The sequence below is a fragment of the Mya arenaria genome, chromosome 13 (assembly GCF_026914265.1).
Source record: "Mya arenaria isolate MELC-2E11 chromosome 13, ASM2691426v1".
Taxonomy (NCBI): Eukaryota; Metazoa; Mollusca; class Bivalvia; order Myida; family Myidae; genus Mya; species Mya arenaria.
The window spans coordinates 67,217,980-67,290,068 of record NC_069134.1 but is presented as its reverse complement, the minus strand read 5'-3'; the positions used below and the strand labels follow the sequence as shown (position 1 = coordinate 67,290,068).

At 34.8% G+C, this 72,089-nt stretch overlaps 1 protein-coding gene and 1 long non-coding RNA gene across 2 annotated transcripts; one reads left to right on the top strand and one right to left on the bottom strand.

Annotated features, from left to right (window-relative positions):
- Window positions 1-25,349: 25,349 nt before the first annotated feature.
- On the bottom strand, window positions 25,350-28,960 carry LOC128212788 (uncharacterized). The gene is made up of 2 exons (XR_008257615.1): window positions 28,851-28,960; window positions 25,350-25,766 (listed from the first exon to the last, which is right to left on the bottom strand). It is a non-coding gene; the product is annotated as an uncharacterized LOC128212788 (long non-coding RNA).
- A 29,629-nt stretch (window positions 28,961-58,589) lies between these two features.
- Window positions 58,590-64,129, top strand: LOC128214987 (peptidase inhibitor 16-like). Its single transcript, XM_052921711.1, has 5 exons — window positions 58,590-58,664; window positions 60,195-60,347; window positions 61,543-61,764; window positions 63,050-63,168; window positions 63,406-64,129. The coding sequence occupies exons 2-5, from the start codon at window positions 60,195-60,197 to the stop codon at window positions 63,653-63,655; spliced, it is 744 nt and encodes a 247-aa protein (XP_052777671.1). The 5' UTR covers window positions 58,590-58,664; the 3' UTR covers window positions 63,656-64,129.
- Window positions 64,130-72,089: the final 7,960 nt, after the last annotated feature.

The window sequence follows — 72,089 nt, the reverse complement described above, 5'->3', positions numbered from 1 at the left end:
ATGGCAGACATATAGCAGTATAGGGATCATGTAGCATGGCAGACATATAGCAGTATTGGGAAAATGTAGCATGACAGACATATAGCAGTAAAGTGATCACGTAGCATGGCAGACATATAGCAGTATAGGGATCATGTAGCATGGCAGACCTATAGCAGTCTAGTGATCATGTAGCATGGCAGACATATAGCAGTATAGGGATCATGTAGCATGGCAGACGTATAGCAGTTAAGGGATCATGTAGCATGGCAGACATATAGCAGTCTAGTGATCATGTGTCACGGCAGACGTATAGCAGTATAGGGAATATGTAGCACGGTAGACCTATAGCAGTATAGGGAAAATGTAGCACGGTAGACCTATAGCAGTATAGGGAAAATGTAGCACGGTAGACCTATAGCAGTATAGGGAAATGTAGAACGGTAGACCTATAGCAGTATAGAAATCATGCAGCATGGCAGACCTATAGCAGTATAGAAATCATGCAGCATGGCAGACCTATAGCAGTATAGGGATCATGTAGCATGGCAGACATATAGCAGTGTAGGGATAATGTAGCATGACAGACATATAGCAGTATTGGAAAAATGTAGCATGGCAGATCTATAGCAGTATAGGGATCATATAGCATGGCAGACATATAGCAGTATTGGGAAAATGTAGCATGGCAGACATATAGCAGTATTAGGAAAATGTAGCATGACAGACATATAGCAGTATTCGAAAAATGTAGCATGGCAGATCTATAGCAGTATAGGGATCATATAGTATGGCAGACATATAGCAGTATTGGGAAAATGTAGCATGGCAGACATATAGCAGTATTAAGAAAATGTAGCATGACAGACCTATAGCAGTATAGGGATCATGTAGCATGGCAGACATAAGGCAGTCTAGTGATCATGTGTGACGGCAGACGTATAGCAGTATAGGGAACATGTAGCACGGTAGACCTATAGCAGTATAGGGAAAATGTAGCACGGTAGACCTATAGCAGTATAGGGAAAATGTAGCACGGTAGACCTATAGCAGTATAGGGAAAATGTAGCACGGTAGACCTATAGCAGTATAGGGAAAATGTAGCATGGCAGACCTATAGCAGTATAGGGATCATATAGCATGGCAGACATATAGCAGTATAGGGAAAATGTAGCATGGCAGACATATAGCAGTATTGGGAAAATGTAGCATGGCAGACCTATAGCAGTAAAGGTGTCGTGTAGCATGGCAGACCTATAGCAGTAAAAGGATCATGTAGCATGGCAGACCTATAGCAGTATAGGGATCATGTTGCATGGTACACCTATAACAGTATAGTGATCATGTTGAACGGTAGACCTATAGCAGTATAGAAATCATGTAGCATGGCAGACCTATAGCAGTATAGGGACCATGTAGCATGACAGTCCTATAGCAGTATTTTTTTGTATTGATAGAAATGATCGCTTTTGTATTTATTGTTTATTGGATAAAGACATACTTGTTATTGAAGATGAATATCATGTATTTTTTAAGTGTTCAAGATTTAATGACATCCGGGAAAATTATTTGTTCTCTTGGTATCGTGGAAATACTGACATTTTTCATTTCTATAATATGATGGCATCGGAAAATGTTACCCATATTAAATCCATTGCTCTTTACATTCATAAACTCATGTTATCTATAGATAACACTTAACTTGTTAACCAAGAGACACAACTCTTATTTAGTTACATATATGCATTTTGTTATATTTGATTTGCATTGTAACATGTATTTTGGGCTGGAGGCCTTTCATTGAATAAACTTTCGTTCGTTCGTTATAGGGAAAATGTAGCATGACAGACCTATATCAGTATAGGGACCATGTAGCATGACAGACCTTTAGCAGTATAGGGATAATGTAGCATGATAGACCTATAGCAGTATAGGGATAATGTAACATTATAGACCTATAGCAGTATAGGGATAATGTAGCATGATAGACCTATAGCAGTGTAGGGACCATGTAGCATGATAGACCTATAGCAGTATAGGGACCATGTAGCATGGTAGACCTATAGCAGTGTAGGGACCATGTAGCATGATAGACATATAGCAGTATAGGGATAATGTAGCATGATAGACCTATAGCAGTATAGGGATCATGTAGCATGATAGACCTATAGCAGTATAGGGATAATGTAGCATGGTAGACCTATAGCAGTGTAGGGACCATGTAGCATGATAGACCTATAGCAGTATAGGGATAATGTAGCATGGTAGACCTATAGCAGTGTAGGGATCATGTAGCATGATAGACCTATAGCAGTATAGGGACCATGTAGCATGGTAGACCTATAGCAGTGTAGGGACCATGTAGCATGATAGACATATAGCAGTATAGGGATAATGTAGCATGGTAGACCTATAGCAGTGAAGGGACCATGTGGCATGATAGACCTATAGCAGTGTAGGGATCATGTAGCATGGTAGACATATAGCAGTATAGGGACCATGTAGCATGACAGACCTATAGCAGTATAGGGACCATGTTGCATGACAGACCTATAGCAGTATAAGGACCATGTAGCATTGCAGACCTATAGCAGTATAGGGACCATGTTGCATGACAGACCTATAGCAGTATAGGGACCATGTAGCATAGCAGACCTATAGCAGTATAGGGACCATGTTGCATGACAGACCTATAGCAGTATAGGGACCATGTAGCATTGCAGACATATAACAGTATAGGGTCCATGTTGCATGACAGACCTATAGCAGTATAGGGACCATGTAGCATTGCAGACATATAACAGTATAGGGACCATGTTGCATGACAGACCTATAGCAGTATAGGGACCATGTAGCATTGCAGACATATAACAGTATAGGGACCATGTTGCATGACAGACCTATAGCAGTATAAGGACCATGTAGCATGGTAGACCTATAGCAGTATAAGGACCATGTAGCATGGCAGACCTATAGCAGTATAAGGACCATGTTGCATGGCAGACCTATAGCAGTATAAGGACCATGTAGCATGGCAGACCTATAGCAGTATAAGGACCATGTTGCATGGCAGACCTATAGCAGTATAAGGACCATGTAGCATGGTAGACCTATAGCAGTATAAGGACCATGTAGCATGGCAGACATATAGCAGTTTAGGGACCATGTTGCATGACAGACCTATAGCAGTATAGGGACCATGTAGCATTGCAGACATATAACAGTATAGGGACCATGTAGCATTACAGACATATAGCAGTATAGGGACCATGTAGCATTGCAGACCTATAGCAGTATAGGGACCATGTTGCATGACAGACCTATAGCAGTTTAAGGACCATGTAGCATTGCAGACATATAGCAGTATAGGGATAATGTAGCATGGCAGACCTATAGCAGTATAGGGATAATGTAGCATTGCAGACCTATAGCAGTATAGGGACCATGTTGCATGACAGACCTATAGCAGTATAAGGACCATGTAGCATTGCAGACATATAGCAGTATAGGGATAATGTAGCATTGCAGACATATAGCAGTATAGGGATAATGTAGCATTGCACACCTATAGCAGTATCAGGACCATGTAGCATGACAGACCTATAGCAGTATAGGGATAATGTAGCATTACAGACCTATAGCAGTATAAGGACCATGTAGCATGACAGACCTATAGCAGTATAAGGACCATGTAGCATGACAGACCTATAGCAGTATAGGGACTATGTAGCATTGCAGACATATAACAGTATAGGTACCATGTAGCATTACAGACCTATAGCAGTATAGGGACCATGTAGCATGACAGACCTATAGCAGTATAGGGACCATGTAGCATGACAGACCTATAGCAGTATAGGGATAATGTACTATTGCCGACCTATAGCAGTATAAGGACCATGTAGCATGTCAGACCTATAGCAGTATAAGGACCATGTAGCATTACAGACCTATAGCAGTATAGGGATAATGTAGCATAGCAGACCTAAAGCAGTATAGGGACCATGTAGCATGGCAGACCTATAGCAGTATAAGGACCATGTAGCATAGCAGACCTAAAGCAGTATAGGGATAATGTAGGATGACAGACCTATAGCAGTATAGGGATAATGTAGCATTGCAGACCTATAGCAGTATAGGGACCATGTAGCATGTCAGACCTATAGCAGTATAAGGACCATGTAGCATTGCAGACATATAGCAGTATAGGGATCATGTAGCATGGCAGACATATAGCAGTATAGGGATAATGTAGCATGGTAGACCTATAGCAGTATAGGGACCATGTAGCATTACAGACCTATAGCAGTATAGGGATAATGTAGCATTGCAAACCTATAGCAGCATAAGGACCATGTAGCATGGCAGACATATAGCAGTATAGGGATAATGTAGCATGGCAGACCTATAGCAGTGTAGGGATCATGTAGCATTGCAGACATATAGCAGTATAGGGATAATGTAGCATTGCAGACATATAGCAGTATAGGGATAATGTAGCATTGCAGACCTATAGCAGTATAGGGACCATGTAGCATGGTAGACCTATAGCAGTGTAGGGACCATGTAGCATGATAGACATATAGCAGTATAGGGATAATGTAGCATGGTAGACCTATAGCAGTATAGGGATCATGTAGCATGGCAGACCTATAGCAGTATAGAAATCATGCAGCATGGCAGACATATAGCAGTTTAGGGATCATGTAGCACGGTAGACATATAGCAGAATAAGGATCATGTAACATGGCAGAACTGTAGCAGTAAAGGGATCATGTAGCATTGCACACCTATAGCAGTATCAGGACCATGTAGCATGACAGACCTATAGCAGTATAGGGATAATGTAGCATTACAGACCTATAGCAGTATAAGGACCATGTAGCATGACAGACCTATAGCAGTATAGGGACTATGTAGCATTGCAGACATATAACAGTATAGGTACCATGTAGCATTACAGACCTATAGCAGTATAGGGACCATGTAGCATGACAGACCTATAGCAGTATAGGGACCATGTAGCATGACAGACCTATAGCAGTATAGGGATAATGTACTATTGCCGACCTATAGCAGTATAAGGACCATGTAGCATGTCAGACCTATAGCAGTATAAGGACCATGTAGCATGGCAGACCTATAGCAGTATAGGGATAATGTAGCATGGCAGACCTATAGCAGTATAGGGACCATGTAGCATGGCAGACCTATAGCAGTGTAGGGACCATGTAGCATTGCAGACCTATAGCAGTATAGGGATAATGTAGCATGATAGACCTATAGCAGTATAGGGATAATGTAGCATTGCAGACCTATAGCAGTATAGGGACCATGTAGCATGTCAGACCTATAGCAGTATAAGGACCATGTAGCATGGCAGACATATAGCAGTATAAGGACCATGTAGCATTGCAGACATATAGCAGTATAGGGATAATGTAGCATTGCAGACCTATAGCAGTATAGGGACCATGTAGCATTACAGACCTATAGCAGTATAGGGATAATGTAGCATTGCAAACCTATAGCAGTATAAGGACCATGTAGCATGGCAGACATATAGCAGTATAGGGATAATGTAGCATGGCAGACCTATAGCAGTGAAGGGACCATGTAGCATTGCAGACATATAGCAGTGTAGGGATAATGTAGCATGGCAGACATATAGCAGTATAGGGATCATGTAGCATTGCAGACCTATAGCAGTATAGGGTTAATGTAGCATTGCAGACCTATAGCAGTATAGGGACCATGTAGCATTACAGACATATAGCAGTATAGGGATAATGTATCATGGTAGACATATAGCAGTATAGGGATCATGTAGCATGGCAGACCTATAGCAGTATAGAAATCATGCAGCATGGCAGACATATTGCAGTTTAGGGATCATGTAGCACGGTAGACATATAGCAGAATAAGGATCATGTAACATGGCAGAACTGTAGCAGTAAAGGGATCATGTAGCATGGCAGACCAAATGTGTTTCAGTGGTCTAATTAGTTTTGGTTCAGTTGAAGCAAAAAATCAACATTTTCCTTACCTTATGTACGGAAACTTTCGTGTTCAATGCTTCTCGCTGCAGGGATTTTGAACGGATGAAGCGGCCACCGTCAGAATTCAGTATGGAGTGACAGAAATGTCACACTCCAAGGGCAATCACATTGCCATGTTGTAGGACTTTGTTTTCGCATTTAAAACCTCTAATCGTTTGGGTGTGCTTAAACATTAATAGTTAGAAAACACTTATGGAATTTTTTTAATTTTATAAACGTGCATTAAAATTCCATGTCGATATTATATGTTAGAACTAAACATGTAATTATATGGCATAGGTGCATTATAAAAAACAATTATGTTCATACTCGTTACAAGCCACAGAAACAAGGTGTGGTGGGTACAGTTTTCCAGAGCCTTTTACATTCAATAATTGGTCTAAAGTTTTAACTCTGGTTTTTACTCTGGCCTAGCATATCTTTATGAACAGTTATGAAGCTTGATATTTCATTTGTGGACAATTTGAAAGAATAATTGATCTGATGTATTTACCATTCTGAAAAGAAATTGCTTACGCAAATATATTGTGCTGTACAATTTATGCGTGTATTTGTTGAGTTGCATTAACAGTTATTTACTGACCACTTTTATTTAAGTTTTTAAGTACAGTACTTACTTATTGCTCTTAAAAACTATATATATATGCTGTAAATAACAAGCCTGTCTGTGGCACAAATAAATACCCTACACGGTGTTTATTTATGTGCATTTACATTATGTTTGGCAAAAAATAAAATGAAAAAAAAAAAACAACATGAATACGTAAATTGTATAGATATAAAATCTACAAATAGCTAGTCTGATGTACCAGGTGCAAATGTTGTTATTTATGATAGTAAATATAAACAGCCAGAGAAAAAATGAAAAAGCTGTAAATCAATGTAAAATTAACAAAGCTGGTGGACTAGACAACTTATACACCAGATAACTGTAGCCACGGCCCCCAGGTAAGGGGTATATCTGGGATAGCGGGGAAAGTAGGCCGTGTTTTTACCTTCCAGGTGGCCGCGCAGTGCCGTGTGAATGCGTTGGTTTTGTTTTCGCGCCGAAAATAGTGAGGAATGGGCATTACCTAGAATGCCTCCGAGTTTCGGGGGCATTATTCGGGGATTTTCCCAGCAGTTTGTCTCCGCAGGATGGGTTTTTTTATCCGGGATTGCCTTGACCGAAAGTCAAAATCCCCGCTATTCCCGGACTGGGGGGGAGGGGGGGGGGGGCATGGTCACAATTGCTTGTAAGGACATATGTCTTTTTGAACACGGTATATTTCCTCGGTCTTGGACTGATGGAGTAATAAATCCTCTTTAAAAATATCAGGGTGAAAAATATCGTTAGATGTTTGGGAAAACTGTTTACTAGCGTATAGATATTTTGTCGAAACCAAATATATCGTGCATGCAAATCAGGCAGGTTTAAAAGACGGTTTTTGGACATCACACCACATAATTCAAAACATGAACTTTAACAAAAAGAAACTGTTAATTGATCTCAAACAAGATGTTGATTGTCTTGAGAGAAGGGCTGCGTTTGAAACTTACCCCAAAACGCTGTGCGACGATAGTCATTAATTCCTGTAGTTGTTGGTTTAACTTTTGTTTTCAAACTGCACTCACTTGGTTACATCCTTTAATAAAGTGTAAGTTCTGTTGGCCGTTATCGATGCTTGAACTTTACGTACATTCATGTCACCTTATTGCATCTCGATTCTCTCACCCAACAGATAACCTTCCTCAGTAAGACTTGCATTCAATACATAATATGATGCCTTTGTGAAAACACGCTTATTCATTTGGACACCCAGCATATGTCCATATTTTTGTCATTCGGAACTCCTCGGCCATTTTGTATCGAAAATGTATGCCGCTACATTAAAATTAGTTCGTAAAAAAATAAATAATAGTATTAATTAATAGTAGTGTTTTGACGTGTATTTCACTTTTTTGTATTACTAAGTTTAAATTGATTGCCAGTGAGTTTTATAATTGCATAAATAATTAAGATTCATAAGTCATAAAATTTAACTGCTAAATTGAAATTACTACGCGATCTACTTGCAGCGTAGTTAAACTGTATTGATTTCTGACATTATAAACCGTCCATATACATCCGAGGTTGCTTTCGATGAAAAATGGCCGAGGAGTTCCGAATGTATATTTGTTTATTTGCGAGTATGCCTTGACGTTGTAATATATGTCTCCATATCTTTTATGCATTTAAAATGCATAATCACTGACAATACGAAAGTTGCCTTGATTTGAATATATTCAAACATTGTCATTGTTTTAGGTATTTGACAATTATTATTTAAATGTGACTCTTCATAAGAAGGGAAACAATTGTCTTTGGCGAACGTGGCAAGGTTGACACTGCGGATATTTCATTAATTACAGCCTCCAATCTTTAAGTCGTTCCTGCAATCAGAATTATATGTTGTTTTCACCAACCTCAGATAAGTAGATCCAATAATTTAACCATAATAGAAATTCTAATCTTGCCCACGGGCGAAGATAAAATGCCCGTATGGAACTCCTTTTTAATGGACGCCACATTGTAATTACCACCCTTGTTGAAGACTGTCGTCTGTTGCATCATGGAAACATTGTCTTGTGGCAATATTGAGAACGCTAACTAATTATTTCTCGCTTCAAATGTCACCATAAAACAGTTTTCACGCACCTTTCAAGAAATAATTCTTCACTCTCCTTACAACTATTTAAAGACCGATTTGACTTTTAACATAATCTGAATCACTGCGCGCATATCCATGACAACCACGAATTACCGCATATCCATACGCAATTATTTTCACTAAGCTCAAAAGAGTTCCAGCAAAATAATACATTTTTACTTAACTTTGTTTAACTGAGGTGGGAGAAAAAGTATCTTCCATAGCCTCTCGTGTAAGATAGGTTCATCCCGACCCTCGCGCAGGGTGTTATGCGGAACCTCGTTTCCGCAAAACACCCTTCGCTCGGGTCGGAATGAACCTATCTTACACTCTCGGCCTTGGCAGATACTTATAATCTGTCGAAGAGATAACTCACAAAATATTTTATGAAAGACTCCATGACTTATTACCTCTAGCAAAACCCTGTACTACTTCAAAAATAAATAAATATAGCAGTGCCCATTTTAGACGTTCAAACGTGAATAACTACTGTTAGTGTTTTATTATTATTATTATTAGTTTATTGCTTAAACCCGTTTGCAGCCTTTATCCTTAACTGTTATCTAACATATGACAAGTACTCTGTCGTAACACGTATATGTTGATTCAGACACTATTTAATCACTTCCTGGACCATTCCCCTTGAAATTGTGTTTACACGTGATAAGACAGCACATGTATACATACATTCCATTAGTCTAGAATCTTAAATGGATTATAAACAATAATTATACACAGTAGCCATTAATTCACTCCAGAGAATGATTTAACATGCAACAGAAACCCACACAGTACTACAGTTAAAATGACAATCGAAATAAATACATACACATGTATAAAAAAAACATTTTGAGTGATTAACCTTTAACTACTTACTAAATAATGCATTAATGGAAAATATTTATTACTGATAACAAGATTGTAACCGTGTAATTAATAGCTGAAAACGCAAAAATATTAAATGATTGGTGAGTGCTAAAAGATTTACTGTGATCTAATATCGTCTCATAAGGTAGAAATACCCTGTTTTCTGCACATTTCTTTCAAATTAAAATCATCACCCGTCATAAGAACCATTATTTTCGATATGTATTCATCGTTTTTGGTATATTGAAACACTTATATTAATTGTGATATAGCGATCTTATTTGGGAGTAAGTGCATCTTTAAATGTTCAATTCAATAAAGTAGACAAAACAATACAGAAGCTTGGTGTAATGTTACATGTAGATGTTTAACCTTGTTTCTGTTCATCCTCACCTTTTTTATCATACTGCTTATTCGAATGACTTCTATTATATATTTTATATTACCTGTTCATTCGCCATGTTTAGTTTAAACTTTCTTTATTTTACAACTATTGTGAAAAAAGTAATATCAACTTATACTAAGTCACTCTCTTGGCACGAAGTTCCCTGAGACTGTGGTGGGGGAGAGCCCGGAGAAAACCCACTTGTCCGGCGTAGTGACACCAACAAAACTAACATAAGCCCATACGTGGAATCGAACCTAGGGTGCCTAGGTTAAAAGTGCGCTTACAAGTACGCTAACCAGACAAACACGTTTATGTATCTTTATGTGGTGAAGAGGACAATGTATCTTGTATAAGTCTAAATACTCTTTATCTTCTTTTCCGTTCAGTTAAATAAAACTATACCTGTTGCCGTACTAGTTCGGATAGGTATTATTGGTTTAATAACGTATCGCGACGCCTACTCCGCCCATTCTTAATCAAAGACATTTGACTTCAGGTCATCTAACTGCTATACCAACACCATGAAAAATAATTCCTTAACGTGTGAACATTGAAACGAAAGTTGAATACAGTTTTTATACAATGTCGTGCTAGTCTATGCAATTTTGATTATGCAAAACACCAACATGTAAGTTATCAATCTAGTCATTAACTGTTCCAGGGGGAGGGTGGCGTACCCGTGCCCCCATCCCTCTTAAATCCTCCATTTCTTACAATATAGGAGAAAAATAGGTATTATAATACCTCAAAAATGCACCATTTCGGATTAGAAATTAATTTTCTTTGGAACGTAAAACGCCCCCCCACCCCTTGCCAACAGGGAAATTTAAAGAAGGGGCTCAAATCAAACGGTTGCCTCCCTAAGTTAAGTCCCACTTTAACGTCAAATCCAGGACCCGCCCCTGCTAGATGCGTCTGAAAGTGATTAAAACACAACTAGTTGCTGGCATCTGTGGGCCGGTCGCTGAAGATTAACACATTTCATAAACAATTGTTCAAATCTCATGTTAGTTATGGAAACAAACTTGTTTTAGCTGGTTTAATTGAACCTATTTTAAGTTATTGTAGCCATATGCGTTAAACTGTAATGAAAATTAAGTTTCGCTTTCAGCTAATTTTGATCGACCTCCACGAATACGTGTATAGCTTTCATTACCTGAGGGATTTCAAGTAAAGCGTCAAAACACTCTAGTTATACTAATAAGAAGCCATTACGCAATGATTGATCTTGAGTAGCCAGACGTTTGCACCCATATTTATTGGTATTTGTATAGCAAATGCAAGCCTCCCCACTAAGACTGTTTTCATCATACATATTTTTTGGGGAAAACAAATTTTCATAGTCCCCTTTCGGATTCAAGGACAAGGGTATTATAAAGAGTAAACAAGACCGGGGCTAGACGCAATTTGATGGAACAAAAAAAAGCGCCAATTGAATCCACCATCATACTATTACCAGTTTCATAGTAAGATTTTGTCATTGGGCTCATCTCCTTAGTAAACAAGATGCTCTCTCGCATAGAAATCTACCCCACACACTGTAAAGAAATATTTATTTATTCCTAAGGCATCAAAACCCTCGAACCCCTTGATGGTCAGATGTTCAAGATATCCTACTGAGGTCTAGTGGTTAAAAATTGTCTTCATTATACACCCGCTATAGTCCAAATAATTGTACGTTTACGGATTTTTTTTACGTTTTTTGATATGGCAAATCATTCACGTACAAATTGTTTAGTATCCAAAGTGGGTTGTTATTCCGATCGGGATTCCGGGTTAAAGCATTTAACATCTAAAAAATATCATAACAACAAGAAATATTACCAGATTATGTTATTTTATATCAGTTCCATACATAAAAATGTCATATCCTACGAATAATTATGAGTTTGACGTGTTTTTTTTCATTTGTTGCTGTCAAAACATAGCGATATATACATGAAGGGTACCTGCAAGGCTTCATGGTACAATTTTTAAACAATCGGAACATTTCGGCCATGGCCGAGTTGTAACGATTGTATTTACGATGTCTATCTCGAAGCTTGTCGGAGGTGGCCGAGTTATTACGATCGGATCGAGTTGTTCCGCTTTGCATAATTGTTGTCTGTGTCAGTCAACTTTCGTTTTATTGGAAAGGTAAATAATGTGTTTTAATGCATTAAATGTTTGTTTTGTGCAAAGTAACTTTTCACTTACATGGTAAAATATGAATATAAACCTTTATGATCAATTTAAGCCATAAAATACTTCACTTAATACAATTTCAATATTTTTCAAGCCCCCCCCCCCCCCCCCCCCCCCGGTTTTTGCACAAACCCGTTTAGACGTTAGCGATTGGAAGAATTCCGTATAACACGTCTATAATTTTAGACTAACACCCGCAAAAGTTGAAATTACCCCCATACCCCCCTACTAACACTTTGATTTTAGGGTTCTAAGGGAGGGTCGCAGGTCAAAATGTTACGCCCTTTAGTTACGCCCCATCTAACGTCAAATACTGGAGCTACCCCTGCCGTGTACTAATGATTGCCTATCTGGAATTTCAATGTAAATGTAGGTTGTATTCTAAATGCGTTACACGCGCTACGTTTCATCGTTGAAAATGCAGAAGTATGATTGTTATGATCGTTTTTCATTTGGCTACCGGAGGGTTGAAGTGCAACAACAACAACAAAAAACAGTAATTCGTTGTCTTTTCGTGTCGAAACGAATCTTAGTGGTGTGGCGAAATTTAACCACATTATAATAACGCATTTTTGACCGGCTACGTCAAGAATTTACGAATTATAATCCCGCCACTTGGCGCATTTTCTTCCCGCCTTGAAAATGAGAAAACACGAAATGTCAGATATCATCCACTGACAGGTGTCTGCATAGTTTGCATTGAATCAACTGATTGATGAGAAAATAGAATCTAGGAATTGAAGAACTTATTTAGACGTAATTTTGTCAACGGAGTGTAATTATATAAAACGTATCTGTGACGTTTAAATTCAGCTGTAGACGACCGATGTTTTTTAGTGTCGATCTGAGGCGGTGATGAATTGGTACCTTGTTTTAAAAACAGGCACTGAAAATGTCGGCGTCCACTGAGATTGTATGTCATTTTGTTCTTTTCTCTCCAATATTAAAAAAAATCCTAACTTTTCCGCACCACATTTTGCCTCGATTCAAAACTTGTGACACACATTCCGGGTAAACTATTGATATTTTGGTCTTTTTCGCATAATGTTACGGGAAATACTGGATATGAAATTTTAAAACAGCCTGATGACGGTTTACGTAGAATATGAAATCCACATATGACATAAGCAATTGTAAGAAGATCATCGAATTTGCACAGATGATTGGACTTTTCACGGATACCCAGAATTCACTCCGTATTTTATGTTGAACTAAATCTATGGGCATATCGGATGTTATTAAAGCAATTCTTAACAATAAACGTAAAATTGATATAGGCTTGGTACGATTTTGCAAAACCTCTGAGATGAGTAAGTCGATATAAATGTTGTCAGGTACAAACTACTTAGGCCATTAAGCAAACTTGGTAAACAATAGCCATCCTGAGAAATCATAGAAAATTCTTATGAGTTGACAAGGTCAGCGAGCGTTACAGACGAACGGGGAGCGCCGCCGATGGAAGAGTATCGCCATCGAGGCGATACAACTACTGTAAAACTCAATTGAATATTCTGTTATATGACCAGAATGATAGCGCGTGGGTTCTGATGACAGGTCCAAAACTATTTCTCGCACACTGAACGTTTGTAGTTCATCACTGCAAGAGCATATTACACATGAGATGTCTTAGTTTATGCGTATAAAAACAATAATTGCACTGCATTCATAAAAGTATGGTATTACGTATATTATAAGATTTTTGAAGAAGTAAGCAAAAATTAGGGTAGATAAATGATTTGCTTTGTCAAAAACTGCTTATTGCAAATGCATTGTTTTCAACATCCTCAACGTTTATTTGGAAAATCACACTCTATACGTTTGATCTTACTGATAACTTTCACTTAGAGCTTAGAATTTAAGAGACTTAAGTTTTATATTTCAAGCTTATTAAATAGACCATGGTCTGATTTTGCTTTTTGTCGATGAAAGTGTTGCTTAATAAACCATTCTTGTAAACTGAACGACTACAGATTTTATTGTGCTTTCGGTTATTGTAACATGTCCGAGAATCTTTAATCACTGTTTTAAACGAATAAGACATTTAAGTTGTCTTTATCATTTAAAAAATACTTTACTGTGTTGGTGGGTTCAGGGTAATGTAATTTTAATATTGAATAAAGTCTCAAATATACGAAAAAATGAACCCGTAACACGTAAAAGTCGTCACCTCTGATATTAGCCATAAACGCACGTCAGTAGCATTACATTCCGAACAACGGCCGTATATGATTTACAGGAATGTCACCAACAGAGCAATGTTTTTCAGATGGTAATGTTAACAATAATGAGGAGTTAAAATGTATTTATTTCCTGTTGTTATTTTGCACTCAAGTACACAGGAAACAGGGTTTTGTATAGACCCACATCATAGTTTGCGTCATGGTTAACCAAAGCATTTTCGGATATAACGGCTTTCACAATTATAAAACATGCCCAGGTTTTGAAAGAATTGTGATTGAAAACTTAATTTACATTCTGTTAATGGAATTTCTGGTTTATCTCGTTCATTTTTTACTCAGAATATGTTTTGTTTTGGGTATAAATACATTTGTATGGATTCTATAGCCATATGGTTCAATTGACGAATATGATTTTATTACAACTTGGTCTTCTTTCTATTTTAATACAAATAAGTTCAATACAGATCTTTATAGAAAAATAAAATAAAAGAAACATTTCTTTCTTTGGTGTAATATAATCATATCTTACCGGCGCCAGTTTTCATAGAAACATCTGTTGTTGTTGTTTGGTAAATTAAACTCATTCAACATCTTTTTCTAACTTAAGTCATTTTCTTGAGAATCTCAAATTAAAGTTGTATAAAACTAAACGGATGCTATTTCAATTAAGTCAATGACAATAAAGTATTTTAGAAAAAAAGTTATTATATCATATGACTATTAAAACGCAAAATAATGACAAGATACGCAAAAATTGAAATAATAGTAACCATATAATGTTTATCGTCATCATCGTGAAGTCACAAACAGCTGTTTTTTGTACTTGCATATCATGAGCCTTTATTTACATCTTTTATTGCGGTGATGCGAGGGATCGAATCTGTAAATCACGGGCTAATAGTGTTACCACTAGAAAACGGATTCGACCATATTTTTCAACTGATTCCAGAAGTAGATAACTCTGTTGAGGATTATAACTATCTTCCATGGCTCGGATGGGGCCGAACCTATCTTACACTAGCGGTTAGTGTTTTACCTTGGCCCGTGGGCAATATAGGGTTTTCAAGCAAGGCCCAGTATTTGGATTCACTTATCTGGGGTGGGAGTAAATTGGTTTCTTGCATGAGAAACAGTTTTAACCGGTACTTGATTTACTGTGTTGTGAGTTGAATTGACTTAGAATACGACCAACAATTTTAAGCTAATGAAATTGCAAATATACAATCATGATGTACTAGACTTACACTGTTTCTCATTAACTAGGTCCACAGCGGATTTGGAAACAAGATAAACTGAAGTTTCAAATATTTATAACTAGCACTTATTTTCTTGATTTGCATTATATTTGCAATATAAATACCAATCTTTGGATGCATATCTTTTCTTGTTTTCAATTTATAGCGTTCGCTTTCGAATGCGTGTCGGCACTTCAACTTGTTCATGATTATTTCCATCCTCGGCACCCCAGCCTATCATAACCTGTATGATACCCTAAGCAAATCAGCTGTTAAAACCCCGTACTCATGAATAATTCATAAGGTGAATTCAAGCCGCTTGATTGGTCGCATGGTAAACTTGGTTCGAAATGATCCAATTAGATCACGGCTCACAAATCTTTTTAGGCAAGATATTGTTAAATATGTCGGTGGCTCTTCACAAACGAGATTCTTTCCTTTTTGGTTTCGGCTATTTCATTGGTTGGAAAATGCCTTTGAATATTCAAGATTTACGAAGTTTCCCTAGCCAATTTGCCCAGGGTATCATATAGGTTATGATACGCTAGGGTTCCGAAGACTGTTTCTCTTTCAAACACTGTAAAAGGTTTATTGTTTGCACAATGAATGTCATATTAATTAAGTGTCAAACAGCATCCAACGACTCAATGGTTTTTTCCCTGTCATTTATCCATGTTTAGTAAATTATTGTTTACATCTCTTCAAAACATGCATGTAGAATGCCAGGCATTTTTTATGCAATATAACAAGTTTTTAATGCCATACAATGCATTTGCCAACCATTTGATGATTAAAGGTATTAAACCAACAATTTTGCGTTAAATAGCATTGTTGTATTGGTTACGGAAATTTTACTATTTTAATAGTTATTGCTACAGTTAATAGGCATATTAAAACAAATATGGATTTCACGTTTCGCAGGTGTTTAATACTCCACCTATGCTCACTTCGCCCATTTGTATTAATTAAGAACTTACTTAATGTCAGCTTACTATTACATAGGATTTCATCCACATAGAGTGACATGATTAGCAACATAGTGTTTAAACCACACACACATCGGTTTACATAAGTAAAAATGTACTTTCTCGGAAGTATCACCAGATAACGACACCTAAACAAAATATTGGCTCACAACGGGACTTGCTGTTGGGGCAACAATAGTTTTCCTAGCTTTATACTGCAATGTAAAAAATATATACTGTTTCGGAATTTAAACACGTATATTTATGACACTATTCACTTTCTGATCCCTTCCTTGAAGTTGTGTACACACGTGTTAGGAGAGCACATGTATACCTGAATTCGATTTAGTATCTTAAAAGGAATATATACAAGAAGCATACTCAGACGTCATTATGTCACCGCTGAGAATAATTTAACATGCAAAGGAAACCCTCAAAGTACTACTGTTAAATGTTATATTAAAAAAAGTAGGCAGAATGTTACAGAATTATGTTAAAGAAGCTTTGTGCAATCATACATGTGAATGTTTAACCTTATTTCTGTTCATCCTCACCTTATTTGATCATGATTGCTTATTCAAAAAGACTTCTATTTCATACTTCATATTGTATAGTACTTGTTCATTCGACATGTTAAATTTAAACTTTCAATATTTTACAACTATTGTGAAAAAGTAATATCAACTTATACTAAGTCACTCTCTTGGCACGATGCTGCGCGAGAGTGTGGTCTTATCTTATTTAGGATACCGGAGAGCCCGGAGAAAACCCACTTGTCCGGCTTAGTGACCACCAACCAAGCTAACACGAGCCCAGACGGGGAATCGAGCCCAGGTCACCTAGGTTAGTAGGGAGTGCGGTAACAACTGCGCTTACCGGTCAACCATCATGTTTGTGTCTCTTTTTGTGGTTAAAAAGACGATGTATCTTGTACAAGTCTTAATACTCTTTATGTTCTCTTCCGTTAAATAAAATAAATTATATACCTGTTGCCCAATTTTGGCGTATCAACGTATCGCAATTTATCATTCCATCAACGCATCGCGTCGCATACTGTGCCTGTTCTTAATCATTAACATTTAACATCAGGTCATCTAACTGCTACATAAACACTGTTCAAAAGACGTATTAACATTGAAACGAAAGTTGAATGCATTTTTGTATACAATGTCGTGCTAGACTGTACAATATTGATTATGCAAAACATCAACATCTTTGTTATTAACCTAGTCATAAGCTATTCCACGGGGATGGGGGCCTACTCGGTGCACCCCCCCCCCTCCACTAAAATCCTCATTTTTTTGCAATGTAGGAGTAAAATAAGTGATAAAACGCGCAGAATTCACCATTTAGGACTAGAAATGAATTTTCTTGGAGGCGTAATTGCCAACATTTTAAACCAAATAAATTTCGGTTCTTAGGAGACTGCGCAAATCAAAAAATTACGCCCCTATAACGTCAAATCCTCGACCCGTCTCTACAAGTTGCGTAAAAGTGATTAAAACACAACAAGTTGGTATCTGTGGGCCGGTCGCTGAAGACTAACACAATTTTATATACATATGAGACTGTTCAAAATTCAAGTTAGTTATACAAACAAATATGTTTAAACTGATTTAATTTAACCTATTATAAGTAATTGTTACCATATGCGTTGAATTAAAATAAAAAAATAGTCTATGCTTTAAGTTAATTTTGATCGACCTCCACGAATACGCGTATAGCTTTCATTACCTGAGGGATTTCTAGTTAAACATCAAAACACTCTAGTTATACTATTAAGAAGCCATTACGCAATGATTGATTTTGACTAGCCAGACGTTTGCACCCATATTAATTGGTATTTGTATAGCAGATGCAAGCCTTCCCATTAAGACTGCTTTTATTATACATTTGTTTGGGGGGAAAACAATTTTCATAGTCCCTTTAAGAATTCAAGGACAACAAGGATATTATAAAGCGTAAACAAGGCAGGAGCCAGAAAACGGCATGATGGAACAAGCGCCAATTGAATCCATCATCAAACTATTGCCTGACATAAAAATATATCTTGAAATCCAAGTTTCATAGTAAGATATTGTCACGGGGCTTACCTCCTTAGTAAACAAGATGTTCTCTTGCATAGAAATTTATTCCACACAAGGTCAAGCGATATTTATTTATTCATACTGTACAGGTCGCCAAGATCTGTCTAAGTCAAAACGTTACGCCTTTTAGTTACGCCCCTGTCATATCCTGGAGCCGCCCCTGCAAAGAACTAAGACTGTTAATAAAGGTTGTATTCTAAATGCGTTACGTTTCAGCGTAAACAATGCAGTAGTATAGTTTTTTTATGATACCGTTTTGCACTTTGCTACTGGACGGTTCAAATAAACTTAACTCATGTGCAATAATAAAAGTAGTTATTAGTTGTATTTTCGTGGCTAGGCGAATCTTAGTGGCGTGGCGAAATTTGACCACATTATTATAACGCATTTTCGACCGGCTTCTTCAAGAATGTACGAATTATAATCCCGCAACTTTGCACATTTTCTTCCTGTCTTGAAAATGAGAAAACACGAAATGGCAGAAATCATCCACCGACAGGTGTCTGCATAGTTTGCATTGAATCGACTGATGGCTGAGAAAATAGAATCTAGGAATTGACGAACTTATTTAGACGTAATTTTGTCAACGAAGTGCAACTATATAAAACCGACCTGTGTCGTTTAGATGCAATTGTAGACGACCGATGTTTTTTAGTGTCGATCTGAGGCGGTGATGAATTGGTACCTGGTTTTGATACCAGGCACTGAAAAAGTCGGCGTCCAGTGAGATTGTATGTAATTTTGTTCTTTTCTCTCCAAAAAAAACCCAAAACATTTCCGCACCACATTTTGCCTCGTTTCAAAAATTGTGACCCACATTCCGAGTAAACTACGGAACTGTACGGCGTTTCGAAGGTTCCAAATGACAGTGAACATTGGGCGCTGAAACATGATTGATGCTAGGATATTTAATTGTTAAATAATGGAGAGAAAAAGAACAAAACTTCACTTGGCGCCGTCAATGTTAAGTGCTTGGTATCAAAACAATGTACCACGTGATCACCGACTCTGCGAGGAGTCGATCGTCATTCGATCGCATACCGATGTCGTTGTCTACTGTCGAACATAAAAAGGGCGTTTTTTGGGGGTCTTTTTTCCATAATGTTACGGGAAATACTGTGAATGAAATTCAATTTTAACTCAGCTGGCACAAATGATTGGAGTTTTCACGGATACCCAGAATTCACTCCGTATTTTATGTTGACCGGAAACTATCGACATTGCGTATGTTATTAAAGCAATTCGTAACAATAAACGTAACTGATAGGGCTTGGTATGATTTAGCAAAACTTCCATAATGAGTTAGTCGATATAAATTTTGTACAAATTACTTGGACCAATAAGCAAACCTGGTAAACAATTGCCATCCTGAGAAATCATATTATATATTATATAGTTAATTAGGTCAGCTAGCGTTGCAGAATGGTCGGGAGCGCCGCCATCGGAAGTGAATCACCCACGAGGCGAGCCCACTACTATAAAACTCAATTGGGTATTCAGGAGAATAATCGGAATTATAGCGCGTGGGTACTGATGATGTTATACGAATGACAGATCAAAAACTATTTCTCTCACACGAAACGTTTGTCGTTCGGCACTGCAAGAGCACATTCCACATGAGATTGCATTGCATTCAAAACATTGTGGTATTTCGTAGATTTTAAGCTGTTTCCAGAAATAAACGTTGACAACAATTAGGGTAGATAACTGTATTGCATTGTCATTAACTGCTTATTGCAAATGAATTGTGTCCAACGTCCTCGACGTTTCAATGATTCATTCTCGTTTACCAGAGTGTTGATGCTATGCAACCCACATTATAATTATCATTATCAAACCTCTGATAGATGAGAATGCGTTTCTTTGGAAAACCACACTTAATACGCTTAATCTTTCTTTCACTTAAAGCTTAAAATTTAAGATACTTTAGCTTGATATTTCATACGTATTTTAATTCCTTTAAAAGCTTATTAATTAGACCATTTTCAGACTTTGCTTTATGCCGATGGAAGTGGTGCTTAATTTTCCATTCTTGTGGACTCGACGACTACAGATTTTATTGTGCTTTCGGTTATTGTAACATGTCCAAGAATCTTTCAATCACTTTTTTAAATGAATAAGACATTTAAGTTGTCTTTATCTGTAAAAATGTACGTTACTGTGATGTGTTGGTGGGTTCAAATGGGGCCTCTAAAATCAGGAAAGTAATGGAATTTTAATATTGAATAAAGTCGTATATATACGGATAAAATGAGTCCGTAACATATTTAATTTAGAAGTCGTCATCTCTGATATTAGCCATAAACGCACGTCTAGCATTACATACTGAATGACGGCCGTATATGATTTACAGGAATGTCACCAACAGAGCAATGATTTTCAGATGGAAATGTTAACAATTATGAGAAGTTAAAATGTGTTTATTTCCTGTCGTTATTTTGCATTCAAGTACACAGGAAACAGGGTTTTGTATCGACCCAACAAAGATGCTATACATCATAGTTTGCGTCATGGTAAACCAGATAAATTTCTGATAAAACAGCTCTCACAATTATAAAACATGCCCAGGTTTGATGTTCGAGCTTCTGGTTTATCCCTTTCATGTTTTTACTCAGACAATTTATTGTTTTTTTTTGTGTCAAAACAATTGTATGGATTCTATAGCCATATGTTTAGAATTGACGAGTATGATTTTATTACAACTTGGTCTACTTTCTACTTTAATACAGATAAGTTCAATACAGATCTTTATAGCAAAATGAAAAAAACAAAAAACTAAAAGAAACATTTCTTTCTTTGGAGTAATATAATCATATCTTACCGGCGCCAGTTCTCATAAAACATCTGCTTTTTTGTAAATTAAACGTCATTCAACATCTTTTTCTAACTTAAGTCATTTTCTTCAGAATCTCAAATTACAGTTGTATAAAAATAAACGCCCGCTATTTCAATTAAGTCAATGACAGTAAAGTATTTTAGAAAAAAAAAGTTATTGTATCATATGACTATCGATATTCTTAGATTTAGAAAATAAAGTTATGAAATGACAAAAGCTGTTTAATGAAGACAGACCCTGTTTTTTCGTCTTGAAAACAATATTAAAACGCGAAATGAAGACAAGACACGCAAAAATTGAAGTAATAGAAACCATAAAGTGTTTATGGTCATCATAGTGAGGACACAAATAGGTGATTTTTGTACTTGCATATCATGAGCATTTACTTATTTATTCAATTGTGCTGAGGCGAGGGATCGAACTTGCAAACACTGGGTTCATAGTCTAACCACTCGATAACTGATCCGACCATAATTTTAGACTGACTTAAGCAGTAGATAACTCTGTTGAGATTATAACTATCTTCCATGGCTCGGTAAACCTCGTTTCCGTAAAGCACCCATACTCGGTTGGGGACGAACCTTTCTTTAACGAGCGGTTATTTTTTACCTTTTCCCGTGGGCATTTTAAGGTTCCCCAGCATGGCCCAGTATTTGGATTCACTTATCTGGGCTGGAAATGTTCTTGCAGTTTCAACCCGTACTTGTTATACTTTGTTGTGAGTTGGTTTGAATTTATACAATCATGAAGTACTAGCCTTACACTGTTTTCCATTAACTAGGTCCACAGCGGGTTTGGAAACATGTAAAAATAAAGTTTCAAATATATATAATTAGCACTTATTTTCTTGATTTATATTATGTTTGCAATATAGATACACAGCTTTAGATGCATATCTTTTCTTGTTTTTACTTTATAGCGTTTGCTTTCGATTGCGTGTCGGCACTTCAACTTGTTCATGATTATTTCATGCATTTATTTTTATAAAGTAAGACATGGTAGCCGTAAAACATTAATCCCTTTCTGACATAACTACGCATTTGTATGTAATTTTGAGTGTTTTTCTTACGAACAATGCAAAACGTTTCTTGTTGGCTTAATGAATTTTACAATAATTAAGTGTCAAACAGCATCCAATGACTCAATTTTTTTCCCCTGTTATTTATCCATTTACATCCCTTCAAAACATGCACGTAGAATGCCATGGTATTTTAATGCAATATAACAACATTTAATGCCAAACAATGCATTCGCCAACCAGTCGATGATAGAAGGTATTGAGCCAACATATTCTGTCAGGGCAATTATCCGTTAAATAGCATTTGGTTACGGAAATTTTATTGTTATAATGGTAATTGCTACAATGAATAGGCATATTAATAGGAATTTCACGTTTCGTGGGCGTTTAATGCTCTGCCTTTGCTCACTCTGCCCATTCTAATTAATTAAGAACTTACTTCATGTCATTTAACTATTACAAAAGATTTCATCGACATTCAAATTGAGCAATATTGTTTAAACCTCGCATCCGTTTACATAAGATTAAATGTTCTTTCTCGGAAGATTCACTAGATATCGACACCTAAACAAAATACTGGCTCACAACGTTAAATGGACTCGCTCATGTTTTGGGGCAACAATAGTTTTCCTGGTAATGCATCTAATACACTTCTTTTATCATTTTTTACCCTATGACATCGAAATTACAGAAAAAGAACAATTATATTATCTAATGTACTTTGGTGTTAGGTGGATGCGAGCCTACGCCGGTAAGGTCACACAAAAAATAACAATCCTAGGTAACCTGAACCTAAACCGCTAGACCACCGACACTCTCATAATCTCAAGTGATATTTTTGCATGTTAAAGTTAGGGTAAGCCCTAACCCTAAGTCCCATTACGTCTCAGTGATTTAAAATATATATATGTATATATATGTTTGTATTACCAAAAATGACTTCTTATAACTTTTTTACATTTTTAAGCCCTCCAAAAGCAATTATCGCAATAACAAAATGCAACAAAACCTAAATGAATTTCAGTTTAAGCAAAATTTAGCACGCACAACGTCATTAAGAAATTTGCATATCACCTGATTTTCCAAATTATTAAAATCCTTTGTTGCTTTATATACCAATGATTTGCATTTTGACGGTTTTCTTTTAGATAGTTTTCCCGGTTATGCATCTGAAAGCACTTATTGTATCATTATTTTACTCTATGATATCGTAATTGCAGAAAAAAGTACAGAACGTATGTGTAGTTAGTGGTATGCGAACCCTCGCGGGTAAAGCAAGAAAAATAACACAAGCTAAACTACATCTGGACCACTAAAGCACCAATACGCACATAATTACACTAGATAATTTTACATGTTAACCATACGTCACGTATTATGTCAATCAACCAATTACGCAACAACAAAGTTGTGTACGCTTGTATGAAAATTGTTGTCTTCAAAAACGATATCTGAGCAAATAACAACATTTGCTGAAGGACTCCAGATTTTAGTTTTTTAGTTTAAACACTTATCCTTTTGATTTGCCACACTTGAGTTCGTCATGCACAAAAAAGATCATTTTACAAAAACATGAGCGAAAACCACTCATTTCTTTCACTAAACATTCACCACTGATATTTTTTTCATTAAACAAACCTTGCATCACATTTATTTAAGAAACAGGAGCTTAATGTTTACATGTGAAATTTCGCGACAAATGTTCAGTGTTTGTTTAATTATTTATCCTGTCTAAACTGGCAACTGCTCAGGTACTGCTTGTAAAGCGCAATATGCTTCGCCCACTTATCTACCTCATTAGCATATAGTCAGTCAGTGATCCAGTTTGGAGATTCGTTGGTATTAAACAAATATTTGTTTTTTACTAAAGCATCGTGTGGACCTCGGGAATTGATCAGACATAATACGAGACTCTGTCAAAGTTATATGCTCGCTTTCATTTTTTTTCTTTTTAATTATTTAATCTTTAGTGACCATTAGGCCTAAACAAGAGTTTTTGTTACTTATTTGTTGAAATTCACAACATATAACTAGATAGCGTGTTAGTGGCGTATCCTTTGGCAGTTCTAGGCACATTCAATCCCCTTTTTAGTCTTATACCTATTCTCGTCTTACCGAAAAAGTTTTGCTAAAATGAACAAGATAACTAGATAATTATCGCGATAATTAAGTTGTTAACACGAAGCAATTCGCGAACGTAATCTTACGGCAGTTATATGCCACCATACAACATACAAATGCAATCTTCATTGTAATATTAAAATGGTATTACCAATTGTGAATTAAGGCTATAAGAAGTTATTTTTGAGGCCCATATGTTTTAAATGATTTAAAGTTGCACTCTAATAGATTGACCGCTTCGACGCTAGTTTTGTCTTTGAATGAGCCAGTTTTTGTGTTGATGTCTGGAAACTAGTATTAGACTGCTGACAAAAGATCAGATCGCAGTTATTTATATTTACTTTCGTAAATTTATGCTTAATTGCTTAGAGCAATACTAACGCTTTATGATTTTTTCGGCGGTTTTCCAAAACAATTGAGATCTCTTCTGTTGTGAGTTATCTTATAAGACATTGATACCAATATTAGCTGATTCTGAGATAAAAACTAAAAAAAAATCAATATGTGAGAGTGCAGCTTAAAAGGGTCTATCTTTGCTTTGCATTTCAATTATTGACACATCATACATAAACATGGTAAAAAGTGTTAACACTTGAGGTCGAGTAATATCATTCGTTTTGACTTTTTGCAAGTCTGATAAAATGTCATTTTAGAAGCTATCACTTTGCTGCGAGCTGTGGTTATGTTAGTAAATCGTACATTTGTAAACTCGTTTTTTTATAACACCTTATTTAGTTAATACAAATTGAACACAAATTACAATAAGTATGGTATATTTATTAAACAAGGCATTTTAAAAATAACAAATTAATATAATTTTCATTAATTGGCATCACAAAGTGGAAATGAGTTTGGCAGAATTTATTTTATTTCCATGTCTGGAATTATAAGACTGATCTATAATTTGAAAAGTTTATTGATTACACTTGCTGAAACAACTCATGTAGCCCCCAGCACATTCGCCCAAACAGTTCGAAAAGTCCTCAAAATCTTCGAGTTGACGATGTGTCCCGTACAACCATTTGCACTGGACGTCACAATACTCGACGTTTGTTGCACACATGCTCAAGCACGACTTGACTCGTGGATTCGATCTCCGTATTGCTTGCTGTGCCATTGTCTGGCAGAAAGCCACAAACAGCATTGTGGAAAGGACTGTGAAAACTGTCTTGAACATTCTGAAAACACCAACAATAAAGTTGTTATTTATGGGTACTATTTAGTTAGATCTTGTAGCAGCCTTAAACAGCCGTGTCTAGTTTAACATCGTTTGTTATATCACCAGGAAATAAATAACCCTATGGCGTCCTGCAATAAATATTAAATACGAATGCACTTAAAGTGAATTTTAATATAAAATAATCTCCGTGCCTTAGACTGGTGTAAACACATCGAATATCATCTAAAATACAAACAATATCCTATATCAAATTGCAATGTTGATGATTTGTGTCTGTAAATGTCACTTAAACTGTCATTCGGAACTCCTCGGACATTTTTATCGAAAATAACCTCGTATGTATGCCGGTACATCAGTTGAAGTAATTCGTATTTTTTTTTTAATTATATCATTAATTGAATGTAGTGTTTTAGAGTTGTATTTATTGATCTAAGTTTAAATTGATTGCCATTGAAGTGTATTATTGCAAACATAATTAAGATTCCAAAGAGTTAAGTCATACGTTTAACTGCTAAAAAAAATACTACGCGATCTACTTGCAGCGGACTTAAACGTACCACTTTTTGAGTATGTAAACCGTCCAAATATGTCACAATTGGCCGAGGAGTTCCTAATGCATAATTAGTGACGTAGTTTGAATCGAGGTGATAACTCGTTTGATACACCGAATTGAAAATCGGGAAGGGGGGCTTCAAGTAGATCTTTACTCTCTTACTTAGACAGTATTTATTTAATCACATAACGAAACAAATATTTCTTCAATTCTTATTTATAGTCTGATTTACTATGCAACGATAATGAATCGGCCAAGTTTGATAACTAAGTCTGATCGCGCAAATAACTCGTGACGTATATGGCCCTTACATTATCAATATCTGACCAAATGTACTGCGTTCGATCTCACCACTTTTCAACAATCGTTACCAAACTTTTTAAAATGTTTATTAGTAAAATTTATCAAAATGCAGGATAATCAATCGAATCGCACTACAATTCTAGCGTTAGAAAATATACCAATATGTAACACGTTGCCATGTTACGGGTATAATATCATGGCAAAGAATTGTTCAAAGTTATAGAAATTGTTTTAAACTTTATTCATCTTATTTTCATGAATTGGCTTTACTGATGGCTCCGTTGTTGCCGACATAACAAGATGTCACTGCATAGTTTGTAAATATTCCTATACGTTTACGCTCAAATAACGAATATAATTTAAAACCAAAAACAAATATACCTTAATGTATTATTGAGGAAATAAGGCCACACCAAGTAAATATTTCGTTCCGCTGATATACCGCAATATATTCGTAAATTTGTAAATCTTCCTACACAGTTTTATAGAGTTTTGTTAAGGGAAGTAACCGATGCGTGTAGTTTTATTCTGTATATCAACCGGTTTATTATTGGTGTAAATCAAACTGTCGGCTTCCGGTAAAAATGTTTCGTATTTTTTAACTGAGGTAAAATGTTGTTTTACCACTGAAATAAAAACTCAACGTCGATGATTTCTTTAAAAACAGTTAAACAGTTCTCAGTCATGTTACTGTGAAATGTTTGTCATGATGATAGATTCACAAGTTACCGCTAGTCCAGTCTTTTTTTTAGTTTTAAAGCCATTATCTGATTCAAGGTGTGATACTCATGACTAGAATTTGATCTGATGACGTCAATGATGTAAATGACAGTGTAACTACACAGGAATATGTTTCATTGTTTGGTCTTAAATCATGTTTCAATGTAATTTTTGTCAGAATACTGACAAAACAAACAATTGCAATGAATAAAAAAAATGTTAACCTACTTTGGTGTCTTTCTTTTACAACACACTCTGTGGTAAATAAAGACCGTGTTCAAATGGGTTAAATTGCTATTTTAGTATGTAAGCTTTCTTCTTTATACGGATTTTAAGGCCCTTTTCCTTCTTCGCCCGTTTTAGTTTTAATAAAAAAAATACAATTTCTTTCCTCTCTCGCTCAATTTTGTTTTGGCAAAAAATATTAATTTGGCGTTGCCTAATGAATAAAAAAAATAGTAGCATTAAGAAATCTTTTAGTAAAGTTTTTCATTTTTTCTGAAAAGAATGTGAAAATAGCATTTGTAAAGCACGTATTCATACTAACTAGCTTTAGTTGTACTTTTTGTTTAGTCAAAACCAGTACGTGCTAAAATAATATTTAAAATTGATATCTGATGTATATTATTGTATAAATTATACTTTCTTCATAGTATTCGTTAGTATATCAAGAAATAAAAACATATTAAAATGATGAAATACAAATGTTCTTTAATGTCTGTGAAGATTTCTATTAAATATATATAAATCGTATGTTACATATTGATTTAGTTATATAAATCTGTCATTACGTGCAAGTATGTCTGCGAAATTTCAACATAATTAAAGTAAAATTAATATCATTAAACTATAGTTCAGCTTTTCAATAAATAATTTTCATTTATGTAAGCGAGCGAACTTACTAACATTTTTTTCCTGTAAATGTTAACCGCCTTTTATTGATGACATTTTTACCTAATATTTTACCCAAGTATGTATGAACGTTTTAGTGAATAAGAAAAAAAGGAAATTGTTACTATTGTGAATATACTATTTACTCATCAGTATTACATTTTGAAACTTAATTATAATGTCAATATATATAACTTATTATTTATGAAATATATATGATTTCATGATCTATGTTCCCTGTTTGAGGGTGTTTCCATACATTTACTCCATATCAGAACGGTAACAAGTAGGCGAAACTGAACCGTTCAATAACTAGTATATAATTTAGATACATTATAATGTTTTTATCTTATACCCCATGATAGTTATTGAACGTTATCATTGCCAAAAAAGTGTAGAACAATTACGTCAGCCACTACACTCGTAATTGAAGCGCTCGTGTATGATCTAAATTACTCGAGTTTTGGGTGCAGTAACTATTACCTATATAATTAATATTCGGCATAAGTTGTATACTTATTAGAAACAATGAATCAAGTTTTGGATTAACTATTACCTATTTATTTATTATTCGTCACAAGTTGTAAACTCATTTGAAATGATAAAAAGTCCCACCTGTGAGTGATGTGTTACTGTCCTTCACTAGTGTCAGCTGATGGAATGTGCCTGCGGCCTTTGACTCAAAGCTCCCATAAAGTAAAAGAACGGCTGAATGTCCATGTCGGCTCTATATATCCTAGCAAGCTCTGACGTTAGCAAGGACACTCCTTGAACAGGCACACAACCGGTTACTGTTTCATGGTCACGTGACAAACAGCTATGAAATAATGCCAAGCATTTTCCAATCCTTCTATCGGTAAGTGCCGTCAATAGAGGATGTGCGTTAGCTTATGGAAGAAAACAGACAATCTGTTACTTGAATTTAGATTCCATACGGTCATTGAAAGAGCGGAAAAGCTACCATTAATATTTTTGTCAATAAAACCCCAACCACTTGTTGGAACAATTAGTTATTTGAAATACAAGCTAATGTACTGCGCTCTTGGAACTAAAAGCATTGGGGAAATTATTACTGCATTAACCTATCAAAACAAAACAAACATGTTTAAAAGTTTCCTTGTCACGATACTTCTGTACATGAAATGGGTTTCTTCTGCATTTGGTAAAATGTAATGCAATTTTCTAAAACTAGTTGGTTTTATTTCAAAGAAGTCTCTGTAGATCTTTGTAAATCGAAATGATGTTATGCTGCTTAACAGAACAACAAATCTAAACAAAAAGGATGTGGTAAGTGTTTAATGTCATGTTACATACAAGCGCGTAGTAGTTTATCTCTTAAATTCAGCGCAATAGTTCGTGAGTTTGGTTATGTTTGCTATACATGTTGTTGGTGTTGTTGTTGTTGTTGTTGTTGTTGATGATGATGATGATGATGATGATGATGATGATGATGATGATGATGATGATGATGATAACTGAAAGATAATTCATCTGGTAAAACAATTTCATTTTAGATTCTATTATAAAATGAAATTGTTTTACCAGATGAATTATCTTTCAGTTTGTATTTGTGAACATATAATAATTATTTTAGTATTTAATATGTTCGTTTTACTTTGAAATAAATTAAATACCATTTATTTACTACAAAATAAGAATATGTTTGGCTTTATGATAGAATATGTTTGCCATACAAACTGCAATATAAGTATATTATTTTGATCACATAGGTCTAACAAATAGGTGCAATCTGAAAAAACCCTTTTCCTTTAGACTTTGTTATTGTCCTGTAGGAAACGTAAACTATATTGCAAGGCCAGAGAAAAATGACGAGGTAATTCTCAGTTTTATATCTGACGTCAACTTCTTATTAGTCCATCATATTAAATCGACCAAATTACAAGCTGTAACCAAATAGTAGTGAAATGTCGCCAACACTGTACAATGAATGTATCAACTTCGACCAATATCATGATAGGCCTTTCTATTTGGTACTATGCAAGGATACGGCATGTACGCTCTGGTAAATCCCTCAAAGTTAATGTGTCATGCGCAGTGCAGAACATATTCAAGAAATTTAGATTTTGTTCTTTTAAAAACCTATTCGAATAAAGATCAATTCACAAGAACAAGGATGTTCCATATTTCCATTTTGTGTACAGTTTCTCACCATATTGCCCAACAGTTACGCCTTTGCGTCTAATACAGGGCGTCAAACTATGTCATTTGAACCATCAGGGTTTCAAATATTGTCCCCAAAGCTCAAAGAAACAATTTCAAGAGCGTTAAGGTGTGTCCCCAGAACCGTTGAAACAAAATTGCGTCAAGGTGTGTCCCCAAGACACATTGAAACAAAATAGCGTCAATGTGTGTCCCCAAGACACATTGGAACAAAATAGCGTCAATGTGTGTCCCCAAGACACATTGGAACAAAATAGCGTCAAGGTATGTCCCCAGACACATTGAAACAAAATAGCGCCAAGGTGTGTCCCCAAGACACATTGAAACAAATTAGCGCCAAGGTGTGTCCCCAGAACCGTTGAAACAAAATAGCGTCAAGGTGTGTCCCCAAGAAACATTGAAACAAAATAGCGTCAAGGTGTGTCCCCAGAACCGTTGAAACAAAATGGCGTCAAGGTGTCCCCAAGAAACATTGAAACAAAATAGCGCCAAGGTGTGTCCCCAAGACACATTGAAACAAATTAGCGCCAAGGTGTGTCCCCAGAACCGTTGAAACAAAATAGCGTCAAGGTGTGTCCCCTAAATGAGGTCAGTCGATATTCCTCCATATACAGATTTTGTATTTTACCCACCCACTGTTGTACAGAAGATTTTGTATTTCTACACCCACTTTTCGCAACCATCCCTACATCGAATCACTTTCAATCTCAAAGTGACAGTGACGACCTGATTCATTTGATGCTAGACTGGCAGGCATGCAGCAGAGTTTTAAACTTTCATTCGATTTCACACAAAGTCCTGTAAAGTAGGAAATGTAAGCAGATAAAACAAAGCAAATACTATTCACAAGTTCCCGGGTGGTTTGGTCTTCTCGTGTTCAGAACCTTTTAGGAAGTTTAAATGATTTAACGGTATTGGGGCCTTTGAACGGGGAGAAAATATCTGTCACAAGGGCAAAATTGAAGTATTGAAATTACCATAATTGTTGATATTTATATTGATAATATCATTTTTTACGTTGTTTGATGAAACATTTATTCACATTAAAGCATTTTGTGTTATAAGTGCGTCAACATTTAAAAAGTATCTGGACTTAAAAAGGCGCTGTTTGGGTCAAAGTATTAGTGACTTCAAAAAGGTAGGTTTATTATTATTATGAAATCAATGCATTGCCAATATGTGATTCACTTTTTCACTTTTAAAACGGCGTTTCAGGACATAAATTAATAAAGTGATCAGCTTTGTTTACAAGTGTGTTTCAATGTTAACATTGATGTTTGACATGCGTCAGAAAAGAAAATTCAATTTACAGTCCAATTTACAGCTGCAGGTTGCTTGATTGTTTTTTTTGAATAAGGCCTATTCATTTTATTTGTTGGTTTACTTAAACCTCACATATACTGCTAATACGACGTTCCGAAAACCTCTTGTCGCGAGGAAATTGGTCAGAGGATTCAAAAGTCTATTGGGAGGATGTAATAATATAGTGCATTTCTTAATGTTAAATGATGCCATCGCAAAACAGTCATAATGTATAGACACAAATAACCGACATCTGTTTAAATGAGACTTTTGATATTAACCATTTGTCGTCGACTATGGTTTCAAGTTACTTTGCGTCCGGTCATGAGAGCGTAACGAAGATGCTCGTGAAAATGTTGGTGAATTGTACTTCAGCGCCACATTTAACACTAAAATTGTATAATATTTAAAGCCACTTGAATGTTCTTTTATGAAATGTTTTATGTATCTATCAGTAATGATCATCGATAGAATCCAACCCTTCAGCTAGCCTCGATATTATCGTCCGTACGATTGAAAAGAGAAAATAAACAAATTACATGTAGTAAACTTTTACCGCTTCCGAGCGGCCATTACTGAAAACAACGGAATAAAATAGAAGTGGCCTAATTAAAAACACTTTCATAAGATTGCACATTATTATATAAGGCAGTTCCGATCTCGTTTAAAAATGAAATGACTCGTTACCATGAACGTGTCAGTGGTTGCCCTTTCCCTTCTGGTGTGGTCGACCTTTGTGAACCTATATACTGGTAGATTGGTTACTTTAGGCCGATTCAAAGCAGGAATAACCAGAATCCATAATTATTACAGGGCTTTAGAAAATGCGACAAATATGGAGATGATGGTAGGTCGATCTAGATATACAGTAATTTATGTATTTATTATTGTTAGGATATATATAAGTTGTACTTTTCATTTATTGATTTATCTAGACAGTTTATTTTTTTTTAAACAACAACAGTTCTTACACACAGAAAGCAGTATTTTATGGAAAATGTGTCCATGTTTAAGGTGATGAGGCTCAAATTGACATTACACAAGTATTTTGTTGTCATAAGCTGTGGGAGGGCACTACAAATAGAATTATTGTCACTAGGAGGGTTAAATACTTATTTCGGGAAGAGCCCCAACGTAGCAATACATAGTACAGCTTAGCGCGATGTAAATACTTATCGGTATCATTTAAGATTAAAATGGTTTAATGGCCCAACGACGATTGGTTTTGTATATCTATTAATGTATTGTCACACATCCAGAAAATTCAGTATCTCTTAAATAGTGCCGTGTTCTATTCCGTGCCATACCAGTGTCGTTGGCTGACGGAGTCATTTCACAAACAGCAGCTATTAGTTTACTTTAACCGACAGTCTATTCAAATTCGATATGTGCACATTTATAACAAACATCAATATTGACTAAAAAATCGTAACTACTTACTAAATAATACATTTTAAATTGTTATCAGTAATTTATATTTTCCATAAATTTTATGGAAAATATAAATTACTGATAACAAGATTGTAACTGTGTATTTAATAGTAGAAAGCGCAAAAATGTTAAATTATTGGTGAATGCTTAAAGATTTACTGTTGTCTACTATAGATTCATAAGGTAGAAAGAACGTGTATTATGCTAATTGTTTTCAAATAAAACTCGGAGTCCTTCAAAAGAACCATTGTTTTCGACATTTCTTCATCTTTTTTGGAATATTAAAACAATATTATTAATTGTGGTTAAAATGTTTTGGGAGTAAGAGTGCATCTTTAATTATATTGATGGAAATATTTGTTCAGAAACATAGTTTCAGCTAAACCCATTGCTGTATCTGTCAATATTGTCTTATACTGTTTCTCTTAAAGAGAATTTCCGAATCGATTCAACTGCTTTTGGATAGGCATTCACTTATTTATTCGATTGACTTATGAATTCATTTCCGAAAAGGAAATGCCGAACTGCCACGTCAAGGATAAATATGGTTTATATGGGTGAACTACGAGTGATTTTAAGCTTGGGATTATTCAATGCATATGCTGAAATGAGTATTACGCTTCGACGAAAGATGGCGTCCATCCGTACCGGCCGCTTCCCGGTATCAACGAATGCGTGTTTAACATACCGAAAAACACGTGGTGCAGAACGTATAAAGCCTCTATGTAGCTTGTGTAAATTTCACGGTCAAAATATCAACATGTATGTTGGTTTATGAAATATATGTTTTGGTAATCACATTTTGATACATTTGTGTCTTTTACAGTTGAATTACCAAGGTTATTCGCATGCTTTCGAATAGTGTGCTATTAATTTTGGAGCAAATGTGTTATTTGTATGTTTACTAATTTATGACATAACGTTATGGCGTTCTAGTGGGTTGTCGGGGATCACGTTATGGCGTTCTAGTGGGTTGTCGGGGATCTTTATGACATCACGTTATGGCGTTCTAGTGGGTTGTCGGGGATCTTTATGACATCACGTTATGGCGTTCTAGTGGGTTGTCGGGGATATTTATGACATCACGTTATGGCGTTCTAGTGGGTTGTCGGGGATATTTATGACATCACGTTATGGCGTTCTAGTGGGTTGTCGGGGATTTATGACATCACGTTATGGCGTTCTAGTGGGTTGTCGGGGATTTATGACATCACGTTATGGCGTTCTAGTGGGTTGTCGGGGATATTTATGACATCACGTTATGGCGTTCTAGTGGGTTGTCGGGGATCTTTATGACATCACGTTATGGCGTTCTAGTGGGTTGTCGGGGATATTTATGACATCACGTTATGGCGTTCTAGTGGGTTGTCGGGGATATTTATGACATCACGTTATGGCGTTCTAGTGGGTTGGCGGGGATTTTTTTCATTAGGGCTTTAGACCTTAATTGTTTTTTTTAATGTTTGCATTTCGATACCACAACTTAACTTACATTTCTATTGAGAATATAGAAACAACATTAGTTGTTGGGGTAAGAAGGAACCGTCCAAACACGTTAATTTCAACAACACCCATGACTAGACACACACACCACCAGAGCCGCTTGTTCTACAATTAAATGGGCGTGTCAGCGTGTGTACCCATCTGGCGCATGAGGTTTGCGTGCATTTAAACACCACTGAGGGATGGAAATTTAATTCACTGTTCTAATATTACCACGTTTTAGTTTTTAGTACAAAACCAATTCCATTTCATTATTACAAGTAAAAAACTAAAAATTAATATTCTTAATTTAATAACGGTTTGTACGAAACCCCAGACGCAATTTTATATACTGGCTGTTATGCACGTATTCATGTTATCAAGTATCAACCAAATTATGAACTTTAGGTCTGAACGTAGAGATTGTTCTGATTTCTGGATAACTGATATAGGATCTGTCAAGAGCCGCCATATAAAACACACTTATTCAACGAGTTCAGGTAATCTGTTATTAAGAAAGGCTAGCTTAGTGACATATTTTCTGGACGAGTTGAATAAAAGTGTGTTTTATATGATCAAGAGTGTCGAATTTCTTCATCATATTATTTTCCAGGTAAAACTTAAAAATGGATCTACTTATTCCACCAACGCTGCAAAGGGACCAAAAATCACAAAACAATGCCATTTTCACCCATAGTTCGCCCTTACGATACGCAAATGTTGTAACGCGAATAAATTAAAACAATACTTGTTTTAAATCCGTTCAAAAAGTAGAACAATAATACCCGAACGTCTTTCAAAATGCTTTTCATACGAACAAGAGGTATTTTCACGTTTCCCTTGTATAATGTAGAAAAAAATGAAAACTTCATACAAATAAAATAAATCTCATTCATGAACACGTTCTAAATTAAGCAATTATTATCTAAATAAAGTATTTACAAATATGTGGATTTAAATATTTCTGACCAATGTCAATTAAAGTGACACTCGTATCTAAAATCCATACCTACATATGTAAAACAAACATAAATTTTGAGTGATAAACCATCAACCACAGGTACTTACTAAATAATTAATTTATTGAAAATATTAATTACTAATAACGAGATTGACGTAATCTTTTATAAAAAAAAGCTGAAAACGCACAAATATTAAATGACTACTAAAAGATTTACAGTGAACAACTATCGTATTATAACGTAGAATACTGAGTTGTTTGCACCTTTTTTAAACACGGTATCATTTATAAGAACCATTGTTTTCGATTTGTATTCATTATTTATTTTGGCACATCTTATTTATGAGTAAGAGAGCATCTTTAAGGTAAATCTTTAATGGTTATATTAAAGGGATTGTACACCAGATTGGCACCCAAAATAAGTTTTTTTCTGTAACGAATCTCAAATCACAAGACACTTATTTATTTATTATTTTGATATCATAATTGTAAAAAAATACCAAAATGTAAAAAAAAAATCGAGGCGGAGAATGCAGTGTACACATCGATACCAAGTTTATGTCAGTTTTCGACAATTTTCTTTTTTTTCGCCGTTTTATCATACGGAGTACAGTCCCTTTAAGCCGTAAATAAGGCTTCGCATGTGATAAAGACATCTTACAGAACATTGGTTCATCTTACTTTACATCCAATATGACTTATATCTACATCTGTGTAGTGATCTAGACAAAACAGGATTGCTAAACATTTAACAGTGCGGTTTTTATGTATGACTGTTTTTTACTTTTTTTAACTGATTTCGATGACAACGGAATATTACAGTATCATCATGACATTCATTGGATGAAACATTTATAACTAAAACTCTTAATGAAAGGTGGCATCTTCTTTGAAACCGTCTGACACTAATTAGCTAGAATTTAACAATCCACGAATTGCGAAACATGTATGTTTTTAGTAAGAGTACCGATTTCACCTCACGTTATCTGCTTTCAGATTAATATCAGGTGTCTATGACGTTTAGTATGTCTTAATTCTAGGGCAGTTGGTTATCTAAAGTGATAATTGTTGTACACATTTTGAACTGAACATAACTGAAATTCCTTTCCAAACAGTCCTTTTTTATTGTTATATGTATCAATTTGAGAACATCAAAAAGATGATACCTGACCATTGGAGCAAATCATGGAAATCACAACAGTTATTCAGATATGGCTAATAATATTATCTATACCCTGGTTCACATGAAACCATGTCTATAGGATTATTATGGCATTTTGCAAAGACCATATTAGGCTGCATGCATATATTTATGATTTGGTAAATTTCGTCATCTGGTTTGTGTACAGGTATGGGACCGCCGTCTGGAGCAACGTGCAGCTGCCTGGTCGGAGAAGTGCCTATGGAGGCACGAGAAACTTGGGCTTGGAGAGAACCTGGCATACCAGTGGAGTACCGGTACCCTCCAAACCAGTGACGTCATCATCACCGGACTCCAAAGGTGGTACAAGGAAAAGTTGGCGTGGCGCTGGTCAACGCAGTGTGGGGGAGCGTGTCATTACACACAGGTCAGGAGGACAATCGTCTAGTCAGGTTTATTGAATCTGTTACTGTGAAATTATTAATATTTGTGGGACACTAATTTTCGTAGTCTTTGCGCAGGCATTGAGCCTTGTTATTTTGATCAAGTATTTAATCCATTCTTGTTTCTTATCCTTTATATAAATGCACCATTATTTATGACCCTTAATTTCCCAATGAAGCAATAATTGGCAAGGATGTCTTCTCTTATTCACATACTGTTACAAGAGTCATAAACTCTGTGACGTAGATGACAGATAGAATTTTACCATACGAAAAGCAAAATCTATAGGACGTGTACATCTGCGGACGACCGTAAAATACGCTCGTTGACATTGCATGGCGCGTGTAGTTGTTCACGCCTGATAAAAAGGTGCATTCTTGCAATAATGACATAACACTCACTACAGTTCACCACTACTTGGTGTCAATCTATATGAAACAGAGATAAATTACACAACACCTATTAATAATAAGCATGCATGTTTGTTGATTCCACATGTTTGGGGTTAATCAACTAATGTTGTCTGTGATGTATAACTTTTGTTCGGGAATGGCTGTTTAAATGATACAATAGGTAAGCTAGTATAGAAATACGGAGACATGGTAAATACATATGTAAAGTACAGTTAATACAAGTTGTATTGTCCTTTCGTACCGATTATTGCGATGATTAACAAACACGTGTGGGCGTGAACAGGAAATCCATGCACTTATATATATGTATATAATAGCTCGATTTAATATAAATTTATATATATGGCTAGAAAAAGTGATTTCCTCTTGAGAGAAGATGAGAGGTTATTTTTGGTTCAAAGTCACACTTGTGGAGGGACGAATACATCGACAATTATAACACCTCAACACAAACATTAAGTTCTTTACAATAATTCTTTGCTAATTGATTAAACATATTTACGTTCTGTTTTATGGGACCATCCTTTTTATTCCAGGTTATAAACAAATGCGATGTACTTCTAGGTAAATTAGTAATAACTAGAATACAATGTATCTGCAATATATTTACACGATGCCAACATTTACGTGTCCTTTCTATATTCATTCAGTGTATTGGTCAATACTTCGGTGACGTGCATATATATGTTGATGCAAATAGGACATGTCTGTTAAAAACAATCGCACTTTAATATTATGTTTTCCCTAGTTAACACTTAAGAAAAGTCAATAGCTTTGTTATTTCAAATCGGTATGTTTTATCCTTCATTTTTCGCACAAAACATATAAACCCTAAGCACCCTTTGTTTTTATCGCCTTACTTCAAATAAATCGAGTTCGCCTGAATAACTAAACGTGTTAAAGCACAGAATAAACGTGACAGCCGATCCTGTTGAGTCAACATCTCATGAATGAAACACTTAATGGGTGCTGAAGAACGATGTTTGTTCATACTTAGAGATGTTTATGGAATGTTGATTCATCCTTTACATCATCGATATGACAGGAGCCATTTATCGTACTCGGTTTTTCGTCATCCAATGTTTCCAAAAGTAATAATGATCTTAGATTATGTAATTGTAATATGACCTAAGGCGCTGCCTTAACCGGCTTGAAGTGTTATTGCAGGAAACGTTATATAGATGTAGATTATTATATAAAACAAGTGGAAAATACTAGGAATGAAAGGCAAACATTTGTCTTACGTAATGTTATGTGGAAGTCTTTCACCTTACTTTAATTGAGAAGCAGTTTCGCTGCAGTTGACACCATCTTTTAATATATAGACAAACATGTAAAATATTTCTGTATAACTAATATTACATGTATATTTGATGCGCAAATTATGCCCCAAAGAGAATGGCAGTATTTCAGTACCGTTGTAGAAGAAGGATCCCAGTCATCAGTCAATTCACATCTGGTGGCGTGCAAAATTGTATGAAAATGCTCAAGATATTCAAGTATGAACCGGATTTCCTATCAAATATGAATTGCGCAAAGTCACTTCAGGGAATTGAGTTAAATTATCAATATTTATATGTGTACAGAAAGCTTTGTAAGTTACTGTTTTAATGTATACTGTACATACAAAAAAGCAAGCGCCAATTTCTTATGACTTTGTTTTGTAAACCATTAATGTATATGAAAACAGACAATTTCAATGATTACAACGATGAAAAAAGTTACCTGCCAACATGTCAGAAATTTACAAGTACATAAACCAAATCTGATAGGTGTTTCCTTGAATTTAAAAGTAGGCCTTTTTGGACCAGGCCTTTTTAGCCCGGGCCTTTCTGGAACTGGGCCTTTTTGATCCGATCCTGATAACCCAACATATACATGAAGTAGTGAGAACAAACAATTTAGATTTCATCCCAACGAAAAAAAGAAATACAAACAAATAATAGTAAACGATTGTTTTGCTATATAGTGTACTTATGATTAACACTATGTATTGTTTTGTTTCAGTTTGATATCTAATAAAAATCACATTATTAGGGATAAAACTAATGTGGCATCTCCCTTTGTGAAAACTGAATAATACATTTTCTCTTAGATTTTATTTGTATCACATGCCTGTGGTCACATATTTTTTTTACTACACGCCTTTTAAACACACAAATCTGGTAGCTTTAAATAATTGCAAAACAGTGTAATTATGCTTATTGGTATGTAAAAAAGCTTTAAATTTGTTTCTTTTCTTTCATTTAACTTTTATATTTATACTTCACAACAAGCACTCGTTTTCTGTAGTAACAATTTAATTTGATCTTGGTGAACGAGCGGAGATAACTTGTCATGAGCGTATTTAAGTTACTTTTTTTAAAACTGAGTAAAACCCGCTTTAGTTCAATTTAAACCTGATAGCAATGTATACTTAAAGAGTCTATTCATTACAATTTTTAGATTTTGAATAATTCATAAAAAGCTGAAACAGCCATCACAGTCAAATTAAAAGCAGACAAATTTCCTATAATATATTGTAAGAGTAAGTTTAAGTTAAGTTTACTTAGTAGCTTTAAATGGTGTCTGTAAGAAAACCAATAGAAGTGACCTGCCTTCTCTTTAAGGTTATTTCTAGATCAGCTTAGTTTTTAACATAAATTTGACAGAATCAAATTGAATTGACTAAATAAGTCAAACGCGCGCTTCTCAAGTCTATTCACATACATATTTAACAGAACTAATTCATTTAACAATATGAAAAAAAGAGATCAGTGTCCATAGATTAAATGCCAACTTATTGACTCTCGGATAAATGGTGCAACAAGAGAAATAGAAAGAAATCACACAAAAAACCCACAAAAATCATTTGAGAGAGTTGCTTGTGTTGTAACATGTCAGATGACTACGTAATAAATAAAATGCAGAGAAAAAATGACTTTGACGAAATTTGATTTCTTTTTTAATTTTCAGTATCTGTTTTAAGGCGAAATTTGACATACTTTAAGGAACAGAGCACTGTAATTATCACTCTTTTGAATACTTTACACAAAAACAAGTCTTTCAGGCTTGACCTACATTTTCATTCTCCGGAAAAAAAGGTATTCACAGCCGCATGTCCTTGTCTCCGATTGATTGACCGCATTGTGGAAAAATGCCGCACCTTCTTGGCACATCAGCATCTGCAGAAAAGACACAAAATCAATGTTTCACACAGTATAAAACAACCATCTGCTACTGTTCAAGAAAAATAACTTTAAACAATCAGTTGACTCTCATCTCCATATGTAGCCAGATATTTGATAAATAGCGGAGAAGTATTTACGAAAACAGAGAATTAGAAGACAGAAGTAAATGAAATATATACTCTGATGGACATTTTGCAAAACGTTTTTAATATTTCAAGGTTAAACTCAACGAATAGACTACGAAGAAGCATTTAAGGTGGGTCAAAACTACGAATGCTTCGCAAGTCTTCTTAGATAGGGACCATATTTTCTTCCCCGGTAACCCTTGTGATGAAGAGGTGTAATTCCGCACAGGAACATTCTTTCCCAGTAGATTCTTGTCATAGAAAGTCTCTGCAGATCAGCAACCGGGCTATGTATAGAAATATATATATATATATATATGTTTTTAAGGCATGTTGAGTGTATTTAAGTGTATTTAGGATGTATGGTGGAAAATAGGCCATTCTTTTGATATCCTTTGCCATGAAAATTTTCAGGTAATTCAATGTTAAAACTAATAGAATGATGGAATATGTATCAATGTATGGAAATGTATGAATTATTGTATTTTAATTAATGCTCAGCTGAAAAGAGCAAGCAAAATGTATGAGTAGATTCACAACACAAAACACTGACAAATACTCAGATTTCATTTTCACCTGTTACATTAGAAAAGGATATTATCACAAAGACGTGAATAATAGGATGGTGCCGTTGACGGAGGAAGTTTATCTGGCAAGGCGGTGGAATTTAAATTTCGCAGCCGAGCCAGATAAACTTTCTCCATCCACGGCACTAACCTAGTATTCTATTTAACCCGTTACTTTGTTTATTTAAACAAAATAAATAACCTTAAAGTTGTTTAGTATCTTTACAAATAAAGGGGCAACTGTTTTCTTCCTTGTTGACGTCAGCACACTCGATATCCATGTTTAAATCGCCCCCAAAATAGTTCTCAAAACTGTTCAACTTTTTTCAATACGCTTATACGTAGTCTAAGTCATTGCATTTTAATACACCAATATCAAAAATTCAAATCATAAAAACGCTTTTAAAAGTTTATAAACATGGATCAGTCACCAAACATTATCTGATGGTGTAACAATCATTCCGCAAGTCATAGAGAACAAGGTCATGGTTCAAGATCACGAGTGTTTACAAACAATCGCCACATGTTAAACAGATTTAATTTATGTGGATAGTTTTGGGTGTTCAGAATTGCACTGGCAAAGAGATAAATACATTAATTTCTGTTGTGAGTGAGATTTTGTCATTCACCACAGAAACACCACATTTGCGGGTGGGGTAAAATGTTCACATCATATGCAGATTTTCCGGTCGATTGTTTTGCCAGTTTCATTATTATGAAGAGTGAAGAGACTGTATGGACGAGTGATGTTGAGGTCGGTTGTTGGCGGCCACTATTGATAATATACTGAAACATTATTTGTGCTTTTCCTCCGACATTTCAGAATAGAATAAGTCCGTTTTCGCGGTCACATGACCAGTTGACTGTAGATAAATATCATGTGGTCTACTATCCTAATAAACTAATATTTACACGGCACCTTGTTATTGAACCGATGTGTATGCAAGTGACAGGATAAAACTAACTTCAAGGGTAGGGGTTAGAGCAGGGTCAGGGTTAGCGATCCACTAGGAAAAGCCTGAATATTGAGATGAACCAAGTATCTCAATCTTTGAAGGTAAATACTGCCACTTGTCGCTGTCAGGACATTTGGCTTTAACAAGCACATGTCTTATAGGACCGAGAATGAGTTTACTTAAGGGCCTTTCACGATAAAAAAAGTGGTTGGGGGAAGGCCAAACAAAATCTGGCCATGGTGAAGTTCAAGTCCGTTCCTGAAATGAAAAAGTTGACTTTATAAATGATACACTTTACATACCAAACTGAAAGACTCGTGATCATTAGTGATTCCTAGAATTTAAAACATATCTTCTCAAGGCTAAAGAATTGTGCAGAAGTTTGTTTGCATTTCACCAAACTTGGGGTTTTGTGATTGCAATAAACAAAATGGGGGGGGGGGTTAAGGAACCAAAATTCGGTCAGGAAACGTGTACAGTCGAGTAATAACCATGCAGTTTGGAAAATAGGAATATATACCTGAAAGCACAGTTATAAACATGAACAGATATGCCATATTCGCCGGAAAAAATACGACAAATTGTGGACAAAATCAACACGTTTATATGTTAACATTGCCTCCTTAGCCACAATCTGTTAAAAAACTTGTTCATCTTTAAAGGTATGATACCAAACTAAGATGTCGATGAAAGATTATGTTTTTCTCCACATACTGGACGCATACATTTTACAAAATTTAAAGAAAAGGTCCACTTAACAGGTAAAAGTTGGTACCTGGATCGATTCTTTTCATTTTAAATCCGCCATTTTGTTTGCCATGAAACATTTTTCTCACTTAATAATTGCATGGAAAGAAATAACGTCCTCCCCCTTGATAAATGTTTGGCAAAGTTTTTTCCAAATAATTGAAATCTGTTTTTTTTTGTGAGTAATCTTATTTCACTGAATTGAAAGAATTGATACCAAAATAAGCTGATTCTAAGAAAAATATCTATCTTTGATGGTACAGCTTTAAACTGTCAAACACCAGCTGCCCGGTTAGCTCGGTTGGTTGGGGCGCCGAGCTAGTGTATCCGCATTCGTGGGTTCTATCCCCACTCCGGGAGCACTTCTGTGTCCCAGGTTTACTTTATTGGTTGCAGAAGTAAACGGCAGGAGGAGTGCCTCTGTCGGCCTAAAAAGTAAATGTGGGAGGAGTATAGTGTGTGTGGGTATTAGGCCAAAACAATATACCTGTGTTTCCGGTAACATGGCGAAAAAATAGGGTCGGTCGGTCGGGATTCCTTTTTTTTTTTTTTACTGTTTCGATTTCATGCAAAATTCTGTTGCATCAAATCAATTATATTATATCCAAGCTTTCCATAAGTAACAGAAAGTCAGAAAAACAGAATTGTTTAATGTCTGAAATCATTTCTTTGCCTTCGACTACGGTATTTTCCCGTCAATTATGCCCATGAAATTTGTTGTTTTTATGTATACAATACTCCTTTATAGACGCGATCGGTTTTAAAACAATCCAGCACTTTAATTTCTACAAATCTATGATGATGTTCTAGCGAAACAGTCATTTATCATCAACTAAAGTTGTTAATTTGCTTGAAGAAAATCGCCGATTTTCTTGTTAACTGTTTAAGCTCTCTTATATGGAGGTAGGTTAATAATAGAACAAGTAAACGCGGATATTTAGTTTACTTATCTTATTTAATCATTTATAATTTATCATTATTCTCGTAACAATCAAAGTTTCATTCATATTTGTAGTGAATTCAAACATTTCGGTCATTGTTTTAAAATTCCTAGACGATGATTATTGATTATTATATTTTTTCGATCGTATGTTATTTTCTTACCAGCCTAGACGAAATCCTGGTAATCAAATGGTATCATACGGTATCCAACCGACCGATTTAAATACAAACCATAGCTACACGCCTTTGATCTTATTACCGCTCGTGCTCTGACGTCACAAATTGTACCGCTTGATCTGCAGCTGACACATTACTATACATGTGTTGTTATAACTTTCGCAGATTTTTGTTTGGATTTTAGTTGATGGGACTTAAATTATGCGAAATAAATAAACATTGATAACTGCGGATAAATTAATGTAACGATTATGTGTGTACGATGTATGAAATGTGAACCTAGCAATTAGCCTGCATGAATTCGCAAAGCCTAATCGTAAGAAGCCTGCATGATATACGCAAAGCCTAATGTATATCCTAAATATTTTCATTATAAAGACAGCAAAATGCGTCTCCTGTGATCAACCACGTGTTTGGACCATAAACATACGTTTGCCAATTTGAAGATATCGGACAGGGATCGCCGAACTTCGCCATTTTGTTTCCCTGTTGACAAAGCGTCTCGGTAATACATAAACAGGAATAAAAGTTTATATTCCGAGAACAGAGACAGACAAACAACGAAAATAACGACTATATATTTAATTCATGATTTTTTTTTACTTTTATGCCTGAAAAATGATTAGGGTCGGCGAGGGAAAAATAGGGTCGGTCGGGTTTCCGGAAACACAGGTATTTTTTTTTTGCTTAAGAACAAGGCACCCGAATAGCTTAGTTTGTTAGAGCGCCGTGCTAGTGAACCTGCGAGTGTGGATTCGACCCCCCCCCGCCCCTGTCTGACGCAAATTTCCTTCCAAATTAACTTTAGATACTGTATCAAGGTATCAAGTATAATTAATTGATGAAAACACTCATTTGAAAATCAGACCAAGCATGGTTCAAAATGCCTTTCTCAATAAATGTTGGCGAAACAAACTTGAAAGGTGATCACCGTCATAACTATTTTATATGCACAACAACAACAACAACAACAACAACAACAACAACAACAACAATTACCTTAATTGCATAGACGATCAGAATATCACAACAACAAATGATTGCTACAATTAACATAATCACGTGAGGGTATCAAAACAACATACACAGATGCGACATAAATTAACTAATTAACTACAATTCATAAACAAATGTGGTATCAGAAATTGCAAAACATATATAAAATTCATTAAAGAGCAGCACCATCTTTATAACATTTAATAATGAAGTAATAACAAATCAAATAAATCGATAAACTTACTTCAAACGCTCAAACGGTTAAAGCTGATATAATCATACAAAAACGGGAATGTGATTTCTGCGTAAAGGTTGTGTTTAGGCCGCAATATGCTTTCAATAAACTTGCTTAATTTCAAAGCATTGATTCCTTAGGCATGACAAGAATGAAATGTTCCTTATTTTGAAGGCAGCGGAATAATATTTTTTGCCGTTTTCAATTAATTTGTAAGCTTATTACTCGTCTCCATCAAATCGTCGTGCAAACTGTCATAAAAGACAACCACAAGAAATTTCAGAAGGAAAAAATACTGACATTCCCGTTCCTTGACGTATAGAGTTTGGCAGATGTTAAAATAATATTACTAATTCGGTCCCTGATGGGTTGGTCCCATCAAACCTTATACTGAATTGATTAGAGGAACATCTGAAATGTAGGGACAATTTACGAGGTCGTGTCACACAATGGCGCCGTTAGAGAAAATTCCAAGATGATTGCCAAGTCGCCATGTTTTAAAACATCTTAACTTATAACTAATTTACTGGATCAATTTCTCGAGAATGCGATATTTTTCAAATGCTCCAACCGTTGTTGTTTTCTAAATGTAATATTTGAAATGAGGCAATTTCCACCGAAAGGGTTAAGTTAATTTATCAGTTTGACATGTGTGTGGGAAAAGAAAACAATACATCAGAAAGTCAACAAACATGTTCTAAAATGCGCATTATATTCCTTATGTTGAAAAAGACTGTTTCTTGATATTGATATTTAATTTTTCAGTCTAAAAATAGTATCGAGTCCACTAAAATGACCAAGTGGGTGAGAAAAACGCGCAAATAAACAGCTCATGTTAAATCGATGCAAACCATGTTATATTATACTGATGTTCATAGTTTATATGCGCCACTTAATTAAAAAGTGCCTGTAGTTTTCTTTGAATTTGGATTGTATTTGATACTCATTTTGCAGTTCAATTGCACATTCTATTTTCTTTAGATGATTTGGGCGGTCACACGGAAAGTCGGCTGCGCATACAGCATCTGTGCCAGATTGTGGACGACAGGAACGCCCATCAGCAACGCACACTATCTCGTCTGCTTCTACGACCCCCCGTCAGTACTCACACTTTCACACTCTAGCTTTATAGTATAAATGCAATCATTCTTATTCTCGAATAAATATAATATAAGAAAATGCTTAAAAACCCGCAACACTTACAAAATATGAAACCCATGTTAATGGCAAGGTGTTCAAGTTCATTTTTGTCATTCTTTTATATGATTAACATCGTTAAGCGTTTCTAATGCAAAAGAATGAAGTTACGAGAGCCTTAGAATCAAACTCAGTCGAAAATAAAAAAAACAAAAAAACAAAAGCGCATGTCAAGACATGAACAATTCTTGTTCCATGTGCCGCTAACGTCGGTCATTTGCTCTGATAGTTTTTTGTTGGTAATGTACAATTTCGTTGTGGCATGACCACAGAGTAATATTCTTATTTCTGTGTTATAGTGACGGCTTCATTATGTGCATTTACATGAGGAAATACATTGTCGTAGAGATTCGAATGTTATATGACGTTCAGATAGGTAATGCGTATACATTGTTTTGCAAAGATTTTCGACGAAATAAATCCGTAATGCGCTTGAATCCCGTGTTTGGCATTTTGCTACAAATTACACGTCTTTGACGTCGAGGTGTAAAACACAAAAAAATAGTACTGGTAACATGTTACTTGATGAATATCAAAAATTATACTTCACCGTAAATTTTAAGTGAAATTAAAAAAAAATATGAAAATATAAAGAGTGTTTTGGTATTAAACATGTTAGATAAATATTTTTAAAGTTCCACCGTAAATGTTAAGTAAGATTCAAAAAACTATGAAAAGAAATCGGATCAATGTGTAATGCGTTTTAATTGTCTTCACTATCATTGTCACTCTGACATCACGTCATAACTTCCATTATTTCATCTTCTCGTTAAGGCGCTGAAAGTTCAGGGGTGTTCACCACCTTACAAAACAAACCATTTGATTGTAAGAATGGGATTCCATGTACAAGCTTTCCGCATTCGTAGTCTGCATTTGTGTTACACATATTCATTTTAAAACGGAATCCGTAGTCCATGTGAATATTTCTAGTTAGATTTGTCATCTGGTTTTATTTCATTAGTCTAAGTTACTTCTACAGTTACAGTAATAAATGTTTGGTGTGCAATATAAAACAGGATTTATTAGAATGGTGCGTGTAGAATGATCGTTCAAATTGAACAAAAACGTCTGAAACGGTTTAATTATCGTCATCATTTTTCTGCCGAAAATGCTTTTCTATATGTCTGTGCAATAAATTTTCGTAAAATGAATTTCGTCCACTATCCGACATTTTTGTTTTTCAAGCCAAACCCATCTTTGCTTTGATCTTTCAGGCACAAGTATATATCAAATATATTAACCAGACGTGACATTATAAACAAGGAGACATTGTTATGCGTGGATATTTCTTTTTTAGCAAAAAGCGACGTTTGTGATGGGTATGTAAGCTGTCGCATTCATTGGTAAAAACATTTTTAGGAATGCAAACCGGCTTAGACTGTGAACTTCACCAGGTTGCATAACGTTAAAGGTCGAACTATTTCACAGCGCACTGTTTTAATGTTTTAAGATTTTCAATAAGCATCGGAATAGGTCTGAAAATCGGTAAATACAAACAAAATCATTTAAAGGGGTATCAAATATAGGGTTAATAGAACTGCATCCGGGACTTACGACTCGTTAAATCATGCTCTGCAAAAGAAACATGGCACGAGTCGAGCATTTCTTTTTAGAGGGACTAGAGACCGGATGATACAATTGCCAGAAAAAAGGAATATTGTCAAAAACTAACATACAATTAATCGTTGTGAACAACGCATTGAATAGTACGTACCGATGTTCCACATTGCTTACGACACATGCATCTTTTAGGGTTTTTGTGCATTTTTCCAAATCGAAATTTCCTGGGGTTGTCTACCACGTACTACGTATAGATCCAAATATGTTTAAAAATAGCCTCGTTATATTTATCTTTACTCATAAACAGGTATGCTTTAGACTGGGAAACCATTGTGCGCCATTTTTAACTGGGAAACACAAATGAGAAAGCAATATGATTGTTGCGTTTTTTCTTTTTATCATGTAAAATGATGTTTTATTGGGGAAATACCATAATTGCCGATTTTTGGACCATCTGATGGCTAGACCCTTTTAAATGCAAAACAAATAACCCTCTTCTATTCACAGACAGTCAAAAACCATGGAATTCACTAATATAATATGCTAACGTACCAAAATATCCAGTGATCACATCTAGTTGCATCTAGTAAGTCATTAAGATGATTAAGATAGGAATTGATTCTAATAGTCATGAAGTTGAATAATAAACCATTTTGTATACTGTCCGAATTTTTTGTAAAGTTGAATTGAACTACAGTAAAATTTACATACCATCAGGACTATTTTTGAAGTTAAATGAAACTACAGTTAATTCAAAATTGAAAGCTTATATTTATTTGAAGCCGTTCGCACTAAAATTCGTTCATATGTTTACACAGATCCTCTATATAATAAACTAAGCATAATTTGTGTGAAAAACGAAGATTCGATAACTTCACTGCAAACATATGACTGTCAATGGACCAACTGTTATTTCATATATTTGTTAAAAGTATTACATTGTAAAAGTACAGACTGATATATAGTCGTTATGTTACGAAACACATATTGGTTCAAATGTCAAAACGTGACACAGAAATATCTTTTACATAAGCACATAAACGTATGATAAACATGGCTAATAAATGCCTGCCCATTGTCTCCATGCGAATTGGAAACATAAGTCTAAGTTGTTTAATATTTTTGATCGTATAATATTTTTAATTTTAGTGCAGGGCAACATCAAAACTGCTTTGCTTAACCTTATACGGTGTCATTAAAAAGATAAGTACAGTTTTCATTCTACTTAGATGAATATGCTTAGACGTTAAGTATAGTTAGATTCTCGAATGCCAGATGTCTTCTTATTTTTCTTTATCGATTTATACTAAATAAATGTAGTAATTTACCAAATGTTTAAGTTTGCAGTTTCAGTTTATTGGCAATATCAGCAAATAAATGCCTTTGGCCAAAGACAAACAATATCATACATACACAAATGGCCACACAAAAGAAGAATTAAACATATTTATATCTGACGAGTACAGAACACATACACATCAAATAAATAAAGCAATACATTGCATCAAATCAAGAAGCAAAGATGGCGAGAGCATCAGTACGTTTTGTCAAAGCATTGAATACAAATTTGAAATATTTCTACTATTCCGACTGTAATTACTCGACATGATGGATACAAATTTATTAATACCGTTAACAGGTCGATTCAGGTTATATTTAGCTTTCATGTCAGTATACATAGGACAACACTTATGCACACAAAGTGGTACTCTGGCAACTTTCCTTTAACTTTCTCAGTAGAATGTATCGTGTATATGATATATTTGCAATTATTTACAGTTCAGGCAAAGTTTAATCTGGAGAAATACCTTATAAATTAGTAAACAAATGACATTTGAAACACAACAAGGTCGTTTCCGCCATATTCCTTTCATTTTAAGTTGATGGGGTAAGCGAAATTTGAGTGATAAACATGTAACTATTTACTAAATAATGCTTTAATGGAATAAAATAAATGATTATTAGATTGTAACCGTGTTTTCAATAACTGCAAACGCATAAATATTAAACGACTGGTGGGTTCTTAAAGATTTACAGTGATCAACCTCTTGTTCACGCACTGTTTTCTGTGTAATATACTAGAACGATCAAGTAACATAATAGTTCATATAGCTGTTGGTTCATTGACATTAGACGATTGTACTTTACTTCAGTTGCTTCTCCTTAATATGTATGAGCTGCCTTTTAAAACCCAATATTTAATGATGCTTATTTTAAGTTCACGTTTAATTAGTATTAGTAATATTATTTTACATTTGCATAAAGAGACATATACATTATCAAAATATATACTATAAAGGGCCCAATCTAGATATGATAACAGTAACTAACAACGGATCGAGATAAAAACGCGAGTCAATTCCAGCGAAAAAATTAAGTATCAACATTTTTAACTGATTTTTTCTTATTTGTTATTTCACTTGTCTGTATTCTATCTGCATTTATTCTTTTATAACACTTTTGTTAGCCTTTGCTCAAATTTTCAACATACGAAATTTGAATGTGCGAGCATGAACAACAATTAACTTACATGTTTAAAATAAATATATGGAGCACGATGTCAAAGAATACCAATACGCATTAAACAAATGGCTTACTTTGCACGTTGCTTCCATTCATTTTATACTTTAAAAAAACCCTTTGAATTCGTAATTTAAGAGCATTCGAAATTGCACGATAAAACACAATAAATCAGCAGTCCTTACTTAAGTGGTTTAGTGATCGACATGGTGGTAATGGAGGAATAGTTTATATAATGCACGTTCTGAACTTGTGTTAAATATATTCAAACAATGTTAAGATAAAGCATACAAAATATTTTTTCGAGTAATTGTGAATGCTTCCAATCAACACTGAGCAGAATGATCAATTTTACTGAGTAAATATAGTATTTACGAGATTTGAGTTTACATGTGGTTTTTTAAAAAACAGTCACGGAACCTTCAAGATGCATTCTTAATCCCAGATATGATTTACCACAATTAAAGCAATTGTTTGAATATACCGAAAAAGGTTTAATAAATGCTGAAAATAATCGTTCTTATTAAGGAAACCTAGTTTAATTTGAAATAAAGGTGCAGAAAACACGGTATAATTTTTTTGTCTTGGTTATTCCAAGACAAAACGTTCTCAAACGGTCAATATGTGAGAGTGCAGCTTTGTTTGCGTAAATGTCTTAAAACCAATGAAACAAGACTGCTGACAAAAGATAAAATCGCAATTTTCATATTAATGTTAGAAAATTGATGTGTATTGGTTTAAAGTGTTACTTACGCTTTCAAAACGATAATTTTGGCAGTTACAAAAAAACGTTTGAGATCTGTTCTATTGCGAGTTATCTTATATGACTGTTTCGTGGCACCAAAATCAGTTGATTATGAGACAAAAACTAAAATAATACTAAAAAGAAACTGTTAGTCTGTGAGAGTGCAGCTTTATAGTGTTATAATGTGTATTACAGGGGCAACTACAATGGCCAGTACCCATTCCAATATGGCCAAAGCTGCTCTCAGTGTTCCAATGACGCGGTCTGTCGACAGAAGCTGTGTTGCCGGCATAATAGGCAACAGAGGGGACAGTTCCTGCCATATGGTATAAGCATGTTATAGATTAGTTTATGGTATCATACATTTATGTAAATAGTTACTAAGTAAGGTACGGCGATTGATCAAGATTTAGGATGTTTCTTTCTTTTTTCTTATTCATTTCTATTTTCAAATCAGTACGGTAACCAGCCGTCGGTGCTCTTAGCGTCGATAGCTTAATATATGCACGCTAATACTACATATGATTGCGAATTTCTCCATTTATTACTCAATTTAACAATACCTGGTTGGCATATGAAAAACGCAACCTTGGTTGAAACGTTCACCAATAATAACTAGTTACTAGTAATAGCGTCTTCAAAAAGGTCTGGTAAAGGCTCAGTGACCATATTTATACTGTTTTTTTATGAAAGCAGGCAAAATGTTTCCCTTAATATAATATTTTGGGAACGTTTCTGTTCAATATTAATAAAGGAATTGTACTTAAAATAATATTTATCTATCATTTGTCTTTGATGTTGTTTTTTTATTTCTGCAACAGAGGCAAAGGACTAAGATACTTAATTTTGATTTTAGAGTTCACTGAAACTTTAAAAAAAAATGAATACAATAATACATTACTTATCTGCCTGACTGTTCGTGTTCGTCCAGTTCAAAAAACGAACAGGAATATATATATATATATATATGTACTCCAAGACTGATCTTTACATAGGTTGTAAAAATGTGCAGGGTTAAATATAGTAGTGCAATATAGAAACATCGTAATTTACTATTTCTAAAGTCGATAGAAAGAAGACAAATAGATGTGTTTATTATTTGTAGACCTAGCTTTACTTTTTGATTGTGTAGAGAAAGTCCCACTAAACACCGGAAGGTGGGTGGCGGTCAAGCGTTGTTATTTTGTCATGGTGGTAAAACTATACTTTCCGGGCTATATGTGGATGGCGGTATACCGTTTGTCATTCTATCGGGATGGTAAAACTATCATATCCGGGCTCTGTTTACATAATTGTTTGTTACTGATTTGAATGTCGGTCGCTGAGTGCAAGTTAATTGAATATATTGAACTGTTGCATCATATTCAGTAAAACAGTGTGGATAGTACAGCGAACATGTTATAGTAACGTCATTAAATGCATCTGTTTAAAGAAGGCAATACTGTAAATATGAAGTTTGATGGACTATCCCTATTTTAAACTTTGATTGTATTAGTATGGCATGAAAAGACGAATGAAATTACAAAATCAGGGTTTTTATGTTTATGGTTGCAATCAATACATTCCGAGAAGATAGCAATGCGCGATCAAGATGTAAACATGTGTCAAATACTGCTATTGTTTTGATATCAAAAGGATCTTAGCAGGACGTAACATTTTTTGACACTAGTTCATTCGGCAATGATCCCATTAATGATATATGACATAGAAAACATTTTGAAAAAAAAATCTTTTGAAAATACCCTACTAAGAAATGGTATGAATAAAACACATTCCTAAGCATCATTTTCACACGGGATTACGTCAACAAAAAGTGAAAAAAACCTGCAGTTCCGTACACATTCCTACGCACAAGTTTGTACGCCCATACACCCATGTAACTGAACTTACTATACCTTTAAAGGGGGGACTGATTTTAATACATAATATTTAACTTTCTTTACCGTCTTCATTTGATCAATTTCGAGATTTCAGCTCGAAAAAGCACGCACTTGCAAGACATGTTGCGCCTTCTATATCGACAAGATCTATTTTATCTTCAAAAGTCATACTTTGTAGAACTTTAACAGGATATGCATGAAATATGTCGCATCTGATTTATCGCATATCAAGAAATTCATGACATTTGAATCAATTTGTTTTGTGAATGTTATTACCTTTTGCTCTAATTTGTCATGAATTGTTTCCAAACGCAACAGAGGAAGGGACACCCGCAACAAATTAACACAATTTAACCCTAACCCGGGTCGTCAGGGCTATAACCACTGCGCTAACCGGATAAAGGAAGAATGATTGAAGTGTTTACATACGTGAACTGAGTTCTTATGTTTCAAATTTTGAAAAACAAGTATGAGCTGTAACACTTTGGGGTTAGAGGGTTACCTTATAAACATATGTATGTGCATGGACTGTCAATTTGGTTTAATGTTGCCAATATTGAAATATAAATGAAATCATAACATATAAGCCTACCAACGTCGACGCCGAGCCGAGTTTATTAATAAGTGTATTTTGTAAAATAGGGTTCACATGTATGCTGTATCATTATTTCGGTATAGATATTAAATACTATTTTATTGTTGTTTTTTTTCATTTCAGATAACAAAGATGATTAGGCGTTGTATTCGTTGAGATTTCAAGTCGTCTATTGCGTATTATGTGTATAAATAAAATTCCTACGACGGGGCGTCTCTTGTGTTCCACCGTTCGACCTTTCGCCTGAAATGAAAAAAAAAAATGATGTGTAGAGGAAGTTCGTCGGCACGTCAGTACTGTTACGTGCCGGCTGTTTGTTCAATCGGTGTCGTAGAGCTTATATGGATCGCTCTTATAATTTTCCTCAGGCTACTTTGCCTTATGATTGAAACAAATGATTCGAAAAATGATTGGTAAGTTAAGACATAATCAACCAAATAATCAGGGTTCAAAGATAACTCATTGGTTTATATCAAGTTAAATCACTTTAATATTGAATGGCCTTCTCTTACGGGAGCTTGTTTATTGGCGATGCAAACTACCTGAACCTTTGTCAGCACATAAATCGCAATGCCCTGTGGTCAACGCAGATGCCAGGTATGAGGCTTACTAGAGTTTTCTAGCCACCAGCTCCGTTCACCGGACTAGATCGCAATGCTCTATGTATCTGGCTACTTGAACTGGAACGCTAGATTACTCTATTGACGTCAAGTTTCTGGTGCCTTTTATATCATACAAATCGCAATGCTCTGTGTTCAATACTAAATAGCCAGAAGGTCAAGAATCTAACTAATCGCATTCAAAGGACGATTTCCGTTTACTGCTTGATATTACCTCGACGGTGATCAAACACAGAAAAAATATTTCAGCTGAGCGGCGCAGTTATATACTTCCCGGGCGGACGAGTTCATTACTAACACGTGTAAAACGGGTATATTCCATTTTGAGAAAAACTTGAAGGGAGACAGGTCTATTTTTACTAATTAATACTCTTTATGAAAACAACTCCCGGTTAATAAATAATGTTTAACACGATTCCTTAAATTATTATTGCCACTAATAAAATATTTGTATGGAATAAATGAGTCTGAAATATATAACTAACCTTTGAAAAACACCACCAGACATTTAACTTTGTTAACGCAAATGGCCAATTAACAGCTAAGTGCGGTAATCGTGCAAATATGCAGTAACGCTACAGTACAAATATGTTTACTTAATAAAATCATTACTCACACTTTTGTTAGTAGCAGGAACAGACCTATTATACAAGTTGGTCATTTATATTTGATTACCTTAACCCAAACGATTTTTGTGACTGGAAATCCGCTGTTTGGATGTGTCGCCTGCAAGTAGGATCCAGCTGTTTCTTGTAGTAAAGGTCACCGTGACCATTTACTGTCCGTGTTCAATTTGCTAACATTTCTTTTTCAGTTATATGTCAGCGAAACGAACGATCACACGACATAAATATCATAATGTTGACCTTTTAAAATTTCTAGGACATCAACTTTGACGTTTTCCTCAGATTGTTTACGTTTAAACCTACACTTAGTATGAACAGTGTGGAATTGCATTCCGTGATTTTTATAAAACCGTATTAATCTCTAAGCCAAAAAATGATTTGGCTAGGGTAACATCCTTTTCAGAAACAGGTAGGGGTAGGTAGGCATTTTATAAGGTTTCAAATAAGAACGTAATTGTTATAATTGGAGAGTGGTGTTTAAGTTTTCTTCAGTACAAAGCGTTTAAGGTTATAAACTAAATATTGAAATAAAGTCATACACTTATTTTTTCAACTGATTATAAAACGGTAGGGTCGGTGCCTAGTTCGTTGGTAGAGTCGGGAAACCCAAACCAAATGTATTATTGTTTTAAGCCCTATCCACCGTTCTCATCGTTAATCACCATTTTAAGCGCTTGGCAACGCGAGCTGCGTTTGAGCATACGCAACGCATAACAAAATGTTGCAGCTCCAATGTTCACCATTCTCGTTCACACAGTTACATTAGTCATGATCAAACCTTTAATGAATGAGAATGATGTTCACTCAACGTGTGTATCAAAACATCAACAGTCAGAAATATAATGTATTTCTCACTGATATACATATATAAACCACCGGAAAATCGCTAAAGACACGGACATATTTTTCATATTTTGCAACGAACCAGCTAAGGCACGTCTTAATAACCAACTAACTAATTAACTATGAAAAATGGCTTATTGTGGTTATCGTAACGATAATTCATATCTAAAGTATTAAAACTTTTAAAGGAGTATATAAAACGCAATATATTGAAATACAAAAATAGGGGGTTTAGCTTAATCCTGTTATAAGGGACTTAAGACGTTTCGAGAAATTGGGGCCAGATGATTTAAGAATCAATCAAATTTTGACAGAATTATGGCCCTTTAAATTTCTTTTCAATAGTTCTGCCAAAATATGTCAAATGCGGAATAGGGAAGGGGAAAATACGATGTCACGCTGTTATTGCAACCTTGATAGGAGAAAAGGATGCAAGCCGAGCCTGAAAAAAAGGACGAGATGGATGATGAGCGGCATCATGTAACAAATTAAATACTTTAAAACATTGTCGATTTTATAACAAACGGATTAGGATATAATTCATTATGCAGCCTTATGAGATATGGCCTAAAGATGGTGAGCATTGCAGAAAAATCATACATGATTACAGATAGAGCACTTGCAGACAAACATAAACTCGAGGGAGAAGACGTTCGAGTTGTTTGTGTCAGATAGAAAATATATGAAACATATGAAAAGCAGTTTTCTGGACACTACATGATTTCCTTTCAAATATTATAATTGTCCTTCTACATAAAGCAGGAAACTTATGTAAGCACAGAGAACTTATGATACCTTATGACATGTTTACTTAAAGACAATTTTGAAAATTGTAATTTAGTTTTTTTGGTTTTGGACTTGAACAGAACAGTAGAGTTAAATTGAATCTTTGTTGAAAGATGAAAATGCGTAATTATCATTAACAGATGGGGAGTTTATGACGAGCATTGACTGTAACTATCACATTAGTCCTGATAAGGAAATACATTGAAATAATAAACTTTCACTCATACTTCTGGCTTAAAAATGTATAAAAAGGATACTGGTAAGACTCTTTAACCAATGACAATGCAAAGTCATATGGTTCATCGGTTGCTAATAGTTTATTTTACAAATATATGTTTGGTCATTTTCACAAGTTTACATAGGAAGAAATTGAGAAATATATTAAGTGATCATTTTGTTTGCAATGAAATATATTACTATACGTGATGTGTTTGGCAAAACGCATGATAAACTGACCATACCAGTTTCAATTGGAAATTAATAAAAACAGAAATTAAGTGGGAACATTGACAATATTAATTCTTTTTTCTAATAAAATACAGCAAAAGTTGTTGGATGTATAAATATGCAATACTAACTATTTTGGACATCCAGTTCAAATGAATGTATACAAGTCAATGAGGTTAATGTTGACCACACATCTTATGTTAAATCTCAGGACTACAAATGTCAGTTTTTATCATTTCCTTTTAAACCTTTGTTTAAAAACTGGACTGAATTGAATTTTACTCGATCGAGACTTAAATTTAGCTTCATCGATACCTATATTTATCTTCATTGAAACTTAAATTCAGCTTTTTCGAAACATATTTAAATTCAGCTTTATCGATACTTAAATTCAGCATAAATCCTTTATCGTTTCATAAATTCAGCTTCAATCATTTACCGATACTTAAATTCAGCTCAAATTCATTATTGATACATAAATTCAGCTTCATCGATTCTTAAATTAAGCTTCATCGTCAATTTGATATGCAATTAAATTAAGCTTGATGGATATGTTATTAAACTTGTTAACCCCCCCCCCCCCTTGATCGAACATTAAATTCAAATACATGGATACATGTATGTATCTTTAACGCCGAACGGTCTTGGCTCAACTACTATTGGGAATACTACAGCGAGATGTTCTTCAAAAAACCGCCTGCCTTAAAAACTTAGGAAGAGCTGTTATATGTGTAAATTGCTAAACTTTTAAACTGTTATATCCATCTTTCATCATATTTTGGTCTGTTTATTACCAGTAGAAAAAACAGTGGTCTTGTTGAGTTTTCCCCATATGTTGCTCTTGATACAATCACTATTCGAATAAATTCACTTCATAGAATGTAGGAAATTGCACAAAGCAAATTAGCGGATGCAAAAATAGTTAAAACTTTATTGTTCAGACATCGAGGCACATGTTATAACACGTTGTCTAACTAGGCGTTAAATGAGAAAATAAGATATTTACCAAGTCTTTACATTAATACAAGGCCATACTAGCATGTTTGCCTACAGTTAGTACGTTTATATGACAGCCAGCTTTAATTGAAATTAATAAAAGTATTAAACATAATTGATGGCGCTAAGGGAGAAATCGTTATTTTCAATTATAATAGATGCTTATTTTAAACGACACCGATGACTCTTCTGATATCAAAATACAAATGTAGGATAAAGGTCACGTTTTTTAAATGCTAATCATTATGTCACATTGAATGACATTTATTAGTTCGCGAGGAAATATATAACACCTTAACACTGAAACATAATGGTTAAGTTATTAAAGGAATTGTAATTGAAAAGGTTTGTTACTTGATTTTTCAGCATGTATTCTCTTTGTGTCAACATGATATTTTGTTATCTATTCAAAAGACATTTATTTATCGAAATATTTAAAGCTGACATTAAAGTGGGAACGCTAACACTTGTTATTTCATGTCGTATCAACACTCACACACAAACGATGATAAGGCTGTTTGATGACTTGTTGAATATCAAATAAACAGGGTTTATTTATTGCAGAATATTGAACTATGTGAATAAGCATTTCAGCTACATAAATGCAAAATTGAATTGAATTGAACTGAATTGAATTGAACGGTTAAAATAACATTGCACAAGTGTATAAATTAGGTAATCTCAAGATCAATTTAAAACTTTAAATTATAAAGCACTGTTTGTTAGAAATAAGAAAACAATGAAGATGCGTTTTTGTTTCATTTCACCCAGTTATTTTAGGTTCTGATAAAATAGTCAATGAATTATTACCTTTGTAATCGTTTAATCTTGTTGTAAACGAAAACAAATTGACGGCGCTGTATTCCATGCATTTCCTTTTTCAAAACCACCCAGTTGTCGTCTGTTGATACATTGTATAGCATATTCAGTATCAACGTTTGTTAAATTTCCTACTATAAGATCTTCGTTGATCGGGCGCGTCGCCTGCAGAACCCGTTTTACGTTGCTCATTTTCAACAAACAGTCGGAGTGTTGTAGTGATATCCTCCTTCCGTTGTAAAGCTGGAGAACGAACGAAAAAGGGTGATCACTATCCCCGCACTCCAAATTGACCAAGAATCGAAAATTAGTCGTTTTGACGTTAAATGATTAATATGTACACACTTATATTGCAAACCCATTGAAATTGTGGAAGAAACCTCTCTAAAACTTGCAGATAGCCATAAATGTAAACCTAATGATTCAGGATACATCGCTCTTGCGCATGTGAATCATAAGAAAGGAGGTACATATAGGTTTTTGACTGAATATGCACTGGTCATATTCAAGCAATGTTTTGAAGAGTATTGTCAACTCTGGTATTAATCATTCAAGTGAACTGCTCAACTTAAACGTTTACAGGAACATTCAAGCAACAATCGTACAGATAAACAAGCAATTAATACTAATAAATTTCCTGATGTTTTATAAATGCTTCTTGATATTGGCTTCCGAAGTTTAAAATGGCAAGGTGAGTATTCAATAGAAATTACACAATACTACAAACCTAGTAAATACTTGAAAATATGTTTGAGAAATGTTTGTTATGGACCATTTTATTTACTGTCTGTAAGCAATTATAGTTTGTTAACCGTGGGCCGAGCTTTCCGCTTTCAGCTGTATCGTGAACTCCTGGTATTTTTTAAACATGTTTGTAAACTTAACAACTGTTTTCAGATTATCTTAAGCTTGTTCGTAACAAATTACAACTGGTGTTCTTTAACATTAGCCCTACATTGTGTTTAAAAGCCTTTAGTCATGTCCATAAAACTTACAACTAGAATTAAACAGCTGTATAAAGCCTATCAAGTGCATGTATTTTACCGTAATATGTAGATGCAGTGTTTGACCGGTGCCCTATTCCTCTTGCTATGCACTTCCGCTGCAAGGGGCTGGTTGAAGGACCTCGACCCCTACAAGAACCTCATCACAGTCATACACAACTTCTACAGGAGTTATGAGACACGGGCGGCGGACATGAAAGAAATGGTCAGTAGTTCATTTGTTATTTAGCTTATACTTTTTTTCTTTTAGCTCGATGGTGACGAAAGCTGAAGCATACATAGTAATTACTTTTGAGTCCGTTTCATGGGTTGGAACCAATACTTATGTCCATTTGTTTTTCACATTTCCTTATAAATTTACTTAGATCATAAATTGGTTAGGAAACGCCTTAGAAAACTGATTTGGTAAAATGTGTTTTTATCAATCTCAAAATTGATATTTATAACAAAGTCCGAACGTTAATCTGTTCAGTATCAATGGTGTGTTCATGTGGTGTGTGATTCATGATGTAAAATAGGCTCTATTCTAGGGCAAAAGTACGGTACTGAGTGCAAACCTGTCAAGTGAATTCATAATCTTTCAGGGGGTCAAACGTAAATTATTCTTGCAGAACTTTAAGTGAGGGACATGGTTAGTGCGAAACAAAATGGGGGATTTCATTCGAGCGTATACTTCCATAATAGTACATAAATTATATAAATGGCTGAATTCAATATTTGCATTAAAATTTACAAGAAGAGCATTGTATATGCAAAGAAGGTGTAAGTGACCTTGGGGTAATAGCGAAAAAGAAAATATCCTTTTTAACACACCGATTGCCGGTTTCATAATTATTGTAATAGCATATACAGCAAACTTAATTTAGAGTGATTGCCTGAGTAGATTCGGAACTTCTCGGCAATTTTCTAATGGAAACAAAACTCGGATGTAGCCGGTACATCAGTAGAAGTAGTTCGTATAATTTTGAATTATATCCATAATTAAATGCACTGTATTTTATATGTCAGTGTATATCTAAGTTTAAATTTATTGCCAGTAAAGTGTATTGTTGCAAACATAATTACGATTCCCAAGAGTTAAGTTATTAAGTTTCACTGCTAAATTGAAATTACTACGCAATCTACTTGCAGCGTAGTCAAACCGTCCAAATATATCCGAGGTTGTTTTCGATAGAGTTTCGAATATGCCTAAGTGATTATCCGGTGTATTTGGTCTTTTTTGATTGTTCTGTGCATGATTCTTGAACCTTAAGGACACTTAATTATTCACTCAACGCAAATATAATTTAAAGCCAATTCATGCTTTGTTTTGTGCAAAATTTCCCTGTGTTAAAATGAACACATTTTTCCTCATTAATGAAACTCTCATAATGAAATAATATACGTGAATATCTTTGTAGAAATGGGACGATGGCTTACAACGGAAAGCTGAAATGTGGTCGGAGAACTGTTACTTCGACCACCAGCGTGACGGTCTTGGGGAGAACCTGGCGTTTGTGGTCACCGGCGGTCCTGATATGCAAGACCTGGACATCATTGTCCACTCATGTAGGGGCTGGTGGAACGAAGTCTACAACTGGACATGGTCAACCGCTTGTGTACGCGCTTGTCATTATACACAGGTTTGTGCTACTGTTTCGCTAACACGTAAATGGTCAGAAGTATGTTGGAATGAAAGCATAGTTCAAATAATTAAAGACAGAACCTCATTTTCTAAGCGTATCGAGTAATCCAGTACCAACACAGTTTTATCGGAGTCCAGCCAAATAGTTAGTATCAACAAGTTCGTGATTTCGTTCTTTATACTCCTTCAAAATATATATTGTCATAAATACTCAAAAGAAGTCAATATGTATCTTTTTCATTTTTCCCTTAAAGCTGCACTCTCACAGATTTACCGGTTTGACGTTCGCAACTTTTTCATATTTAAGTTCAAATTGATGTTTTATGGATTTTTCTTAAACCGTAAGAAACGCTTTTAGCCATAAAACATTAATTTACGAACGAAATATGAAAATTTGCGATCTGATCTTTAGTCGGCAGTCTTAAATCACAGGTTTGCAGATATTTACGCAAACATTGCTCAATCCAAGACAAAAATAGAAAAGTTGTCAAAACGGTAAATCTGTGAGAGTGCAGCTTTAAAGACAAATCAATAGTTATTCTGGATGTCTTTTATATTCAATGTAAACTACGACTGACTGTTTCACTGTTATTCCTCGGATTTGTCATGCTTATACAATGAGAGTCGCTCATTCAATTCATTTTTCAGTATTTTGGTAAAAACTATCATTTATATTATAAGTTTTGATTTGTTGTAACAGTAGCGATCACATAAACTTGTCTTTGTTTCTGTATAAAACGGGTTTGTTTTTGTCATTGATAGCATTTTAGTTAAATGTTCCTTTTTAAACATTCCTAATAAACATTAAAGCGCAAGTCAAATTTTACTGAAACCGTTTGCACATTTATAAGGTTAGATACGTAAAGATATCATCAAATATTTTACACCTACAAGCGACATCATATAAAAAAACAATGTCCCGAAACGAAGTATTTGCGTTAGGAGATCCAGTGTCGGTTTGACAAGAAAGTATTTATTAATGTTCGCTTATTTATACTATTTCCAGAAAAGAATGAGTATTGCAAACACTGTCATGATTGACCTTAGGTAGAAGTAAGCCGATCAAAGGTACACGTACTTAATATAACAAGTATCAACTAAGACAAGTATAGCAACTGTTATCTAACTATTCCCCAGAGACAAACGAGGTCATTAAACATGACAAATTGCAAGGTAAATCTATGCATCTAAATCAACTTGTAATTTAATCATATAAAATGTCAGGCCCTGCCATTATAATAGTACAAATGCATTGAATATGCGTTTCACCTGTGGTGTTTCAGATGATCTGGGGGAAAACTGAGAGGCTTGGGTGTTCTCTAAGCAAGTGTCCACAGATGCAGGTTGACACCGGAAAAAACATGGACGATATCGACTTTTTCGTCTGCTTTTACGATCCCCCGTATGTTTTATTTCAATTTACGAACTAAAATTATTTTAAAGGATTTCAAGGTACAACATAATGTTTAGAAATACTACTGGCTGCCAAGAATTCAGTGATTTTAGCATTCCAAGTAAAAATTATTTGGAAAAATAAATATCAGTGTTATGTCTATTGTTAACTGAACTTACAATGCTTTTTTATTGTCATTCCTTATTAAAGTGTTATATTGTTGCAACGATGTCACTTTACTTTCAGAGGCAACTCTATTGGAAAATATCCTTACACATTGGGTGAGCCATGCTCGCATTGTGACCGTTTGGACGAATGCCACGGGGGTCTTTGTAAAAGTCCTTCATTGAACAACAGCAACTCCTCCCCTACCACAAACACCCAACCACAATCAGAGGCGACACTTACAGATTCAGCTATGACTGACGCCAATGTTTACACACCTTCAAGAGCTGCCCCTTCGCAGGAGCTCAACGTAGTTCATAAATATCTTTAATAATGGGGCACCTTAACATTTTCTCTTACTGCGCCCAAGGCCAGGTAATTCTGATATGCGATAATTTGTGCGTTTGTTCCAACATCATGTTAACAAGATATACGACCGATGTTTGCTTTAAATGATCTATAGTAACAATCTGTGGTTATTTTGTCATGACGAAAGGCATGCAAAAGTGAATACTTTGAATATTTGTCACCGATAATCATGACAGAAAATGGCTATATTTGTCGGAACAGAGCGTGCATTAGCATTAGCTTGACAGAGCAAATCGCTCAATATATTGTTGATCGTCGCGCTGTTGTATCATTTTCGTGCAGTGTCTTTTCCTTTAACCCTAGGTCTATTTTGAGGTTTGCGGCACAGTTATTGTGATTACTGGGATCTAGTGTACCGTTCTGTGGCATAGCAAGTTACACATCGTTATACATTTGTTTTTATTTTATTTTTATCCAGAAATAAATATACATCATATTTTTTTATGTTTTTCCCTTACGGGTTCGGTTTAATGACCAGGACATGTTGATTTTTTTTATCTTTTCTATAATTGACTTCTTGCTGCAATTCATGCTTGAGAATTAACGAACATCAATTAAAAAATAATGGTAATTTTACTTGGTCAACAAAAAATATATTTCATTCACAAATGTCAATGCTTTATTTATGCTTACAACGACAATATATAACCATCGCAAAAGTTGAACGCATATCTTGAGATGTTGACGACACGAGGCTTACCTATCCGTTTTTAAAACACTACTAAAAAGTTAAATTATTAACTGTATGGACACATGTTTTACGTAAACATTCAGTGCGGTTTTAATGATGTTTGCGAATGAACTGAGGAAATCAATTAAACATAGCACGTTCATATTGCAATTATTCACCGACGACAAGGTCTTGTTATACTGCACTAGAACAGTCACTTTTAATCTTTCAAAGGGGTTTGATGTTGCGTTTGAAGTCACCTCGTCGCGTTGGTATTCGCAGTTTTGCGTGTTGTGAGCAATCAGCCACATAAATGACACAACAAGAAATTTCAGCGCAGTCTGGCAATTCAAATTTAGCTGTTTGATCACGTGATACTTTGCCTCCATAGCTAGGGGGAATGTTTTCGAGCCATTTAATTCTTTAAACCTCGGAACACGAATTCCATTTGCAGTAGCAATTGTTGGTAAATGTAAATAATAAGTAAAAGGATAAAAACAGAAACACAAAGCATTATTTTTTCTGCAATTACACAGATATATTTATAAGAGAAATGTGGACTTTGTTGCAGTCCATGTATAAATGGAGAAAAAGTGAAACTTGTTTTTCCCTGTTCCAAATATTTCGCAAACTCTTGGTACAGTTGTCATTCTCGTAAGTGGTTTTACACTTGTCATGTTTTGTGTGATCAAAGCAATAGTGCTCTACTAAATTTCTTCTGAAGTGTAAACATCGTATGAATTTAACACTGCAGAAAATTACTAGAGACCGACAAACATGACATTACTGCCACAATTGAGAATTATAACTTCTGGTTAATTTGCGTGAGATATTCGAAATTAGGTTATTGTAGTTTAAGCTGCAATTTAGCTGTAATTTAAATTAGACAAAACTGTACGGTTTTGTGACACACATGTATTATATAGAGACGAAATGTTAAAAAACAAAGGGAAATTATAGAGCAGAAAAGTGTTTGACTTTTGGAACTTCCAAACTAAACAATGACGATAATGAGGACAATATTTCTCAGATAATTTGATGACAAAATGGTGATCAGGGTGTGATCATTAAGAGCATATCTTAAACATATTATTAATAAACAATTCAGCATTGATCAACATGAGACAGAGCCAGTATATTGCTTTGATAACTTACACAGAACAAATATCAAACACTTTGTAAGTTATATACATATATGGCCGGTTCCCGAGTTCAGTCCACGCTAAAACCGCTGATACTGGCTTACGTTCTTTTGTATCCTTTTTACACGCAGCGAATTCAATGATAACGGGGAACCAAATGCATATGTTAAAGCACGCTGCGTTATCAATACGTAGGTTTGCATAAATGGCTCAGCAATACTTACAGCCAGTTTCTAAATGAGCCACATTCCTACAATTCGCACATCTTTATACAATAAAATACAACGTTAAAATTGTGTTTATAAAACTAATTTTATAAACATCTTCTAACATATGTTGTATAGTCATGTAAATGCCATTTTAAACCGTACCGAAAATAAACAGAAATAAGAAAGTACTGGATCCGATATTTATAGTTGGCATTTTCAACGTCAAATGATATTGGACAGCTGCGAACAATAAATATATATATATGGAATTAAGCTTGCTTATATGTCATAAGGCATGTTGTTTAAGAAGACTCTTTTTATAACTATTATATTTTTTCTATACGAAGTCATGTTTGATCAAACTCGCTCCATTGTTTATCCCTATAAAAGAGTTTGGCGAATTAGTGTTCTGAACCATCATTCATGATATATGATCAGATTGAGTTTCTTTGATATGGTTTAAAGAAGTATCAGTAATAAATACGCTACATGCCCTCTTGTCCTCTAAGGTTGTAGTTGTTTTGAGACAACGTCCACTCAATAATCTCATGTCAGACGTACAACTTATTTTCAGCAACAATTGTAAGTTGATATTCGTATGAAAATGAACGCTTATTATTATAGGGAATAATAATGGCCTGCTTATATTTCTTGACGTAGATATTCCTTGAGGGAATGCTAGGTTTCGGGTGTTGTTTCTTGTTTGTAAATGTCCTTGAATCTAGTTTGTTTCTTCATTTGAATAATTTGTAAAAGTACAAAGTTCAGGCAAATGGGAATACCACACACAGCTGAGCTGATTATTCATAAATGATAAAAAACATGCGTGTATTGAATGTGAATAACCATAATACAATTAGGAACATGTAAAGCATTAGGCTGTGCGTTGTTTGACGCGCATACTCTTATGATCATATGTAAGTATCATTTTCGGTCAGTTGATAAAACAAAAACTTTATTAATCAGATGGAAGAAAAATCAAGGATAACAAACTAGCAAACAAACAATGTCAATTTTTCAGTTTTATAAATGGTAACATATTTTTTTTTTGAAAATGGGTAATGTCATCAATCTGCTTTAGTTCATAAAACTATCATTCAGTTTCTTTTCTTTCTGCCATGAAGTCATGCGGAAAAGTATATAAGCCCAGCTTCAACTGGCTGAAGCATGTCTGTATTTAGAAATAAGTAACACACATCGGTATTCCCAATACCAGTGTACGATAATATAACAAGTAATGCCAAAAAGTAGCTTTGCTTAACTACAAGAAGTTGTGCGATATTATTATCAGACATATATGGATGAGCAATATTATGACAAATGTATATCATGATTGCAAAATACCTTAGTGATTCATTTAATGGCAGTGATACCTTGAAATGTTAACACGGCGTAAAGCTTAACAACAATAACAAAAACAATAATCCTAATTCTTACTATTACATTTACCCAAAACCTTACTCTAACTTTAAGCCAAAGTCAAAATCTTACTCTAGCTTCAAAGTCTTACTTTAACTCTAACCCTAAGTACTACCCTTAATATAACATAAAGTCTTACTCTTACTCTAACCCTAAGTACTACCCTTAATGTAACATAAAGTCTTACTCTTACTCTAACCCAGTCTTACCTCTAACCCAAAGTCTAACTCTAACTCTAAGTCCTACTCTTACTCTTACTCTAAGTTTTACTCTATTCTAACACTTAGCTTACTCTAACTCAAATTTAAAGTCATACTCTTACCCTAACCCTAAGTCCTAATCTTAATATAACACAAAGTCTTAGTCTTACTCTAACCCAGTCTTACTATAATTTTAACCCAAAGTCTTAAACTAACTATAACACTAAGTCTTACTCTACCTCAAACCCAAAGCCTTACTCTAAATCGAGTCCTAAGTCTTACTCTAAGTCTAACCATAAGTCTAACTCTTACTCTAACCAAAAGACTTACCCTAACTCTAACCCTAAGTCTTATCGAACCTTTATACAAGTGGCTGCTGTTCTTCATTTCTCCATCACACATAGTAGATCAGAGGACATTTACAAAGGGAAAACTACATCGATGTGTAACCAGCAATTCATATGTGTGCTCATTAAATAATTAATCTTTATTACCCCATTTATATTTTCGTGGTAAAAATAGTATCAGACTGATAATGTTTGCATTCATTTTATTTGCCGTAATGCGAGACGCTCGTGTTACATCAAGAGTTCTTTCATTGATTTAAACAGTATTAAATAATGAGCACATATATGAATTGCAAGAATAGTATACAGGTGTATCTGGTAGGTTATTTTGCATAACAAATACGCGGTACGTCTTAATGGATAACAAATTGCCTTTTGTTATAAATTTTTAACCTGTCTTGCAGCTCCTGTATTAATTACACTTTTATCAACACACGCTTATTCTGATTCTTTATCACACAAAAACTGCATAAAACTTCCTCGCCCAACATAAATGTTGTTTAAACATAGAAAATCGGCCGTATAGTGTCCATGTAAGTGCACTAACCGTTTAAAATAAAAAGTATGCAAAAACTCAATGCAAAATAGCTATAGTAGGTAGAAGAATGGTGCACTTTGACTAAAAACACAGTTTCAGGTCACGCACTTTTCTATTTTACTTTGTAAACAAGCAAAAAACTGAGAGAAGCTTACACGTGTGGCCTCCGGGTAGGCGTATTAATATTGCGAGAAAAGTGATAAAACTTACTTACCAGGAGAAAATATCCTCCCAAAACTTCAAAATCTCTTCGTACATAGCCATTTCATTCTGCATCACATATTTCTCTCACTTAAAATTCGGCAAACACAAAACACATTGGACCCCCCCCCCCCCCATGGTAACATGAACTTCTCTTTTATACTTCATTAAACGTATCAAAAGTAATAACCGTATGCTGAAGCATAGTGAAATTCAAATTCAATTGATATAACAGTCATAATTTGATATCAAAGTGTTACAATTAATTACATTAATTTTTACTTAGAAAAGATAAATGCCACTATGAAAACAAGTAAATGAAGAAACGACAAAACAATATTGTCACTTTCAACCCTCAAAAAGCGTTCCGGAAACACTCTACTTGTTCGTTATCTACGAATATGTGGCATTCTGAAAAAAGGACAACATTAAATAACTAGTCAAGTTTGCCTCTCTTGGATAATTTCAAATACAAGATTATAAAGTTTAAAAACATACTAAGCTGCAGGTCTAATAGAAATAGTAAACTGACTTGTTTAGATATGATTTGTTTTACATATCAAGTATGTGAACCCATTAATGTTTGAATTTAAATCACACTGAAATAGTAACAGAAAGTTGCATTTGTAAAAAATATTATATTTTAAATCGTGTAACCATTCATACTGCCGACAAGCTCTCGTCTGTTCGTAAAATGCATGTAGTAAAACCGTCGGACAAAACATCAAATCGGTGTGGCTGTATAAAGATCTATGATCGAAGACTGTCCCGGTGTGGCTGTATGAAGATCTATGGTCGAAGACTGTCCCGGTGTGGCTGTATGAAGATATATGGTCGAAGACTGTCCAAAATTCATGTCATATGTAAGTACCTTGTTTGATTTTGATTATCTTTCCCCTCTACATATGTTTAAGCATATTGTTTTCATTTGCATAAACCTGTTTCATATAGGGTCGTAATAATGAAATAAATATTGAGGAGACACGAGAACTACACACTTGAAGGGAGAGAACGGGTTATACAAGTGTTTTATAACCATGGCAGTAGTTATTTCGCAGCTAATACAAAACATTGGGAAAATACATACATTTATTAAGTCCTTTGGTGATTAAATGAAGTTGCATACTTTGTAATTACAACCATTAAAACTGACGATATCAGTTCAAATGACTATGTACTTCCGTGCATCAAAGGCATAGACGTTTTTGATAAATATACATTTTCTTTGAAAATCTTTCAGGGTTACGACCAAAGATGACCGAACCTGTAAGAGCAAAAATGTTCATAGTGTTTATTGGCTTACATGTGGTCGCCTTTCAGTAAAGTTAATAGACCATTCGAATATTTACGCGATAACATATTTTTCAGGCCATTATTATTAATTATGACACGCTGTTAACATATTTATTAAATAAGCATCTGTCATAATTGTTTTAATTGAAGACAAAGGTGCATGCCATATTCTGTCTGATACCATCTGTCATTGTTAATAAAGTTGATTGCATTTAACTGTAATTGCATGTATTTAGGAAAATAATGTTTAACTCTCGAATAAATTAATACATGTATATAGAGGGGTTTGTGTAGCACTAAGTATTTGTAGACAGTACATACAACGATATAGTTGCAGTTTTACTCTGTAAAACGCTTATACGTCTTAAGGCTGCCCTAGTCTGTAAGAGCGTATATTCATATAAATGTACATGTATATTGGAGTCCAAAGTCTTGATTATTTATACGTTTAAAATTATGAAAACAAAATCAAAAACGGAAACATCAACAAAACATAAAACACGTCGTGTTTGTATATATTAAATAGATATACTATTCAGAAAAAGATACTGCTCTTAACGTTTTTTCATGTGATTTCTACCAAACTTTCACAGATTGATGATCTTAAAGTGAAGCAGCGCATATTGTTGGGCTTTCCTGATTTGACCATTTTTGAAAGAGTTATTGCCCTTTGCTTATTTTACATTTAAAATTGGTTTCTTCACAACTCCTCTTACGTTTTTCATGTGATTTCTACCAAACTTTCACAGATTGATTATCATAAAGTGAAGCAGCCCATTTTGTCGGGCTTTCCCGATTCGACTATTTTTTAAAGAGGTATTGCCCTTTGCTTATTTTACATTTAAAATTGGTTTCTTCGCAACTGCTCTTACGTTTTTCAGTGCCCATTTTGTCGGGCTTTCCCGATTCGACTATTTTTGAAAGAGTTATTGCCCTTTGCTTATTTTACATTTAAAATTGGTTTTTTCGCAACTGCTCTTACGTTTTTCATGCGATTTCTACCAAACTTTAACAGATTGATGATCATAAAGTGAAGCAGCACATATTGCCGGGCTTTCCTGATTTGACCATTTTTGAAATACATTTAAAATTGGTTTCTTACGTTTTTCATGCGATTTCTACCAAACTTTCACAAATTCAAATTAGCAAATCGCTTATAGATACACATATATAAACTATTGATTAATTGAACACTGAACAGGATCGTCGCAGTTGTAGTGAAATTTCCTAATATCATATTAAGCGTTACTGATAATATGCAGTAGCTTATGTCAGCTCCCTGTTAACGTCCTATAAAAATCAGAATTAAGTATAAATAGAACAATAATAAAACGAATATATTTGAACCAAATATGTGTTCATGTAAATATAAAACCGATCATAATACGGAACCGCCAAATGAAACCTATGACGTCAGCCATTTGCGTGACGTACGTTTGATGTGTGCAATATTTGTGAAGTTGTAATACGTTGCAAGCAAAATTATGAAACTACATACTTGTCCTATGATTGCTCTGTTTATGCACCATGTGGACAGCTTGTTAAAATGTGCTTTTGTATCGTTCATGATAAACTTCCATCTAAGAACTGAGAATTGACAACTGTTAGTCAGTGCTGAACAGAAAGACAGATAGAGACAGAGACACAGACAGACAGACAGACAGACAGACAGAACAGATAGGCAGGCAGGCAGGCAGGCAGGCAGGCAGGCAGACGACAGACAGACAGACAAACCTTATAACGGAGAACATTACCTGATGCCTCAAAGCAGCCTTACAAAATGGTCAGTTTCGAAGCGAGTATTGTTTTGTCGCGGGAAAGCGACGTAATTCAGTGTTATAAGTGAGCGCTGGTCATTTCTACCGAGACTGCTGTACGGGCAAACCAAAGTTCAATTAACTTTTGTGATGCTTAATATAAACTTAAATGTGTTTCCTTTGAGGGAATATTGTTTTTGATAAGGGGATATGCTGAGATGTGTTTGCTATATTTTATTTAGAGGGTTATCTGAGAAACACTTCTGTTTTTCGCGCACGTTACGAATACATATTTCTCTTTTTCATTCAATTCCTCGAAACTTCTCAAATTCCTTATAAAAGGATTAAGCTAAGCTCACCTTTTGTTTTTTAATAATTTGCGTAATATTTATTTCTGTAAGAGTTTTTATACTTTAGATTGGAATTATTTTTATGATTATCACAATAAACCATTTTTCAATTATCAAAATTCAATTTAAGTATGTATTTTGGCTAATTGAAACAGACTACTTAAGCCTGTTTAGCATAAGAAGTTTCGAGAAATATGGGCCAGATGCTCCAACATCAGCGAATTCAGTATTTCCTCAGGATGAGTCTAGAATTGTTTATGCGAGCTAGTA

Coding starts and splice junctions, on each gene's coding strand:
- LOC128214987 (XM_052921711.1), top strand. CDS start 60,195: ATGCAGTGTTTGACCGGTGCCCTATTCCTCTTGCTATGCACTTCCGCT. Junction 61,765..63,049: donor GCGCTTGTCATTATACACAG/GTTTGTGCTACT, acceptor GTGGTGTTTCAG/ATGATCTGGGGGAAAACTGA. Junction 63,169..63,405: donor GTCTGCTTTTACGATCCCCC/GTATGTTTTATT, acceptor CTTTACTTTCAG/AGGCAACTCTATTGGAAAAT.